We start from the raw sequence: 72,089 nt of genomic DNA, 5'->3' as shown, positions 1-72,089 counted from the left end.
TTCAGAGCCCTGTTAAACACCCTCCAGGAATCCTTTGCATTCATCTCAGCACATGGTGTTTTTTATGCACCAGAATTGGGCAATTTTCTATCATACACACCTGCTCCTGTTGCAGCATCTGCAATTATCTCAGTCAATTATCAGATTAGAGGTTGGCTGGAAAGCTAGTAACTTCTCTACGGGAAACTGTTCTCAATTAAAGGAATGTAAAAGGAGACTGTATATAGTGGCAGAGTTCACAATGGTGTTCTTTTATATTATTATATCCATGGACGGCCCATGGCATAGGCAACATAGTTGCCTAGGGTGCAAAATGAGTCGTGGGGCATTGCAAAAAAAGGTTTTTTTTTTTTTTTTTGGAAGTTCTTGTGACCATTGTGCAAAATAATTTCTGACAATTAACATAGTTTAAGTACTGATCCATCATCGAACTGATTAAAATAATGTTATCATAAAATAAAACTGACATTAATGAAACACACTGACACCATGAATGTTTTTGCCTGAGTTATCTCCGTATTTAATAATAAAAAAAAATACATTTTTTTTAATAAATTTAAGATTTTGTAATGTTGTTTTAATATTATTTACATTACTGATTGCTTTTTATTCACCAAAAAGTATCTAAATGTCTCTTGAAAAAGATCACGACTACGACTATAATCTAGCATTCATAAAATGAAATAATTAAGTTTAAGTATGTCATTTTCCAATGTATACACATAATTAAAATGAAAGGTATGGATATGCAAATTAGACTTACTAGCTAGCTAGTTGGCTAACATCTACAAATAAATTATAAAATGTCACCTTTATTTTGTTGCCTTTCCTGTCTGTTAGACTATTTAAGACATTTTATATTGCTCATATTTCTCTTTGTTGTAATAAGTTCTTGTCACTGTAGGCATAGTTGTGGGAGTAGCTCATGAAGTCTCTAATTTAAAAGATTCACTCATGAAATGACCGAGGTGCTTCAACATCTCCATTTATTTATCATCATAATTTATTTACTATTTATGTTAATAGTTATCAGTATTTATGTTATGTTATATTATTACCTTATATGTATAAGGCTTTGAAAAATCTGTTATTTTGTAAATAATTTTTTTCTATTGGGTGAAATTTGTTATTTCTTTTTTTTTTTAAAGAAACTAATACTTTTAATTAATTTTAAATTGATCAAAAGTGGCAGTAAACACATTTATAATATAAAAACAATTCTGTTTTAAATAAATGCTGTTTCTAGTCATCAAAGAATCCTGAAAAATAAATGTTTTTTCCACAAAAATATTAAGCTGCAGATGTGATTTTCCAAATTGGTAATAAGAAGAGATGATTTTAAGCACAAAATTGGCATATTGGAATCATTTCTGAAGTATCATGTTACACTAAAGACTGGAGTCATGACTTCTGAGAATTTAGCTTTGCCATTATAGGAAAAAATCACACAGAAATTCTAAAATATAGAAAATATAAAACATTGTTTTGCTTTTACTGTAGTTTTGATCCAATAAATGCTGCCAATTGTTGAGGGTAGTAATGTTTTTCTAAAACAAGTCTTACCCCAATCTTTTGAACAGTAGTGCATATGCTATTTATACATACAGATACATACAATATACAGTAGATCTGCAAAGATATAGATATACAGATAGATCAAAAATCTTATTTTGCAAACAAAATAAATCTAAAATGACAGATAAATAAAAGTTATTTTAAAGAATCTTTACCACTTGTATAGATTTCCATTCCACATCTTAAGTGGGGTTAACTGAAGTAAGACTTTCTTTTCATGCACATTCATCTGCTAACACACCTGGTGAGCTTTATCACCTCATTTCACCTCGGTTATGGTCTCAGCAGACAAGTACAATCTTGCCCGTGATATCCTCCTGTCTTCACCACCCATTACAGCAGATCACTCACATAAACATATTTGTGCATCCTCAGAACGAATGGTCTGCTTTTGACAAATATGCTGTTGATAAGTGCATATCGCCCCACTCCTTCGCTAAGCTTTGGATGTTCTTGTAATTCACTCCTTTGTGTAAAAAGGGAGCTCTGGGTTTATGTAGGACAGGTCCAACCTAGACAGCCTTTGCCTCCCATTGGTCTGTTTCCAGTTTTGCTCCCCCATGCTCTCTACTGTCTTTGAAGAGCCGCTGCACCGGAGTGTAAATCAGCTCATAGGACAGGTGGATATCTGCCAGCTGTGTGGAGATCCAGGCAGGATGTCATAGGGGACTGAGAGCTCTGGTAAAGACCGCTGGTTCTTCTCTAAAAGTGGGAGGAGAGGTGAAAATGATTCAACTGGACAAACATCATTTATGTTGTCTATTACATCAACAGATATGATGCATATGTGTCTGGCAGATAACAATATCATCTAGATTTATGAAGGTTTCTGAAGAAAATGGGAGTGGAGCTTATAGACAGTGTTGTAAATGAGTCTGACAAAACCGGACTCAGTCTCATGTCTGATTTCAAGACCATGTTTTCTATTACCAGGCGAGACCAGGTCTTTTGAGTCAAGGCCGTGGCCAAACACTCCTGAAAATATGGTCATTGATGTTTTTGTTTTTGAAAGATGTCTCTAGTCACCGAAGCTGCATTTGAACCAAAACAGCAAAAACTGTAATAATGTGAAATATTTTATTTTTTACAAATCGTTTTTTGAAACTGTATTTTTTTTCCTTCAGGATTCTTTGATGAATAGAAACTATAAAACAAAAAACAAAACAAAACAGAATTCATTTGAAATTGAAATCTTTTGTAACATGTCTCAAATGTCTTTACTGTCACTTTTGATCGTTTTAATGCTTTCTTGTTGAATAAAACTAGACCAGCTAATGGCTTTTACTCATCCCAGATTGAGTGTTATGTGTATAAAAACTAGCCATTTAGTAAAACAAAGTAGCACGCCAAGTTTAGATTTTGTTGTGTTATTTTGTGTTGTGTTAATTGTCAGGCATAGAACCAAATAAATGTTGGAAAGTATCTTAAATAAAATAAAAACTAAAAATAAAAGTGAGTCTGTCTATTTCAGTGTAGTTAACAACTTTTTGATAGCTGCTTGAAGTGGAGCTAACCACTCTTTTCAAACAGTAAATTCAGTGCAGTTCTGTACTGTGAACTGCTTTCAATTATGGTTAGCATGTAGCTTGGCAAGCTACAGTTTCAGAGCTGCTTCCCCAAACTGAGGCACACACTCCCTGTTCAGTCAGAGATTCTCTCAAAGGCTCTTTCATTCTTCTGTTCTTCCATGTTTTATTCAGTGTGGAAAATCTTAGTTAATTGGTCTGGAGTTGGCTTTTCATGGCTGTTTCCTTAACAACAAGGGAAAGACCTCTTCTCCCTCCCTTTTTTCTGTCCCAAACCCTGCCCATTTAAGGCTGTACCACTTTTCCCCCTTTTCCTCCCTCTAGCTCTCTCGTTCTCTTTCCATGTCTTTCTCCCTTCTGTGTGTGAGGACTCTGTGACAGCTTTTCCTGCTGCTTGTAGCGAACGGCTGAAAGGGAGTGAACACGCGGCTGCTTGTAATACAAACTCAAGCTGAGTCGAATACGCAGCTGAGCAGTCATTGGACGGGACTGTGAAGACTCTTCTCAGTTTGGCCTGCAACGTATTGATGCCATCAGTTCTGGACTAAACTTTTCAAAAAGTCTGAAGAAGTGTGTGATGCTGTAGGAGAACAAATCTGAGATTTCTATGAGGTAAGTTTCTGATCTTTCAGCATGCCATATTTAGTGAAAGCTATTACTTAATATAACTTTAGTAAACCTGTTGCACTTTGATAAGATTTATAAGGAATGGTTCTGTGATGCTTTTCAGTAAAGATATATAAACATCTTAGAACAAGATGTATTTTCTTGAGAGTCTCGAATAAAGTTTATTTTTATATTATCAATGTTCTTTTTTTAGCATAAATCTCAATTTGTAAGACAAAAAAGGAGAAATAAAGAAAAAAATATACATAAAGAATATTACATCCTAATAACTTAATTAAGCAATTCCACTTTTACATAAAATTAATAATTCTTTATGCTTTGAAATTTTGCATATATTTTGTATATATATATATATATATATATATATATATATATATATATATATATATATATATATATATATATATATATATATATATATATATATATATGTATATGTATATGTATGTGTGTGTGTGTTTATGTGTGTGTTTATGTGTGTGTATATACTATTTTTGATTTATACTAAAATCTTATTTAACTAAAATCTTTTTTTTTTACATGAATGTGATACTAAGTGTAATTTGTCATCTCTGAATTGACTCATATGCTCATGAATCATGTCTTGTAAGTTTATGAATCCACCAATCAGAGATCTGTGCAGATGGAAGTTATTTTAGATCATTTTGCACTGCATGAAGCATGTGTGTGTGCATAAATGTTTTCCTATATGAGTCTGATCCAAGTTCTGGACAGAAGAATCCCTAATGTAATTGAGTTGTGTTAGGGCCAGAGCTGCAGCTGTAAATTGGTTTATGTTTTATATTTATTAAAATAAACACCCAGGCTGATAGTGTGCTTATCTGCGGGAAGGTCAATAATAATGTATAACATGACCAGGCAGCAGAGGTGAGGGCTTCATGCATGGCTGATGTGTTTTGTCAACTAAAAAGGATTTCCTGTGCAACAGCCAAGTGAGTATTTAAAAGCCCCTGTGTTTGCCTGCCACACCTTTTTAGTTATTAAAAATAAACCATTTCAATTTACCTTTGACATGCAAATCTATTCAATGTCTCGCACCTTTGAGCAGCTGATTGTTAAAGTCTTTGTTCATTTTGGCATGCAGTGTTAGTTTTGATTTATATCCCGATGGAGAGATGTGCAAAACTCGCAGCTGCTTTTTGTTTAGAGATGGCTGACTTGTGTTCAGAACCGTTCAACCCTGCTCTGAGCATCTGCTTTCTTCCACAAACACTCTCTACTGTTGATCTGTGAGTCACCTTATCTTCTTTAGTGCTGGTAGATAATACAGTCTGTCGATTTAGGGAAGGTCAGAGGTCAGTCTCTAATCTAAATGCATTTGTAAAAATTGCTGTATCCACATTTTTGTGATGAAAAATGACTGCAACCCACATACTCACAAAATATAGTGATGACTAAATAATCATCCCTTTACTTTTGATATTATGTTAATATTAAATATACATATAATATTGCACTGCAAATCTTCTTAAGTTTTGTGCAATGAGCAACTCGAAAGTTATACAATAGATTTGTGTGAGACCAAAATGTATCACTTACCACATTTATTATTATTATATTCACTTATGATATTCCCTTCCACTCTTAAATTAAATATGGCACCATTAGATGTGTAGAGATTTGTTGTCAATGACATTTGGTCACAAGTATCAGTGGCATCAAGTGACACTGGTGTGCACTTTACTCTCTGAATTTGTCTCGGAGGTTGTGTTAATGACTACTTTTTGATATATGTGTTTAATTCTGCACACTCTCATTGGCTCTCAATTGTATCAACTCTCAAATGACTGCTTTGAAGAAGGGAAGGGCTTAGCTATGCCTTATCTAAATTTGTTTGATTCAGAGGAATATTTACACTGACACTCCTTTTGCTCTGAAGATTTGAAAAGTTTAATGACTTTGTCAGTTTGTGCTTTTAAACACCTCTCCCACATTCTTTCTCTCCCCATCTCTGTTTTTATGACCTTGAGGATTTTGATTGAGAGAATAAATCCCTAAATCCAACAATACATCAAACCCTAGATAATATAGCACAAAATCTCATCTGAGTGGTATGCATTTGCTCAGTTAATGCCATTGGCTTGATTTACAAATGCATTGAGAGTGTCAGTCTTGTTTGGAGCTATATTAAAGTTAAAGGGAATTAGTAAATCCCTAGGAATGAGATTGAACACGGGTGTGTTTAAGTTTAACATTATTCATTCTTTGTATGCTGTTCTTTTCACTGTTCTTTTGTACATATAAAGCAAGTACATAAATGGCTGCTGAAAATTCGGCTTTTCAATAAATTACCATTTACAAACAATACAAACAATATTAAAAGAAATAAGAAAGGTATCAGAATCTTGATCAGTGATTGGTTACTCTTAAATTCCTTAGCCACTCACAGCTTTCTTTGATCTATTTGCTCTTGCAAACCTAATTATATTTGCTATGTTTATGCTTTAATAAAGCTCTGTGGCCAGCATGGGGTTAACAATGCCCACCCATCCATGGGAAAGATGGACCACATGTTTTGTATTGTACAGTAATCAGAGGGTCTACATAATGGATCCAACATGTTTCTTGGGATCTGCAAAGGCCTCCAGGCTCAGATCGATCTGCAGATGAGATCATTGTGCTATTTGTGGAGCTTTAGAGCTGGGATCACCTGAGGGTTATTTGTCCCATCACCCACAAACATTCTGTGCTTTTTAGGAACTCAAACAAGCAGGAACAAGACTGCAGATGCACGTGATTAATTAAATCCAAATAACTCTCAATCTCATTTTCATAATTGGTCTCCTTAGGGTTTTAAAACTAAAACAAGTATTAATTGCTTTTATTTTGGGGGTTTAGTTATGGGAAAGGACTGTGTTGCATTCTCATCCATTCCCACATTCCCAAATATAGTGTTTTGGCCCTGTTGACCCTAGAGATGGATTGGAGCCAAAGATCAGGGTACATGAAACACACATTATTAAAAGAAGTGTTTTTCTACTCTGCATTTGCATAGAAAACTATTGAGGCTCTTTGGCTCCACTGAGACAGACATCTGGTCCACATTAACACCCAGGAGCACAGCCTTCAGCCACACAACCCCCCACTGGCACCTCAGGCTGGCAAATACATCCTCTGTTATATTAAAGCCTGTGACACACCAAGACAATCGACCGTTAGCCATCGTTAGACCGACGTTGTGGCCACTGGCGTGATTGAAAGCTCTGATTGGATGTTCAGTTTAGCAAACATGTCAGTGCCCGAGAATTAAAGCAAAAGTGATGAAATCAAGTATATGAACGAAGGCGGTACAGACAGAATGCTGTTTAAAGGGGTCATATGATGCGATTAAAATTTGTCCTTTCTCTTTGGAGTCTTACAAGCTCTTGGTGCATAAAGAAGATCTGTAAAGTTGCAAAGACTAAAGTCTCAAATCCAAAGAGATATTCTTTAAGACCCCCCCCCCCCCCCCCGCATCTCTACGTTACTATGTGGGAAGATTACACTGCCCAAATGTTCACGCAAAGAAAGAAGGCGTACCTTTTATTCTCTCTGTTGTCCATTTCGTGGAGAAGTTTTCACAACAACATGAGCCGCTTAAAATGATTAGTTATTAATGTCACTGATATTCAAAATGGTAAGCAAGCGCTGCTTTGTTTGTTTGTTTGCATTTCCTTTTGAACGGCGAATATATACTATTAATAGCTGCTGATATGAACAGCTTGTTCCTCTCACGCATGTGTTGAACGCCAGTACTAGTTTGCAGTTGGTTGTAGTCTGCGGTGTGTTAGAGTGCAACTTTTTGGTCCGATGCGAGGTGACAACACCAACAGCTTTCATTGCCGCTAGTTCTTTGATGTCGGCTTGGTGTGTCCGGGCCTTAAGTTCACTGAATTGTACCAAACACCCTACATAATAAAGGCTTTTAATTTTTGTAGCATTATTGAAGGTTTGAATTACATCCCAATTTATATACTGACAGTAACCACTGAATGTACGTACAGGATTTTGTTGATGATGGCGAAGAACTTTGAAGTATGTATACAGTTTGTCTGTGTTGTAATGCACTGCCATGACATAAAATTGCTAAATAAATATTAGCATTAAGCTGACTTTATTATTAAACATTAGTTTACTTAATCTTCATTATTACTTAACTTTTCAGTCCATTTGTTTAAAAACCATTAATATTTATAAATTAATACAATTAATAAAAAGAAAACTTCACAATTTTTTTATGCAGCTGGACATGTGATCTCAGAACACATCTGTCCACATGAGGGGTATGGCTGGTGTATGGCTGGTCATGTGATCTCAACTTGTAAGATCCCATGAGGTGACCAGCTTCATATATTTGTATATATATATATATACATACACATACATATATATATATATATATATATATATATATATATATATATATATATATATATATATATATATATATATATATATATATATGGAGATTGTGTGGTGTTCATTTAGTATAGTCTTTCTTGGCTGCCATACGTCTTTAGGGTCAACTCCACGTTTGGTGCAGGGGTCAAGAATCTGATGGCAACCACATGTCTGACTTGGATCCAAATGAAATATCCCCCTCAGTAAGAGCTACTGGCAGGAAACACACTCCAAATGAGTTACACGGCTTAATCTGCTAGCTTCTCTGTCAAGAGAAACAAGAAAGAAAGGCGCCCTACACTGTTTTGGAAATGTCACGGTGAGGTCCAGGCCTGTAAAGGAGCTCAAGATAATTCAGATAGCAAATGCTTTTACCATGCAACCCTCCTGAGCAGTTTTACAGGCAACACAGCCAGTAGAAATGTGCCCAAGTTCACTACAGTAGTTGGACAGTTACCCTCACCTCTGAGGTTTTGGAAGTTACATTACGCTTCCAACTTTGATTTGTTGAGACAATTCTGGACATGGTTGGTGTTCAGGTAAGTCTGCCTGATGGGAGAAAATGAGACCCAAGGGGCTTGGTGTTGGCTGAGAGATTCCACAGTCAGCACTTTTACAACGCTCTTGGATGCTTGTTTATGGAAAAACTCAAGATTATGAGGATGTTAGGACTGTAGCATTCTGCCAAACGCAAAAATGATGATAAAAGCAATGTTTCAAAGTTTCAAATGTGCTTTCAGGGACACATTTTACCCCCTTTCACTCCTTTTTTCCAACATTGCTGTTTAAGGGATAAGAGGAAAACATTTTCTTTCTGCATTTTTGAAGTGAACTTTTCATCTTAAAAGGACATTTTAAGAAAACAGACACTAGTCTAGTCATGATAAAGTTGTTTTGTACTGAGGCTGACAGAATAAAATAGTCATTAAGAGTCGTTTGTATATTGAGATTACCTCCTCCAGTCTGTCCACAGTTTGGGAATAGTTTAGTGAGACAAAGAAACCCGATTATATTTAGATTTAAAGTTCTGTATCAGTCACCGAGCCCTTTGCCAAGAAGACCACAAGTGGTTCAACCACTGTGCCAGGAAATTCCAGTGGCTCAAAGAACATTTCTAGTATCAAAAATATCCAATTGCTTGTTTTGGCTGGTGGTGTGTCATATGAACGAGAAGACTGCGCTGGCTGCTCGGGTTATGTTTTTCTTTTGATATTGGTGAATTCAATTATAGCTTATAAAGTCGTGGAGTAAAGTCCGTTCATGCTTTGTGATGATACTTTTTTTAGTGCTTTAAAATGAGGGAGTCGTTTGGTCAGGTTGTTTTTGATTGATACGTCCCTCGATGGTCAAGACTGAAGCTTTAACAAATAGCAGAAAAAGGAATCTTTGGCTTGTCACTTTGTCCCCCAACAAATCATCCACTTACACTCTTTATTTGGACAGACAACTTAATGAGAAAAACAGAGAGACATATCAGGGGGTCCTGTTTAGGTATTTGCACTAGGTCTCAATTTTTCCTGTCAGATGGAGACTGATCTAGGGGAAGGAAATGCTATTGTGGTCTTCTTATTGTGGAAAAGACAAGAATTATCAGCAGATATGACAGCCTCTGGACTTCCTCTGCCTTTAAGCAAACAATTTAGAATGAGTATTTCTGGAATTTTCCCAGACTTTGTGATATAGGAAGTGTTTGCTTTGGCATTCGTTTATCTTTTCTTTATTAAATCAATTGTTAAGTGGGGTGCAATTAATGAATGGTTGCTTTATCTGGAATTCCAGAGCATTTTTTCCTCTCTCAAAATTATATATGGAGGATCTGTGTGCTTTTTCCAAAATGTGCAGCAAGTTTCAAACCTAAGCAATGGACGATATTTAATTTTACAAAGCAGAGAAAAGTCTATTCAGTTTTGTGTTTCTTGTAAAACTTTGTAGTGAATTTGTAGTGGACAAAAAAACATGGTGTTAAATATGGTGTCTAGACTGACAAATGTCATAAAAAATGTAATAGCTGCTGAAAAGTCAGCTTTTCCAACACAGCAATAAATTACACTTTAAAATATATTAATAGAAAACAGTAATTTTAAATGTAAATAATATTAATATTAATTATTAATTAATATTAACATTAATACATGCATTACTATAAAATATATATAAAAAAAACAATCCAAATTAAAATATTATATAGTAAGACTTTAGGAACCTGACCACATTGTGTTGCACCAACAAGAGATATTTTTAAGAATCGGATCAGGTAGAAACATTTAAACATTTAAAAGTTGACCATGTGCCTAAAGTTAGCTCAAACTAATAAAATATGTTCTCCAAGCCTTAATAATGTCCCCAGATGTCAGAACATACATTGGTATTTTCCCCTTTGCTTTGTCAAGTTTACATGCAACATCTGCTTTGGAGCAGAACATGAGGTCAGAGAAAGAAAACCGCTGATGTTGGAGAGACAGGATCGCACAAGGGCAGAAGGCCTGCAAATAATTTCCTCCTCAGGGGAAAAACAAAACATAAACAAAACAACACGGCAGATTAATAGGTGTTTACATAGACTCCTCACAAAGCTGCCATTAGACTCCACTTAGACTTGACTGTGCTGTGAGTGAAAGGTTAAACAGAGTTATTAAGATGAACATTTTTTTTCTGGAGATTATTACTTTATTAAGTTAATATTTCTACTAACTTCTAATATTTCTATTTCGGTTTTATTTTTATATTTTTGGGTAACTCTTTGTATTAGTGCATCTGTGTTATGGACTTTCTGTATCAGCCACTGCAGTAATTCAGACAGGAACCCAACAAGAACATGCATTTTGATCCAGCTTCCAAGTGAAATATGTTCATACTGTCTCTCATCTGGGTCATTCCTGGGTTGTATACATGTTACGAGTCTCCAAGAGTCAGCTAGATCCAGATTGGCACTGCGAAGCAAAGGGGCTTTACTAAACCAACTATGAAAGAAAGTTCTGCAATTTTTTCACACCATCTGCCTTTGAAATATTTCAGAGCTCGGGCCAAATGTCTGGAAGCATAGCTTTATAACTGGCACAAACTAAATAATTTAGGCTAGTACTGTGTGACATATGAAGAAAGCTGACAAAAATGAACACAGAGGTTAATATTGAAATATTTATTCATAATGCTTCTGTTCAGCCAGTTCACGCTGTGATTTATTTTTCTAATTCACACTCCTGCTGAGTTCGAGAATGACTCCTTCATCATGTAGTTGATTCCTATCTGGGATATCATTTATTTCATTTTTATAGAAATATGAATCTGTTTTAGGCTGTTAGATCTCAAGCTGACTTCCTGTGTGCACAGTGCAATCTGGCGCCTTACGTTTGTTTGCACTGCAGATGCCTCAGGGATTTTAGATGTGATGTGGTCTGACAAGGGTGTGCATCTCTCTCTCTCTCTCTCTCTCTCTCTCTCTCTCTCTCTGTGTGTGTGTGTTTGCTTTTATCATTGTGTAGACGAAGACCCAAGATATTCTGAGGACACAAGGCTATAACCAGAGTGAGAAATTTAATCCATCTAAAAAAAACATGAAGAGGATCTGATTGCTTTATATGGTAAATCTCAATGCATTTATTTATATGCTACTTCTGTTTAGTTTTTTTGGGGAAGGTATGCTTTTTAAATTCTAGAAAATAACTGTTTATAATTTCATAATGATCACTCTTTTTATTGATGTTTTAGAACTGACTTTTTCTTTGATTGAATATTAAAAGAGGTACATCAAAGATATTAGGATTTTCAGTAAGAAACATTTAAACCCAAAGCTATTATATGATGGCAGAAGACTTGGAATATATCAAATTAATCATATTAACCATTTTTATGGTGCTTGAATGCCTCTGGATTCTATATTTTTTCATTGTACATAGTGTTAACATTCAAAATAACTTCTTTTGCATTCCAATTAAGAAAGTCATACAAGTCTGTTTTTAAGTCAACTGTGCCTTTAAAAGGTCGTTTTTGTAAGGCCAAATTGTAAATGCTGTGATAATGTGTAATTATGTAGTCATTTAAGCCCATTTAAATCACTGAGTTTGCATACTTAAACATTATGTGTAGAGCAATGATGTCACAGACAGAAAACAATGGTGAGCGAGCAAAGCCAAAGTCAGCAGGAAGTTCTGACTGTAGTGGATGGGATAAAAACGAGGAGTGGGGGACACAGGAAGTGTGGTAAGATCCGGCAGGCGCACATGACCCCAGTTCTCCACGATTTCTGTGGCGCCTGCAACACGTTGTGGCTTGAGATGAGAACCAGGCACAGAACTGTCATACTGTCATAGGGAGGATATGTTTGTTTGGGATTATAAATATATCCTCAAACTCTTGCCCTCATACTGTATGCGAGGGTGTGGCTGTATTTGTTGGTCCTTGTAAATATGAATCTTCCTTGGGAGTTCACAGTTAGAAGGGAAAAGAGTCAGAGAGGAAATACAACATGGATGCAAACGAAGCAGGAAAGGAAAAGGCTGGAGATGTATTTCAATGGATGTCATTGGTGAAGAGTATTTTATCATGTTCTTTATTCAGATACAAAAGAATCTGACTACTGGCTACACACCATTAGGTGGAGATTTGTGAGGGAAACGGGCCCCACTAGCTCTTGGCAATACTGACCTTTCAGCCTCACAACCGGAGCTCGCAGGGATGGGTTGTAGACTTCAGGATGTTTTTACTGAATAGTTACACTATATATAGTGTGTCTATGCTGTGCTTCACAGTGCCAGAACATTTCAGAAGAAAAGCTTTGGGATTGTTTAAAATGCTCAGTTTGACTAGTCTGTTTTTTTTCCCTTTTAGAACACAAAAGCCTTTATCCTAGTTTTTGTTTGGCCTGAAATTATTGCATTCATTCATTCATTCATTTATTTATTTGCTGTGGTTTTTAAAAATATATATATTATTATTTTAAAATGTAGAATTTAGAGTTTATATTCTTTTTTAAAAACGTACCTGTAATTTTATAGTCTAAATATTTACAGCTAATTTCACCTTTAAAAATGTTGGCTTTAAAAACAAAACTGTTTTGATAAAAAAAATAAAAAACCCTGAAAGAATCTATAAAAAGCGTGACCTTTGTCCTTGTTTTTGTTTAACCTGAATTTTTTTCTTAAATTCTGAATGTATTCTTTATTTGAAAACTTACTCATTATTTTAAATATAATATAAATATGCACATCTAATTTCACCTTTAAAATTTTACAATAAAAAAATTGCTGATTTAATTTTTTACATTTTTTTTTAATTTATAATTTTGAATTTTAAGTACATTCTTTATTTGAAAACTTACTGTTATTTTATAATCTTAACATATACAGCTAATTTTTGCTTTAAAATTAGAACTGTAAGGATCTATAAAACAATATGAGTCTATAACAAAAATTTGATTTCCTAGCTTCATACAGCAAAATAAATTAATAAAAACAATATATAAAAAAACTGATTTCAAAAATATAAATTTTCCAGTGTTTTTAGGACAGTCAGAAATCACCCAGAACACATTAGCAATGCCCTAAAACAACTTAGCATTCAAACCTAAGCATGTGCTGAAAACGAGCACCAATCACTTTTAACAAAAGTATTACATTTTTTTTTATCCTGTAGGTTAGAAAACACAGTACAAAGCCAGGATGAATGTGAAAAGGAAGGAAATGGATTTCTTGAGCAACACTATTGCTGCTTATGCTCACATTAAAGGTCAGTGCCTTTTCCATGTTTAACATGCAACTCAGGTTAAAAGAACATAACACTCATATGAATATGTTCCAGTGACTAAACTACTCTTGTTTCCCTATCTATCTATCCAGCCAATCCAGAGAGTTTTGGCCTTTACTTTGTCATCGGCGTCTGTTTTGGCCTGGTGCTCACTCTCTGCCTCCTGGTCATCAGGATTTCCTGCAAGCCTCGGACCACTACAGCACCCCCCATGCCAGAGAAAAAACAGCTGAAAGACTTTAGTGAGGAGGAGGAGGAAGACGAGGACAGCGATGATGAGGAAGAGGAAGATGCAGGAGGCCTGGACTCCTCCATCCGGCACAGCACCACAGAGATCCCCATGAGCAACCATCTCATCACGCCGGATGGGACACTGAGCAGGAACGTGTTCACCTCAGCCGAGGAGCTGGAGCGAGCACAGCGATTGGAGGAAAGGGAGAGGATCATCAGGGAAATCTGGAGAAATGGACAGCCGGACATCCTGGGAACAGGGACAGGCACTATTGGAAGAGTGCACTACTACTAACACTCCTGGACATTTGACTGGCTGAGTGCAGTTCTTTGTAAAGCTGTTAATAGGCATTTTTTTATATATTGATGTTATTGTAATCTTACAGACCACGGGTACAACTGTTCTGTATGCAACATTTGGACCGGGCAAGTTGCTATCAGTCCCTAAGTCATGGTGCTTATTGAAAAATCATTCTAAAGCACAATCTTAGACTTTGACGTTTAAAAAGTATTTGTATATTGTAGGTGATTATTAGAAGCTCACTGAAAGCAAATGCTCTTTTGCACCATGCTATTTGTGTGTAGATTTTTTTCTCAATATTTTTGTACTTTTTTAAAGTCCTCTATGTCAAATCATGCAGTAACTCTTATAAAGCAACATGGCAATATATACTGCTGTTCAAAAGTATGGGATTCGTTTTTTTTTTTTTTTTTTTTAAAGGAGTCCTATTACGCTCTTTTACAAAGTCTTGATTTTGTTTTTGGGGTGTACTAGAACAGGGTCTCATACTAGGTTGTTCTAAAACACATTATTTTTCACATATTTTACATTATTACAACACCTCTCTTCCCAGTCTGGCATGAATGGCTCGAATAGTTCCTGTATCAAATGGGCCTGCCTTCTGAAATATGAAATGTGCTGTGATTGGTTTGCTGGGCCAGTGTGTGTTGTGATTGGCTCCACTCTGCGCCTGATTGGGAAATGTCATGCCCCTTACCAAAGCCACCTGCAAGCTTTAGTGTAAATATTGCGTCAGAATCAAATCAGTTGGAGCGCGATTTAAACCCAGATGATTTTAATCACTGTAAGTTCGTCTGCCTTGGAAAAGATAGCGTGTCTCCAACATAGTGATAATAACACTCACTGCCTTCACTAGTGCAGTTCAACCAGGGCTCATCCCATTCGTCGGTATTTGTGATTTCACAAATTCTGGAAAATATGTGTTGTAGTCCAAACGAGTTGTTCGTAAATTGTTTCGTAAAAAAAAAATTCCCTTTGAAGTGGACTTCGAGCATTGTGACTTTGCACATTTTTTATGCTCAAACAGACTAGCTAAACTTGAAAAAAAGTAAAAAAAAAAAAATAAAAAAAAATCGATCCTTTTAAAAAAATTTAAAAACAGTTTTATTTTAATGTGAATATGGGGAGTGTATGAGCATATTGTGTGTTTTTGTGCATGTGTGCCTTTGTGTGTGTGCATGTCTGTACGTAAACATTCATGTGTGTGAGTGTGTGTGTGTGTGTGTGTGTGTGTGTGTGTGTGAGCAAATTAACAGACGTATGTTTATCCCCACTCCAGAGAATGAACAAATGAAATGCATTCTTTACCAGTCACAATGGTGACAAGAACAAAAAAATAAATAAATAAAAATCACTGAAAGTCTGGGGTGCCGCTTCATAAACAAGCCAAACCAATCAGGCCCTGCAATTTGTTCTCATTTTCTTCTCTGGCTTATGACAAAGACTCCTCCTGCTCCCTGGCGAAGACCTGGTGAGGACTGTAGTATCCTACACGAGGAAGGTCCCTCAATCCCTGGTCTTTCAGTTCTTTATATTTCTGCCAGTCTCTGTTCAAGGTTACATGGCAGATTCCATGGGATTTTGCCACTGCCCTAACAGACTTTCCTTTCCAAACTTTCTCTGCTGCTCTTTTTAAAAGACTAGCATCGACTTCAATATCTGTTTTTCTCAACCAAGTTCTAGGCATTCTGAAGTATTGTTAAAATCACAAAAATGTTCTTGGTTGTATGTAAGGGGATGGTTGTAACACTTTCAAAACACGTTACAACCTACCCCTTCACTGTCACCCATTGTTTAGCCAGCTGTATTAGCATGGTGCTTTGAAATTGGCAGAAGGTTGATACACCATTCTTTAATAGAGAAACTACAGTTTGACCTGATATAACTCATACAACATTATCTACAATGGAAGAAGTACTAAACAAAATATTATCGTGTTATTTTTTTTACTTTCTAACCTCAGAATTAGATTTTCTGCTGTAGCTTCAGGAGAGATAGCAACACAGACTGGAAAACCTCCATGTGGGATTGTAAAGGAAGCCTGATGAAACTGAAATTGTCACATGACTCCTATCTTGTTCCTGATTCATGGAATTGGTAGTGTTACAACTCTCCCTGTGTTACAACCATCCCCGGTCTCCCCTATCCCATAAAATATATAAATAAATATTAAGCAGCATATCTGTTTACAACATTGATAATAAATCAGCATATTGATAATAAATCTGAATGATTTCTGAAGGATCATGTGACAAAAAAGAGTAACAGATGATAAAATTTCAGCTTTGCTTCACAGAAATAAATTATATTTTAAAGTATAATAAAATAGAAAGCTGTTGCTTTAAATTGAAAACTGTTGCTTTTTCACAATATTATTTTTTTTTCTCAGTTTTTTGATCAAATAAATGCAGCCTTTCTGAGCAAAAGATACTTCTTTAAAAATCTTGCTGATCCCTAATCTTTCAACAGAAGCGAACAGTACAGAATTTAAAATTCGATACAGATGAGAAAATTATTTACATGATTTATACTAATTTGTCTAAATAGATTTTAAAAAAGCTAAATTCAATTGTTTTTAATGCTACAATGTGACATTTTGTGAGTTGGATAACATTAAAACATTAAATGAAAAAAGTGGATTTCAAAATGAGCAGAAAATCCAACATTGGCCAGTATAGGTACATTTTAAAAATGTCAAACATCAACTAATTTCTGATATGGTACCAATATATATTGTGCATTCCTAAATAAAGCCAAACAAACATCCTGCTCAACCTGAATAACATGGTTATACCAATCAGGAGATGCCATTTAAAACAATCAAAAGGGTTGATTTGCCAGTCATCTATGATAAAATCAGAATATATCAGAAAGAAATACCAAATTACATATTTGCACACCCAATTAGTCATATCTCTCTATATTTTACAATACATTTCATGGTTGTTTTGGCTATGCCATCAGTCATTTACAATAATCTGTTTATGGCAATAAAAAGTGTTTGCATGGGACAGAATGTTAGAATTTTCTAATGAAACAACTTTCCTCACTGTTTAACTAAACTTGAGAACTTCTAATAGGACACCTAATATGTAAAGAACCATCATGACATCACAGATGAGCCCAAAAAAGTCAACCTACAAACCTTACAAACATATTTCTATTATTTGGAATTAGTCTGTATGTCATTAAATACTGTCCATTCCCAATGATTAGTCAGACTATGAGGAACAAATGTGTTCCACATGCTTTCCAGATGTTGTTTTCAGTCTAAAGGGAAACTAAACCCACACCGGCATCACATCACATCTTCACAAAGAGAAATGGTTTTTCAGATTCAGTTTTTTTGACAATCAAAGAGCTTTTAAATCATTTGCTGTGTTATAATTCATCACAAATTATCTGGAATCAATCAAATTGTGTTTTGTGTCATTTCATAAGATTTTTTCAATCAGGTTATAGGGGTTATGAAAATGCAGAAACTGATTTTACCAAGTGAGACATGTTCCTGGGACAACATCGTTGTTGACCCTGGAACAACATTGTGATTAACCAATCAGATTTGAAGAACCAGTTTATAGATTTTGTGAAGTTTACGCTTAAAATCAGTGTTTGGTGCTTGTACATCAGTGTCATTCATCTATCATATCCTCTGATTTTAGGGATTACTCATGGTTAAGGTTAGGTTTAGGTGTAGGGATATGGTTAAGAATATATTTTTGGAGTAAAATGTTGTTCCAGGGTCAACAAAATATGTTGACCTAGGAACACATCGAACTTGGCAAAATCAGGACGTGCTATGAAAATAAATACGCTAAGTTCATATAGGTGAGACCACTTCTGTATTTGTACGTCTTTGATATATTTCACTCACAAAAATAAATCTATCTTGTTTCATTATCTTAACACAGATTAAACATTTATGCTTTAAAACAGATGCCAGCACGTGTTTATCAGAACATCTCTGGGTAAATCAGGCTTGGAGCAAAAACAAGTGGAACTATTTATTGATTTATTTGTTACAGAATATATTACAGGACCACAAAACAGAAATATATTAATAAAAGAAAGTGTGTTAATACCAAAATATGACCTTACATTATCCCTGAATTTCCATGAAAATATAAGATACTGGATATCTGCTATTTGCACATTTCCAAATTCCACATATGTCTTAAGAAATGAATGCTGGGGACTCCCACAACCAAATGAGCTGATAAGCAGTATATGAGAAAACCAGTGTTTTGTAGTTCTGCTCTCTGATTAAAGCTCTGGCTTCTGGACAAATCAACCAGGAATTCATCAGTCGATCAGTCACATGTGCAGGATTTCCATTCCCCCAACATCGTTGTTCTGTGGCCTTTATGTCCATGTCCCAGAGACGGATCACGGGGGGTAGTGAAATACTCCTGGTGTTCAATATTCACTGTTTTTTCCTCAGAGCCTCCACCTCATCCTATAAATGTTAATATATTATTTAATAAGTTGTAATTAGCATATAGGTAAGACTAGCATTAAAGTGAGACTATATTTAAATTGCCATTATTCTTAGGTAAATAAATAAATAGCTCCATCAGAAATTATATTGTTACACACACACACACACACACACACAAAAATAAGTTTAACACTGCCAGATATTTGGCTATTTTTAACTTTTGTGACAACTGTTATGCGATTCAGATGTTTGGAGTTCAAACCCGTTGTATTTCTAACTCATTGCTGCCCTCTTGAGGATGAAGACCGTAATTTATCACGTTTTTGTTTTTCATGTGCCATTGGCAACTAGATTTAATTTGGAATACATGATTTAACTGTATTAACCGAATGAGAAACAGTGGTGCCAAAAAAAATAAAAAAAAATAATAATAATTGCAATCTTTCTTTGTCGCTCAAGCAATTGAAATAAAGTTTCCCCTAATTCTGTTACACAACCTCAAGTCTTTTGAGTAAAGCCATAAATATGTGATTTTAGTATTCATTTTTTAATATAGTATTTCTGTGAACTCTACAAGTTGTTTAAGATGCATATCATCGCACATATAATAAACTGAGACTTTATTATCTGCACGTAATAATCACCACAGAACTCGAATCTCACCACTTACCTGTAATCTCATTCGTTTTTCTGTTTCATCCTTCAGCTCATCTTTAAGCTCCTTTATGTCTCTCCTGGTAATTAAAAATGGATATTGCAATAGGATAAATGCGTGATATGATCATTCAGGTGTGGTAGTTAGGGATCATACTTACTCGTGCTGTGCTTTGAGGAGATCCAGTGACATGCGGAGATCTTTGAGCTCTGTCAGCACAGAGGCCAGTGAAGTGCTCTCCTCCAGAGCCACAGCTTTGCTTTCAGTCGGTGTCTTGGGTGGTGACGTGGTTTTCGCTGCCTGGTCTGTCTTGGTGGAAGGTGATGACTGAGGTTCTGTACACTGTGAGAAAAATACCAGCAGCTGAACAACTGAGGGGTGAGGAGAGATGGAACTCCCGGGACAAGATACCAAAATGTTAACAAATGCTTTACATGTACAATACTGTTCAAAAGAGTGCATTAAAATGTTAAATAATTGTCAATTAATACTTCTACATTGTAACAAAAGATTTAAAAGAAAATGCTGTTAATTTGAACTTTCTATTCATTGAATCCTGAAATAAATGTATCATGGATTCACTAGTGATTTCAACATTGATAATAAGATAAAAAAAAAAAAAAAAAAAACTTTGGTAAAACTGCAATTTTTACCTGTGTATTTTCTGTGTATTTACTGTATTTTTATCAATTAAATGTAGCTTTGGTGAGCATAGGAGACTTCTTTTAAAAACATACAAAATCTTACCGACTTCAAACTTTTGATAGTATATACCAGACATGCAAGGAGATGTTTTATAGACAAATATAGTTCCATAATGTAATATCAATGTTTCCAACCTTTGGTAACACTTTAAAACAACTTTCATCAACAGGTTCTTAATACATGATATAATGCTTAACAGATCAATAGTCCATGTACTTTCAAACATCAATATATAGCTATATATATATATATATATATATATATATATATATATATATATATATGATAATATTGTGTATGAATCATGTTTTTTATATTTGAAGGCACATGAGCTGATCTGATCTGTGAAGCATTATATAATGTAATAATATTGTAAGTGAAAGTTATTATAAAGAGTTATCCAAACCTCTGGAATATTTTGTGGTAATCCATCTTTCTCTTCTGAAGTTTCATTGTGGTCAATTTCAGCTGGAACCTTTATGAAAAACAGATGTCAATTGCATTATTTGTCAAGACATAAGAATGTATTATCTGTTACTAAATCCATTTAAATAAAATAATGTCTTGTCATATATATATATATATATATATATATATATATATATATATATATATATATATATATATATATATATATATATATATATATATATATATATATATAAAATCATGGTTCATGATTTTAATTGATTGACATCCCTAAATTCCCTTAATCATTCCCTAAATCATTCTTCATGCACCACCCTTGACATGATTTGGCTTGAGTGGCACACCTCAAGTGTGATTACTTATTAATACTTGACTCATTTTGTTGCAATTCATCTTGGAAATCAACGGAAATCAACTTCAAATCAACCAATCCTCCAAACAACTCAACTCCTGAGGTGTGTATGAGTGTGTTAGGCTCACTTGTGCGGCCGAGGTGAGGGTTGTTGGTGGTCTTCTCTGTGGAGGTTTGGCTCTGTTGGCTGTGGGATGGCTCAGTTTCTCTGAGGAAACATCTACACCGTCAAATTGGTCAGGGCTCTTCTCTTTAACCTCTTTTTTTACTGGTGAAGCAGGGGGCTGCTGTTTAGATGAGACAGGGTGTGGCTCTTCATTTCTAAGAGGGAGAAATAAGCATTATGCACATGCATACATTTCATAAACTTCTGAGTACTTAAAACACACAAATACAAAGCAAGCAAGAGCCAGAGATTTTCGGCGTTTTTTCAATTGAATAGCATCCTTCTCTGCATTGAAATCAAAATAAACATCATCAACTGTAATGTGGTGTCTAATGTGCACCGTGAGCATTTTTCAAGCAATGCACCACTTTGTTGTGGAAAATGTAAGATTAACTGTTAATTGACTGTAATGTCTTAGTTTGTGCATGCATTTCAGTCAGAATGACAGTCCTTTCTGTACACTGTACGTTCTTTCTGTACTGCCTGAAGACACAGTCTCACTCAGAAAAACAGGAAACAGGCAGTTTGGTTTGTTTAGTCCCTCAGCAGCTCATAAAATTTCCATTGCTCTCTACAAGACTGAGCATTCACAGGCCCTTTAGAATAACACACAATGCTAAATGATCATCTAATGAGGGGGAATTCAGTGCCTTTAGCATAATAAATCTAACCGATGAAAGGAAATTCATGATTTCATTTATCTGGTGAAATAGTGAAAAACTCCTGTGTTTCAGATTCCTTCTATTTTTGGCATTGCTTGTGATGAAAAGCATCACAGAAGATTGTATGCTCAAAAATGATTTGATGAGCCATCACTTACTTTGGTACTAGTTTTGTGGGCTTCTCCTTTACTGGTGGTGGTGGAACGGGTGGTTTGTGCAGACCGGGCAACTTAATTTTACCAGGTGGGTCACTTCGAAAGTCTTTAGTGTCCGGTTTGTCACCTGAGCGAAGACAAGAGATAAATATTATCATAATAGGTAAATTCCTCAGACAGCAGTGCTTTTAAATGAGCTCAAATATTTACTGAAGTAATACATTTTGTACATGTGTACTTTAAACATTTAATAAAAAAATGTAGATATGATTCAGTTATCAAGATAGGATGTTACACTAATGCAAGGATATTGAAAAGTGTGTTCAGAATTGTTACTTTTAGTCTCCGTCTTTGTGTTCGTGTCAGAGTTGTTCTGGTCCATCACTGGCATCTGGTTCTCTGAGATATAAGAAGATACAAAATTTAGCAGTCAGTATTATGATGTTTGATCTGACAGTGGTGGCTCCATCCATTTTTTTCTCCATATCTTACAAAAAAAATCTTCACCCTTATCAATTTAGCTTCTTTTTGGACTGTTATCTCTTGTCCAAACAACACTAGAGAAGGCTAGCCTGCACCATTGAAGCAATTTTTTGCTGCCATTCTTTTTCATAATTTGTCCTTTATACACTTTTAGAACAACAGCACAAAATAAACAAGACTTTGAAGCATTCTCACAACTACACGGGTTACATGCTGGAGGTCTCAGTGGCATGGGAACAGGCAACTTTCCCCTGACAAATGAGCAAAAGAGCTGCTGTTTCCTGTGGTTACAAAAAAAAAAAAAAATTCTCATGGGTTCCCTTAATAAATCCAAATGGGTTCAAGTATTAACAGCCATTAAACTGTTTTGTAAAACAAAAAAAGGCCAGATCTCTGCTCTGTGCTAATTCAGAATCAAACAAGACATTAAAGTCACAATCTAAGATAAAATCAAATATCTTAGCAAAGCCATAAATATCACATGTAATTATTTTGAGTAAACATCCTCTCTTCATACAGAACATTGTTTCATCTAGTTTCTAGTTTCATCTGTTTCATCAGGTCTATGACAAGATCTTTCTTTTAAAAGCTAATCTCCAAAAAAAAAAAAACTATTACAAACCACATTCTGAGACTTGTCTAACTGCATGCAGTCAAGCAACATCAACTGCAAACACATCTAGCATGTAGAGAACGTGAAACTCCAAGAACTGAAAATACTGAAGAATAAACAGAGTCTATACATACCCTGTGAAGATTTTCAGTATTCCAAAAATGCAACCCTATATTCATATGAAGGCGTTTATATAGAGAGAGCACAGGAGTGCTTCACTTAGCCCTTGCCTTTCTCTAGAGTCCGCTCACATGACATCTCTTCATGGCCTACGACTTCCTGTCACAACCCCACAAGCTGCATCAGTGTTTCTAAGAGCGTTTTGTGGTAATGAGTTTGATGTGTGTGAAGTCAGATTTAAAACTTAAGTAATAAACAGAGATTCTTGCACCACATTTCCAGGCTTTTAACACAACTTTAGTACTGTTACAGATTACATTCTGCAGCAAACCAAATATGTTCAGCCTCAGGGGATATAGAGTCTCATGCTCGAGTGCAAAACAAAACATTATATGAGCCAAATGCCTACTTCCTGTCCTAGAAATGACAGTTGTCAATAACAGGTGCAGAAACTGTGTTTTACAGCTTGAAGTTTTCATTAGAGAATTTTTGTGAACTACCAAACATAGGCAAATATTAAGCGAACATGCTGCAAAGTTGCTAAATCCTCAGAAAAAAGATCATATAGTTTAATAATAAGGGCGGTTGAGCACTGTATAAAGTTAATAGAATGTTCATAAAATGTTTATATTCTTTGTAAAAGAAAAAAAAATAAGCTATTCAATTCTTTATCTTTGCATTATGTGAAAATAATAATAATAAAAACGTTTTATATATATATATATATATATATATATATATATATATATATATATATATATATATATATATATATATATATATATATATATAAGTATTAGTAAAAAAATGGCACAAACTTCCTCTAGGTTAAAAAAATAATAATAATTCTTAGCAGTGTCAAATGTCTAATAAAGGTTGTGTCTGATTTCAAGAGCTCAAGAGTCCTTGTTTTATGATGAATTGCAGCTTAACTTATTTATTGTTCATGTGGTATTTATTCATGTCTTTTGATGAACTATACACTTATTTGAAGAGGAAATCTGGGTTCCTATAAAGACACAAAGCAGTGCACATAACTTCAAATTTTATTTCACAAAATCCAGTTTTTCAAGGTTAGCATAATTGTGTTAGTGTATAACTTGCTAAAAATGGAATGATAAAATAAAGATGGATAAATATACTACTTTCACCGAACAGAAAGTAGTAATTTAGCACAAAAGCAGTTTTTTTTTAAGTAATGGCTACAGGTCACACCATGCAAGAATTAAACCTACTTTAACAAGTACTTTAAAGACGCCCTTACATGTGCAACTTCAGCTCACACACCTTAAAAATCTTTTAATGCTTTTTCTATCAACATATGCTTGGTATAATCTGAGGAAACAGACTTGTTAAACCAGCTCTGCCACTATGAAAGCTGCTGATGTCTTACATTACCTGTGTTTTTCTGAGAACCACGTCTCACCGGTGGCTGGCCTGCATTTCCAGTCTGCGTCAGAAACGAGAAATTGTCAACAAAATTTAGATGAGTCCATCTGAGCAAGATAAAGCTCATACTCTTTTCATGCAGCAGGAATCCATTCAACGTTTTTAGTGTTCCTGTCTTCTAATAGAAACCTCTGAGTAAATCGCTTTCAATAATCCAAAGTAACAGAAAGAAAATAGTCATGTATAGACCACAGTTCACAGTCAGGGTCAAGTTATTAAAAACACATTTATAACCTCCAGTCTGTTCCATCTTAAAACAAATTAAACTGTTTGTAAACTAAAATCCTTTTTTTTTTTTTTGAGCCAGCGCATAACTAACAGCCCAGAGCAGTGTTAACAAACGGGAGACTTGCATTCTCTAACAGTGAAATGCACAAATGGCCAATCATGAGAACATTTCTCTGTCCCACACTCACATGAAGAGCATCCGCTGGGATCACCATGACGAAGTTGTCAGGAAAAAAGCCCCTACATCCGTTCAGTTCCCCCTCCCACCAGCCCTCGTCCTCAGTGGACTTTAGGGAAAAGAAAAAGAAAAGAAAAACAAATCTGAATCATTGCCCAGGAAAAGACACAAACTTGTATATGGGGTATAAACAACCAAATGAAGAGGTAATCAGTTATGAATACACATATGAGATCACTCTATGCGCTTTTCGTTTCATATCAATTACCATTCTAAAAAATCTCAGATCAATTAGTTTTGCTTAAAAAAAACCTTTCAGTAAGGATGCATTAAATTGACAGTTAATATTTTCATAATGTTACAAACATTTAGTTTTCAAGTAAATGCTGTTCTTTAGAACTTTCTAATCATCAAAGATTTATCACAGTTTATACAAAAATAATAAGCAAAACAGCTGTTTTCAACATTAATTATATTAAGAAAATGGTCAATGGGGACTGTTTGGTTCTTCAAATATCTTCTTTTGTGTTGTTCAACATAATAAAAAAAAAAAACAGGTTTGAAAGTATACGTCAAGCATGATAATGTAAAGCCATGCTGTCATTTTCACAAAACACACCTCTTTAGAATGATTCAAGATTGTTCTGTGTTGGCATTGTGTTCACCCGATCATCATTTATTATTTTGCTGCAATGACCAGCTGACTGTACATTATCCTTTACATACAAATCTGTTGAGGTAACTTTGTTTTTCATTAGAAAATGTGCTGTATGCTGTATAAATAGAAAGCAGTCAGTTAATCACAAATGACACACCTTGTTGATGACTGCTATGACGTCTCCCTTCTTAAGATTTAACTCGTCTTCGGCAACAGCTGTATAGTTGAACATGACCTGACAACATTCCTTCACTGTTGAGAAGTTCAATATGTAGTTAGTGACTTCAAATGTACTGACGTTGTAATTAACTTATTAGAAACTTGGGCTTTTCCTCAACAGATTTGCCCGGTAGGTTTGCTGGGTAAATCTGAAAGCACATGTTGCTGCTCTTCTGGTATGAAGGCCTTAGGGAATAGATTTTCATTCACTGATAACTGCATACACATTGTCTTAATGGAACACTTCACTATTTTTGAAAATAGGCTCATTTTCCAACTCCCCTAGAGTTAAACAGTTGACTTTTACCATTTTCAAATCCATTCAGCTGATCTCTGGGTCTATAGGTAGTATACTTTTAGCTCAGCTTAGCATAGATCATTGAATCTGATTAGACCGTAAGCATTTTAATCAAAAATTACCTAAGAGTTTAGATGTTTTTCTTATTTAAAACTTAACTGTTCTTTAGTTAAATAATGTACTAAGACTGATTTAAAATGAAAAGTTGCAATCTTCTAGGCCAATACGTCTAGGAACTATACTGTCATTCTGGCGTAATAATCAAGGAACTTTGCAGCTGTACCATGGGTGCAGCCGGTGCAGTGATATTACGCAGCGCCTGAAAATAAATAGAAAATAGTCAACATTTCATTTTCCATAGTACACAATGTAACTACAGAAGAGTCAAGTTTATATAAGAAAAATATTCAAACTCTTTGGTCATTTTTGAAAGAGATGCTAACGGTCTAATCAGATTCAATAATCTATGCTAAGCTAAGAAAAAATTGCCCCCTCCAGACCCAAAGACCAGCTTAACAGCATTTAATTACTTAACCAACGTCATCTGTACAGTATAGCATGTTGTAGACTTCTCACCACTTGATGTTTTGCTCCTTAAACTTGGTCTCTGTTGTGCTTTTCCCTGTATGAAATGTTTTTAACGTATATAAATTATAATAATATAATATAATATAAAATAATATAATATAATATAATATAATATAATATAATATCATTTTCACCTCTTTGTTGAAGGCAGCTTCAGAGAGTTTAGGTCTGGATTTGACTTCAGTTGTCTTGCCATCTGCAGAACATTAAGAGGGCTCAGTAAGACAGTAACAAACATACAGTACCCTCCATAATGTTTGGAACAAAAACACATTCTTATTATTATGTTTTATTTAATTTACTTTATTTTTCATATATTTACTTTATTTATTAAATATTGTTTTACTACAGTTTGGTTTCACTGGGGAAAATACAGCACTTTTTATACATAGTCCAGGCATTTCATGACGTTTAGAACCAATGGCTTCACAGATGTCTGTGATTACTCAACCGTTTAAACTTACAGCATTTAGTCTTTGTTCTAGGCTACTGATAAAATTGGACTCTGTTATTTGCATTTGTTAAGGGCCATAGTTTTGCCAGTAAAAGTGGAGAAACGATTGCGAAGCTGAGAAACAAGAAAAGAACAATAAGCAACTTCAGACAACTAACCAAAATTCAATCACAACTGTCAGACATGTCAGACAGAAACACTTCTAAGGAAGCATGTGTGGATTTGTCCACAAAAGACTTCATGAGACTTAAAAAATACCACAAAGGTTCACCACAAACATAGAATGCCCAAGTTACAACATCTTTGTCACAACATTTATGGAGGAACCTCTATCCATTGTGAAGAAAATCCAATAAGATCATTCATGTGATGCAAAAGAAATGCAAGTTTCAGGTTTAGTGTACCTTTTGATGGGACAAATATTTCCTTGACAAAATTTGATGGAAAGGCTCCTATTTGGTTATTTTTCTTTCCCATCCACCACCCATCTTCAATCTGCCAGATAAAACAGAAATGATAGCAGAATATTTATAAATATAGCATTTCATTAGTACACATAAACATTTCCCAGATACATTTACTCATTTGTGTTTTTATCCAATATACCGTGTATGACGGGTTTGGGATGAACTATTCTTTAACATTAACAAGGATTATGAAAGATTGCCAGTTCTGCTCACAGAAAGCCCAAGTAACTGCAATATGCAACCACATAAGACTCTTATCAATGAAGTTTCTAGAAATGTATAGAACTTCTCACCTCTCTGAGAATCTCAATGGTCTCCCCGACAACCAGCTCCATCTCGTCCTCGTGCGTGGGGGTGTAGGGAAAAGCCACCTCACATTTCCTCGTCTGTACCTTTGGTTTCTTCGCTGGAGCGATGAAGTAAGTGGAAAACATATGTAACATGTCAACACGTTAACGTGTGAGAACAAACTGAACTGAACTAGAAAGCACTTCCAGCTTGCACTTTTACAAGTAGGCTACTTCACTTTTATGACAAGTTCTATTTTACAGCAGATATAGCCTATGGATTTTGGTGGGTATAATTTGAGACCGGATGTGGAGGCACAAACCTTTCATTAGCCTACTTATTTTAGTCTACCAAGTCCGGATGCTTTGGACAGCTTCAGACGCTTACGTCTGTGGTTTTGGATGTAAAAGTTTTAAAGGGGTCATATGATGCGATTTAAATTTTCCTTTCTCTTTGGAGTGTTACAAGCTTTTGGTGCATAAAGAAGTTCTGTAAAGTTGCAGAGACTAAAGTCTCAAATCCAAAGAGATATTCTTTATCAAAGTTAAGACTTGTTCAAGGCCTCCACTTCTCTACATCACTATGTGGGAAGATTTGCATAACTGCCACCCAAATGTTCACAGAAAGAAAGATGGAGTAACTTTTATTCTCGCTGTAGTACTGTTGCTGCGTCATGTTGTGGAGATGCTGTGTGTTTCACTGTGAAACCTTCCAAATACATCAACTTTGTGTGGAGTGACGATGAATGAATCATTGGCTTAACCAATTAATTTGACTCTCAAAAAAATAGGAGTGTCAATATTTGCACAACTTTTTTCAAACTATGTCATTTTAATTAGGCTACGTATTATAATTATGGCTAATTAGGCTATGTATTATAATTATAATTATGGTTATTGGCTATTTTTAAATCTTCTACCCAAATGCTATTTCTACTATGCCAGAGCACGTACATGCGTCACACGCCGGATGTTGAATATTGAGGTGTACAAGAGATAAAAAAAATTATAAAAATAGTGTTCAGTTTCTTGCACAGACCGATCGTTTCATGTCTTTACACATTAAGCCGCAGGGTTACATTTGGTTTTGTTTGTGTATGTTTTTTTGACTCTCAAACGGTGATTCCCAATATCTTCCATTATATGGCTGATAGACTGCAATGGTTTGAGTTAAAGATCTTTATTTGTGTTCAACTGAAGAAACAAAGTCACCTTTACCGTAGATGCCCTGGGGTTAAGCAGATAAACATTTTCATTTTTGGGTGAACTATCTCTTTAACTTATAATGTAAACTTACATTTCCTCATGCTTCTTGGCTCTCTGTTGCTGTCCCCCATTAAATAAACTGGCACTTCCTGTGAGGAGAGAATAGCCATTTTGAAAATGACCATTATGGCTACTAGGAAAGCAATGCAAAGAGTGCTCTAACAGGTGCAGACCTTGACAAAGTTGCTAGGAAACATGCCTATCTTTCCTTTCAGCTCTCCTTCCAGCCATCCTTCCTCTTTACCCTTTGAGACGTTCTTCACCACATCTCCCACATGCACCGTCAGCTCATCTGACATCGTCGCCTCAAAGTCCATGAGCACAAGCACCTCTGAAACAGACAGAAGAGAGGTGAAGCCATTGGTGGTTAGTAAACTGGAGTGTTTTATGAAATATGTAATATTTTGTCTTGTAAATTATGTTTTCAGCTACTTAAGTATCATTCTACACATTTTTCACTGAAATAAATGCAGATTTAATTTGGGCCAGCTATGATGTTAGTCTGATGTACTTTCTCAATCAGCCTTATCTTTTATGAAATACTTACCCTACAGACAAATGCATTTAATTATGTGAAAGACATGAAAAAACATGAAGTGGTAGGATTTATGAGACTGTCAAGTGCAATACTAGAGCTGGACAGCCATGAGCAATGTGCTTCAACAGGCCAGGTATGTGAGTTGAACCTGAGTGATTTGAACTCAAGAATGCACATAAAGTACAAAGAGCACTTTGCATGATTCACAATAGCATTTTATCTGATTTCCTGTTGGAAACTCTTGTGTGTTTTATCAGTCTATAAATATAAATTATGCTGCTCTAAATAACTTTGCTTAAACTCCATAATATGTTTTTTTCTTTGGACTATGAGAGTTTGCATGTAAATAAAAAAATATATATACACAGAAAGCACAAAACAAGACCAAGCTGACAAAAAGTATTCTCATGAAAATAGGAAATCAAAGCAATACAATAAAAAAGCCTCTTTCCTATGCTTAGCATCAATTGCAGGTAGTTTATGATCAGGTAATCTAAAAAAATATGTTGGTGTTATAAACAGTCAGCTCGAGTTTCTTTACCAAATACATTACAATACAATACATTAGTAAATCAGTAAATAAATGTGACCCTGGAGCATTTAATTTGAGATTAAACATCATCAAGCTGAATAAATAAGCTTTCTATTGATGTATGGTTTGTTAGGATCAGACAATATTTGGCTGAGACACAACTATTTGAAAATCTGGAATCTGATGGGGCAAAAATATCAAAATACTGAGAAAATCACCTTTAAATTTGTCCAAATGAAGTTCTTAGCAATGTATATTACTAATCAAAAATTAAGTCTTGATATATTTACGGTAGGAAATTTACAAAATATCTTCATGGAACATGATCTTTAATATCCTAATGATTCCTGGCATTAAAGAAAAATTTATAATTTTGACCCATACAGTGTTTTTTTGTTGGCTATTGTTAAAAGTATACACCAGCAACTTAAGGCTGGTTTTGTGGTCCAGGGTCACAAATAAATACATTCAGTGATGGATAACTGTTAAGAAATATGATACAAAAGCATCTCAGTGTAACCTATCACTTGTCGTTTATTGCTTATTTATCAAAATTATGTTACACTCATTATACTACCATTCACATGAGCAATGGCTACCACATATATATACATAATCACTATATATGCTTCTTCAAAAATACATTGATATTTCCATTAAAAAGCCACAGATGTTGGAATGGCAATACAAATAAATATATCTGTGCATATCCCAAGTACAACAAATGTCACAGCTTGCTAAATCATAACCCTTCTGAAACAAAGTTCAAAAACTCACCCATGGCCCCTTGAAAGCTGTGTTAAGAGCACCAAGTCTGACAATGAAGATTCTGTTCAGTTCTCAAAGTGTCATGGAATCCCTGCTCGATGAAGTGGTATTACACAATGCTTTGTTGGACCTCCTTCTTTCTAGTCAAACATTAGCATTGTTAAAAGGAAGAAAAAAAAATTCTCAACTAGTCAAGACACGTTATACCCTGAGAAGGAGAGATAGAGAGTGTGTAACAGGTGAGACAGGTTTGTGTTTATATGAGTCTTCTGGTGTCACGTGTCACAGCAAAAATGACTGACAATACTGTATCTTTCCTCACTTGAAAGGAATTCAAGAAAAACACCTGATGTTTAAATAACCTTGATTAGATTAGTTAAATAGTTAAATATGAGTGTGTTGATATTAGTTCTCCCAGTCTATGCAAAGCTTAACTTTTAGTCAACAGATAGCAGAGATATGATTGTACTGAGTCTGTAATGCTTTTATTTAGTGCATGTCAGGTACACAGTACACAGAAATAATAAAGCTTTTTTAAGAGACCATTAAAATAGGCTTAATTCACAATATGATAATTTACCAATAAATATTGTCATTGATGTTAAAAAAACCTACTTCCTGTTTCTACTTGACACAAAAATCAGTCAGTCAAATGTAAAATTACTGCATTTTTATTTCTTTCTGATTGTGAGTATATAAATGCAAGTCAAAATGCATGTCAGACAGTGCAAATCAGAACCCAGACAGCTAAATCTAATTTTGAGTTTGAATGAAAATTTTCACTTTCCCCCCAGCATATTCTTTTTACTCCAACTCTTCAAAAACAAAAATAAAGGTGCTTAGCCAACAGAAAAAGGCATACAATTTGAAGACAGGACACACATTAGAAAACCCATAAAAAAAACAGGATGCACACACAGATTGTCAAAAACTTGCACCCTAATAAATCAAAAATGTAACAGTCTTTAAAACATTTGTAAGTGCATGTACATTTAAGTTTATCTGTAGGCTGTTTGTCCAGTTTCAAAGTTGGATAAATGTAAATCTTTTTCCCCCACATGTCATTGACTGGGACATGAATGTCTACCTGCTGTAGTTTGGTCCCATAGCGAGACATTAGGGTCATTCATATTAATAAGTTATTAAGTCATGATCTTCCTTTCTATAGGTAGACACACAAGGGTCTCAAAAAGTTTCAAAAAAACAGTCCACAAAACATTAATATGTACATCCTTTTTTTTTTCAACAGCAATAATGAGTACATAATCAGCCATAGTTCTATACTGGTATTCTACACTTCAGGCACTATGGTGGATCAACAGGCACATAACCATTGAACTAGTGGTCAAATAAAATGAGCTTTTTGATGCCTGAAATCAACATCTATGAAGCAGTGTGGCCAATAAACTATGCTGTGTCGTATCATGTTGAATTGTACTGTATTTCATAAAACAATCAATACTATCCATAGACAAGCTATCAGTAAAATTGGAAACTAAAAAAGTTGTGAGTTGCAATAAAATAGTCTCGGTTTCGAGATGGAGTGCTAATTGCTCCAGAGATTTAAGGTTTGAAAATAAGTTACCTTTAACAGTCTGCCATGAATGATTAGATGAATATGGCTCTAAATAACTTTGCTTAAACTCCATAATATGCATTTTTCTATGAACTATGAGTTTGCATGTAAAAAAAAAAAAATACACAGAAAGCACAAAACAAGACCAAGCTGACAAAAAGCTTCCTCACGGAAATAGGAAATCAAAGCAATACAATAAAAACTTTTCCTATGAAAAGTTTTAGATGCATAGATGTGAATATTATATCCATTCTTGAAAGTGTGAAGGCTGACAAGTCTTATCCCAGGGTTTAAAACACGATGAGGGATCTTAACATCGTTACTGCTCTGTTCTCACTGGTCCTGCTTTACATCTTCTCTTTGCTGTTCGCCCTCATCATCATCATCAGTGGTCTGGAATTTATCATGGGCCCATTTAGGGCTCGTATAATTGGTTGTGTTGGTATTTGTGGCCCTCCGGAGGATGAAACGTCCCTTTGCGCGAAGAGCATTTCCGCGACCACGTTCTCGTGTGTCCATCATCATCTTCTCAGCTTCTCCATCTCTGTTACTGTGCTGCAAAGACAAAAAAAAAAATACAGACTTACCAAGAATCTAGTATATAGTTGTAGTTGGGACAATTTTCTTTCCATTAGAAATTCCAATAGATAGGTAAAGCAGAATGGGTGTTACAAAGAACACAACATACTAGGAAGTATTTCTTGCTCTTGGGAGGGTATTCTTGATCCCAGTCGTCATTCTTTGCTGACATGTTCATCTTTGAGTCACCATTACTGCTTCCATGGAAATTTCCTCGGTTCCAACTTCTGCCGCGTATTCGAAGCTGCTAAGAAACAGCAAATGGCAACCTTAAGTACCACAGCAATAAACAAACATCTTCAGTATTTCATACACTCAAAACTTACAAAGCCTCCCCGTGCCCGTCCTCTTTCTGCAGGCTCTCCATACTCTCTAAGACCCTGTTGTATTTTGGAGAAACTTTCTGCCTTGATCTCAGCGTCTTCTTCGTGGTAAACACAGGAAGACGATGAAGATGAGGAAGGTGACTCAGAATGCTCACGTTTCTTCTTGTTTTTCCTAGGAATGAAATAACATTAGATTCGGACATTGTTCGTGAATGTTAACAGTTCTAAAGAAATCTAAAGTCAAATGGATCAAAGGTAACAACTTTTATTGTTCTTGACTTTATCAGGTTATTTGCTTCTCCACCAACTATAAATGAATCTTCACCAGAAGGAAATCAGGACATTTTTTAAACACTTGTCAGCTTTTGTCCAACATATTCCATATATCCAGCTGACCAAGACAAAAAGGTGCGTTCACACTGACAGTGATTTAATAGCTGAAGGTGACCAATTGGCTGTACAAGCAGGCATTCAAACCTGACAGTATCAGGAGGTTAATATCATGTAAGCTCCACTCCCATTGGAAGACGTTGCATGGTATTGCAGCTCATCTGAATAATATTCAACTTTGCTCAGCATTCACACTGCCAATGATTTCTGTCATTTATGTTGCCTCACATCACCAACTTTCATTTTTTGTCGCTGCAGACTGCTGTGAGTGTGAACGCATTTCAAGGCCTTTTTATAAAGGTTTTAAGGCCTCTTTAAGAGGCTCAAGATGGACTTCTTGATGGTTTCATCTTGCTTAATCTTTACTTGATTCAACCATTCTTTTAATATTGAGGCAAGTAAAATTCTGAAAGTGCAAAATGTTTATTGGTTTATCAAAATACCTCAAAATACACTTGAGAACCCAAACAAAAATACAACTGTCAGCTTATTATTTTTGTCACCTAAGTCACCAAAAAAGTCACCAAAATGGCAGCAGCTTCAGACGTTTAAGTCCTTCTTGCAACTGAACAACTCAGGTCAGAACCTCTTTATTCAAGATCACTCTCACATGCCTATACAGCAGCTTACTTCATTTTTTTGTGCTTCTTTGAGTTTTTCTCAGTGGATATTTCCTTGCTCGGATCTGGAGAATCCCTCGATGCTCTTCCTCCATACTCTTCCTCTCTGTGCTCTCTCTCCCCACTCAAGTATTTCTTTCTGCGCTCAATATCCAGCCGAAGGTCCACTGAATCACCCTTAGAATTTTTACCATCAACCTGTGGTGAGGAGAAAGAGATATTTTGGCCAGATGAGGGTTAGCAGCGTTCCAGTAGCTTCATGTAGCATTGCATGGGGCGGGACCAAAATGAAAAACATGGCAACAGCTGAATTAAAACAACCATGCAGATGGATGAGAGGAAGAGACCTTTTATAATATAATTCTAAATGGCATTTTGGCTTCACACAGTCTTTCAACAGGCTAATTAAACAGTATTTCTCAGAAATGGCAATAGGCCACAATGGAAACAACTGGATTTGCTCTTACTTGCTCACCAAAATAAAAAAAAAGACATTCAACAAAACAAAATACTGTAGTACAGGAGGCAAGATTACAGGACCACAGTAGATATACTTTCATTGGTGCTCATGAAAGTATGTTGTTTTTACTTGGCCTAAACACCTCACTTGTTCGTTGCAGGCTTTGAAGAGGAATACTTACTATGACTTTTGTTTAGAGTCCTTTGAATGGATTTGACATGGGAACAACTGGCCACTTCCATTTCTGACCCCTGATTTCTTGCCTCTTAGGAAGGCTTGTACCCATAGTAAAAGGTTACCATCAAACGTTGAGGGGGCGTTTACAACACAACAACCTGAATGCACCTCATCTCACATTTGGACTTTTATGCCTCTCTCATCAGAAACAGAGTTTAGAGAGAGAAGGAAGCCTAAGAATGCTCTGGCTGGATCACTCGAGCAGCATTCTTTTTTTTCCAAAATACGTCATATTTCAAAATGTTCGGTCACCTTGAAGCTGTTTTCCATGGAGCTTTTCATCTCATCAAACAGGAGAGAGTGCCTCTTAAAAGCACTGGGAGAAACATCAATTCTCCTGTGGAAAAACAAAAGAATATTCTGATAAATGTCGATCCTCCTTTCTTACAGCCTTAGGGATTGTCAAAACAAATAAATTAGTATGTGCGTGAGAAAGCAGCCTGGGAAGTGGTCTCTGAATTTTTGTACCTGTGTATCTCTGGACTCTTTCTCTGCTTCATGAATTCTTTCTCAGCAGCTCGTCTCTGGTACATGGCAAATCGGTCATTTAGAGTCAATCCAGAGGAAGGAAAATATTGAGCTGTGGGTGGACAAAAACATAATTGGTATTTTTGTATTAAATTATGAACTAGTAATATAAATATTTTTTCAAATATAATTTCATCAAGTTATAATTCCTGAATATACAAAATGAAACAAAAAGCTAAAAAATATTTATGAAATGAATACATTTCATTTTTAGAATACAGTTTACCAGCTCAGACCCTTGACTGCAAAAGACCTCAATCATCAGTTTCAGTCACCTTTAATGTGATGGACAATTGAAACTATGTGTTGGGCAAACAGCTCAGATGGGCTTTTGGGTGACTGCTGAGCCCGAAGATGCTGAAGGACAGACTGAAACTCCAAATCCTTTTTATCAAGATCCAGTAAATCTAGAAGATTCCTTCTTTCATTGCTCAAAACAGAGGTCCTGTCAAATACAGCAAAAGGCATAATGAATTCGAATTCAAATCTGATAGTCAGAAGCCGTCATATGCACAAAGTTTAGTAAAACTGCAAGTAGAAGCCCTGGTGATATCTTACAGGGAAACCGAAATCATTTACCTTGCAAGGTCATCACTTAGAGAATCCATCCTCATGCTGAATTCACTTCCTCTTTTCACCGAAGCTCTCGGAGGGGATTCCTCATTCATAACCACAAACATCTCTTGCTCACGGTTCTCAGAGCTCCTCCTGGGCAGCAGTGTGGGTTTAGAAGAGGAACTTAGTGTGGTTTTCTCCTTTCGTTTTACATTAGAGAGCTTTTCAGGTGAGGGATCCTTAAACATGCCACTGAGCTGGTCTCTCTTTGATAGAGCAGCTAGTAAATTGGCTGCTCTCTCCTGTTTATGGCAGAGCAGGAGAGCTTCCAGGTCATCATCCCACGCCATGTCCTGCATCCTCCTTACACGATTCTCGAACATCTCACGAGCGGACACCGTGACTTTGCTTTTGCTTTTTGAGGGATCGTTTCCCATATCCTTCACCCTATCAGACCTCTCCATCTCTTCATCATCGTCCTCGTCATCCTTGCACAGAAGTGTCGGGCCGTTTCGTGAACCCCTTTTAGCGGAGCTTATGGATAACTTGTTACCATCACCACTCTTGGCAGATTTGGATTTCTCCTTTTCTTCTGTGTTGTCGTGATCTGCAGTGTGAGACAACTCAATGCCCTTTTCAAACATTTCTCCGTTTTCTTTATCACATACTATATCTCCATTACTTTTCCCTTTATGCATGGTGTCGTCCCATGTAGCGGACAGTTTTTTAAGATTTTGCTCCTCCAGAAATCTAGTCAATGAGAGAAAGAAATGTTCAGTTTATTGTTATTTTCAGTAACGTGCTCAGACGCATCTGTTGTCAGTTTGACGTGACCCAGGACTTCATCACCAAGTCAAATTGACAGAACTATTGGTAAACTGTAATGGATTTGTTCATTTTACCATGCACAAATGAATGGTTTCCACCGTGAAAGAGGTAAACAAGTGTGTGTGAGGCTAGGAAAATGTCACTTCATCCATTTGCAAAGTTCAAATATGAACCTTTTAGATCTTTTTAGCACATCTAAATTACAGACTGTGAGCTGACATTTGTAAACAAGGCATATCTAGCTCTTTGTGTGTGTTGGTTCTTTCTTCCAACAGCTCTGTTGATGCATTTGAAGGGCAGATTGCAATCCGCAATATTACTTTCTGTCTGGCACGCTCACAGGATTTTTTGTGTTATTTCCACTCTTAGACTGACTAAAATAAAGCAAAAAAGAAAAAGAAAATAGAAAGCAAATTTCAAATGCATATAATCCATTGAAACATCTGTCATTTAATTCACCTGAAAGGCCTAAAACACCGTATGTCCAAGACAAATGAATCTATTATTAGTCATTATGTCTAATGTCATTTGTAATAATATTGTCACTTTTGATCAATCTGCGTGTCATTGACAATAACAGGAAATGTTTTCTGAGCACCAAATCAGCATATTAGTATTAGAATGATTTCTGAATTATCATGTTGTACTGAAGAGTACAGGAATAATAGGTACAAATTCTGAAAATTCAACCGCAATCACAGAAGTAAGATAAATTTTGAAGTATTTTCAAATAGAAAAGAATTACATTAAATTGTAATAATATTTCATAATATTACTGTACTTTGTAATGAAATAAATGCAGCCTTGGTGAGCCTTAGAGACTCCTATTATTCCAAACGTGTAGGATGTGTCCCTATTGACAAATAAGCAACACAGTTTTTCAGTAAAAGAAAGCAAACTTACTTCAAAAACGCAGCGGAGATAGCAATTGTATCATCTGTCTGTTGGTCAATATTTGTAAAGAGCCCAAAACCATTGAAAACTGGTGTAAGGCTTTTCTTTATGGGGCTGGTGTTTGAACTTTGCCAGGTGGTGGCACCTTTATTAGGAGCATCACGAGCAGGACTTGTCTCGTTGGTTGCAGAGTCCATCGGTTGGTCATTAGTGACAGTGGAGCAAACCTGTGGACTTGTCTTTCTCGGACTAGTGTCATGGTTCCTCAAAACCTGACAGTCCTCCACAGCCCTGTCTCCATCAGAGTTCCCTTTGGCCACTGGAGAGCCTCCCACCTGCTCTGCCAGAGCCCCATCTCCTCCTCCTTGGGGTTCTTCGGGCACAGAGATGTCCTCTCTGACATCTTTGCAATTGCGTTTGGCAGACCCAGCGTTGGAGGAGGAAGAATGGTGTGACTGTGGCGATCTCCCTGAAGACGACCTGTCAGAGCGGCGGGAATGACTGCGGGACTGAGGACTTTTTGACTGCTTCTTGGGAGAACGCGAGCGGCCCCTCTTGGGGCTGTTGGGGTGGTACTGCTGCTGTTGCTGTTGCTGCTGATAGTGCTGCCGGAAGTTCTGCCAGTTTTTGGGTCTGTAGTTATTATATCCACCCCTTCCACCACGCTGAAAGCGGCCACGGAAAAAGCCCTGACCTCTGCCCCGGAAGTAATATGGCCTCCGGAAGCCTCTGTGATTGCCTCGAAACTCCCGTTGGTTCTGGTACTCCCGTGTTTGGTTCCTCTCCCGGTTGTGGGGTGGAGAATGGGATCTTGACCGAGAGCGAGACCTAGGGTTTGACGATGACCAAAAGAAGAACCAAGTCAGGATGTAGAAAATGAGACAAAGAGACATTACATATGCTATAACAAAAGATCTAAAAGATTGTAAACAAAACATAAAAGTAGCTTTAAGATACCTCTGCGAGACAACAACAGACCAAAGATTTTCACTACTAATCCTCACCTCCACTGAAGAATCACCTTCAAATCAAATTTTATTCAAATATAATTTGGTTATAATGTCAAGAAATTTGGTTATGAGACACTTGAGAACAAATGACATTTGTTTTATTGATGTCCTACTAAATGCTTTAGGTCATTTATTCAAAATAACGGCAAATCATGACTTTGGGCCACTTCCTCACACAAATAACCCTTTTTTCTATAATGCTTTTATAGTGTTTTTTTTTTTTTTTTTGGAGCTAGAAAGCCCAGTAGTTGCATGAAAAAGACTTTATAAGATCATTCTTATATGATATTATAAGAATGCATAATAATAATATTAATAAATGAATATTATTAAATGAACAACAACAATAATAAAAGGTTAACAGTCATTATAATAACTGATAACTTTAATTTCTAAAGCAAAAAGGCCAATGTATATTAGCGCAAAACTATATAAATATATTCTATAATTGCAAATTCAGTTGTTTTGACTATTTAAGATCAATAATTAGTCTAATACTATTTCACAGAATTATTCATTGCTGCGACCAATTACAAATCAAAGCTCTGGGTGCAAGGTCAACTTTAGCCACACGGTGGCCCTGTTGTTCTGTCTATGAAGTAAGTATCTAAAGTACTTATCCAAAGTAGTCCTGGTCTCTGTAAAGCAGACCATTTCGGCATGCCTTAACACATCACAAACACTGATAATCAACTAAACAGCTTGTGCATCGCACCCTGATCTTTAGAATATTCAATATGCATAATTTCTAGAATATAATCTCATTGGAAAATTGAACGGACGCTGAAACATTTCAACATTGTGCACACGTCAACTGTGTCAGACAAAAAAATGTATTAAAACCTGTCATTCTAGTACAGTGGAATTTTTTTTTTGTCATTTGAAAAGTGTAACGGTATTGCAAATGGTTATCCAACTGAAGCATCCTGCAGCTGATAGAATCCAACAAACAACTACACACATGCATAATAACATTAACAATAATAATCTACAGTTTTGCCTGGTTTTGTACTCACCTAATGCGCCTTTTCATTGGAATACAAAGTAAGAAGGTAGTGCACAGAGCAACATGATACTCTCAGAGTGAGCGAGAGGGACTTTGCATTTCCTCTAGTGAGCGCAGATGGAAAGAGTCAGTCACATGGGTCATATGGGAAAGATTTCTACTCTCTTTTCTATGAAGCAAAGAGGAGGTTCTCAGCCTAGCATTTACAACACATAAGCTTTGCACAGAGCGATTACGATTACAACAGCTCTCTTATTTGAAAAGCTATTCATCCACTAGTTAAGTTAAATTGATTTAAGTCATTATTTAGACACTCTCATGTCATTTCGAACTTATATAATTTTCTGTCTCCTGGGAAGCTCAAAAGCAGCTTTTTTATTGTTTAATTGGTTGCACTTTTCCCTGAAATTACAATGAATGGTACAAAAGCAACATAATATGACACATACACTGAAGGGCATGTCTTCTAAAGTCATATATGAGATACTGACCAAATTTAAGTCATTACTGACTGATACTGTAGCTCACATCTCACAAGGAAATTCAGAATGACATAATTTTTGGTCTTTTTGTCACACAAAGCCATCATAAGACTTCAGAAGACCTGTAATCTCTGTGCGAAGGTCATATTGGCAACTAATAGAGTTGTACGTCTTGTTAAAGCTTGAAAACTTTAACTGTGATAGAACTTGAAAAAATATAATCTGGAAATGTATGCATTTTCATCCACTTATGACCTTATGACAGTTTGACTTCATTCAAAACCATACAGCTATGCTTCATTCTTATGAGATGCATGCATCAAGCTTTTTCCAGCTGCAGAATCTATCTGAAACTGTGGTCAGGAGTGAGAGGCCAGGCTCACAAATAAGGGACATCAGATTTTGCCCTCAACGGATTCCATTTGCATGAAAAATTGACATTGTATATCTCTCTGACTGGCTTCACAGTATACTGTCAACCACACAGGACAAGGGATCCATGCTTATGGAAAAAAAAATCATGCATCCTCAAAAATATTAAAAAAAAAAAAACCAGAGTACCACAAATACGTATCCGTTTTTGTCTAATACAGAGCAGCAGTTTTTTTGGCAGGGGCAATTTACATTTGGCTACCTAACGGGCTCCACCGTGTTGTAAGCACAAAACCAGCAGTTCTATGAGAATGTGCAGGGAAGTACAATTTTAGCATGGGAAATAAGAAAGCGTGGTGAGCCTTTCCAATGCCACAGCCCTTCCCAAATATCAGACTTTATACAATGCTGACGAACACATGGAGAGTAAAATCACATTGACTGAGCAGCCCCTTTTCAACAAGTGAGGAAGTCAAAGTATAAAAGCACAGGCTTTTATTTATGTACGGAGGTGTACCTTACATAACTTTGGCCTGGCAGCTGTGGCTGAATGGCTGAGACTGGGATATTGATTTTAATTTCAAATGAGACATGGAGGGGAAGCCGAGCATGAGTCACATGTTTACAATGGAGTTCCATAGTGTGTTTACGAACAAAGTGAGAAGTTAAGAGTTTGCCAGCCCACTCAATCCTTAAGCACGTCTGTCAAGGCACAGTAGGCCTTATTGTGTTTAGATTTGTACTTTGTTGTATGGTCAGAATGAATAGCAAATGTTCATTGTTCACCAAGCACAAAATCATAAGTAGATCCAGATGGAATCATTATTCTTGCAATTCTGGGTTTATTTATACAGAACTGTGAGCTAATTCCATGTGGGCCTGATTGGAAGACAGCAAAAGAGGCTAAATGAATCAGCATGAATGACCTAGTAGTCAGGAAAATGGAAATCATTACTGATCATTTAATTCATTTTTTTTTTTGCTCTTAGAAATGATTTTACAATACATCCCTTCTTTCCTATTCATTCTGTTATGTATGTACATCCACAACATGTCACTGAAAGTGAGGACAGGAACTTGAAAGTACATAGTCTGACTCAAAACTTAAGTTCATAATTGAAACCATCCCCTTCATCCAACATCTGCATACACCTGCTTTGTACGCTGCATTAATGGTAACCAATGCCATCTCATTTTAATTTACAAAATATTTAGTATGCCATGATGATGGCAAAGCCTGTAGCTTCTATTTAATTAGCATCCTTGACACTTACCAATATCTCCGTTTCCTGGATCTAGATCTAGAGCTGCTTTTTGATCTGGAACGGGAGCGGGAATCAGAATGGGATCTTGATCTGGAGGCCGAGCGGGAGCGAGACCTAGACTCTGATTTCTGTGTCTTTGACATTGTTGCTTGTTGCCTTTCACATATGTGCCTGTAATAAAACAAAAACCATTCAGACCAGCAAATAAATAAAAAAAGTTGTAATCATAAAAAATGACATTTTTAAAAAGTTTTATGAGTTGTTACCGTGTTTGTTCTAGTTTTTTTTTATCAATTATATTTTCAGCAAACAAGCAAGGAACATTTTTATAAAAGGCTTTATAGTGTTACAAGGCTTGCTTTACTTTAAAAATTGTATGAAAAACACCACTCATCCATCTGAGATGTTTTGTTTTCTCTGGGACATTAAGATGGCTTGGCTTGGCAGTATTAAAATTTCCATATCTTTAAATCATGGTTTGTCAAGCTACAACCTGGAAAAATAAGCACTTAAAGGTTTGTTTAAAGGCACATCAGGAATTAATAATGGAATAAGGAGCAAATGTCAGCTACAAGGTTTGAGTGAAGGATCATCAACTGGCAGTCTGTCATAATTTACAGTCTGTTAGTTCTGCTATAATGGCTGGCTAATTGTACATTATACTCCTCATTACACAAATAAATATTGATTTGAGTTGACTTATTTTCTTACCTACATTATCTTAAAACTTCCACCAGGAAAAAAATTAAATAATTATATTAATCAGCCAACAATGCAACGATATTAGAGTAATATTAATACTGTACAAATCCAAAGAGATTTTCACTACAGTCAATAACTGAGATGTAAGGAGGCATCATTTGCGCTGTACAAAACAACATGTGTGCGTCTACAGTGTGATGCAAGAGACATGAAAGTAGAGCCAGTTTCAGTTACTGATGAGAAACGCTGCCATGCAAGACAGTACAAGTCAGGTTCAAGAAGTAAAAATCACATTCATTTTCTCCATAGAGGAATTCATTTTTATGACAGACATAATGTGAGCTATAAAGTTGTTAATTGATGAAATATGCTTTTGTTGACTTTTTTTTATCGTGGTAAAAACGACATTACCTTTGATTCTGCAAAGAAATCTACTTTAGCATCTGCCCATGATGGGAATGACAATACATAATCAACATTTTTATATTCGTTTGTCATCTTTTATTTGATTATGTAATTCTTTCCTCATTAAAGCCATTCAGACAGTCTTGTAATCTTTTGTCTTTGTAATTTTGTGATTAACCTCGCTGATAGCTGGTTGTTTGATTCATGGCTAATACATTTTAAAATGGCTTTACTTATAGTCTTCCTTGTACATTAAAATGCAATAGGATAAAGTATTTCAGCACTGAAAAATGCACACTTCAGCTTCAATTAATCTGACTTTCTTTCAGCAGTAAATATTTAAATACACACCGCATGTGTTGAATCTACTGACAAGGACAAATGTGAGGAAAAGCTACAGGTTTAAGGACAGATGTAAAGTGACGCCACATTAGCATGGAGGTGAGAGTGATTTACTGGCTATTTAATGTTATCCTCAATGTATTTAAAGAGGTGTTGAAATGTGATTCTGTCTATTGTCCATCATCTTTACCTTCCACAAATACCCTCAACTGTTTCTCTGGCCTCACTCTTGGGTTTTTACTATAGGGAACACTGGTGATCAAAGAGAGACAGCACTGGCCCAAAATAAACTTGCAGCAGAGATAAAGAGAGAGCTTTTGAGTGTACTGCGATGACTGCAAATATATATCTATATTATAAGCTGCACCTTGAATGCTTGTCGTCATACCTGTTTAAAGATAGTACTATTAATTAAAGTTACTAAACATAGATTCAAATCCAGTATGAATTTATTTGCTATCTTTGCTCTCATTACTAAGTGTGAAAACTTCAAGCTATTTGTTTACTTTATCTGGACAGAAAGTGACTGGTGACGCATCGCAAACAATTAGCTGTCACCTAACTGATCCATTAGGACTGCTGACATAAGGATCTCAAATAGACGCACAGAAATAGACCCTCAAGGCCCGTTTACACCAAGAACGATAACTATATTAGCATCCACACCAACAGATGATAACGTTCTGATTATTCTAAGTGCATGATACACTTACAATATCTGCAGCTTTTAATGCGCAAGTGCTTAAAAGCTGACTGGATTCTGATTGGCTGTCAATATTTTTTATCATTCATCAGCTGGAAAAAATGCTTTGAAATTGACTCCAACTATATTGTTTATTGTGTGTCATTATTGCAATACATTATTGCAATACAGTAATTGCGGTGTGGTATTCTCATCTTTTGACCTCTCCAAACTTGAACTCTTATCTTTAACTTCATGGTTATAGTTATCGTTATAGTTGCCATTATTGGTGTAAATGGCCCTTTTTGTGTTCAATGACATCCTCGACTTTCTCTTGGCTTTGCTTGTGAAAAACAAGCCTCAAGATTTACTTGCATTTTTTGGTAATCCTACATATGAATTGCAATTCACCTCGGCCCTCCAGAAAAATTATTTGGGAGCTTTCCCTTTTTGAGAATTATCAGAAGCTTTGCACACAGGAAATTGCAGACTGAACGCTTAAGCTACAATTCATTGTGGTCTTTTTGAGTGTGGCATGCGAGTAGATCCGTGCTGCTGTTTTAGTAAACACAGACCCAAATTAACCCAAAGCCTCTTTTTTTATTCTTTTTAACTGCTTGTTGGTTTTGGCCAGCAGTCCATAATTTCCTGCTGCCTCCAGACATCCAGACGTTTGTCTTACTGTGCAAAGTTTCTAAGCTACTTCCACTGTATATTGAGGAACAATGGGAACATACTTGGAAGTTTAACCATTAAATGAATGTCACAAGTATTTATATAGTATGTCAACTAAGACACTTGGTGTTCAACAACCCAGCAGCAACAGTTTCTCATTCTCAGCACCTGTCTTTAGAGATTAGCAAAGTTAGTTTCAGATGCTTAAAATAGAGATAACAGGAAAATAACACGTCAGCAGATACTTCCATCTGTATACAGTATAGCTACCCTTCTGCAAATGAGATCTATCTAATTGAATCTTAACAGTGGAGGAGTCTGATCATGACACTTTTAAGATAATGAAGGCATCTTTACATGTGTTAAGAAATTGTGTGGGATTCATTTCAAAGCATAGTATGATAGATTAATAAAGAGCAGCTGTCTTGTAATCTTTCTTTAGCTAATCCTTAATTTTCCTGAGGGGGTCAGTAAAGCATATGCGTGTCTATTTGTCCGTATAGGAATGGAGTATGGTCTGTAGTCTTATCAAAAGGATTTGATGGCTAAAAATGTCTGTGTCAAACATCTCCGGTGGTCATACCCTTGTGCTGTCATTACAACATCACACATACCCATGCATCTAGATGGCCCCCAACAGTGACAGCTGCTCTTGGACCTTCTCACCTGTTCGATTAAGGGGGGGGGGGGGGGGGTTGATGTAAACAATGGTGCAACCTGACACAGCCGCAATATGCTCCCAACACTCAATCAACAGCTCTATCATGAAGATCACAGATGCAACACCAGCAGCACCAAAATCCCATTTGTTTTCTGCATTAGTCAATGCAGCAAAAGAGACACTTATCAACAGCCAAAGCATCTGTTACATTCTTCTAAAGACACCACAGATGTGTGAAAACCTCTTTGAAGTGTACAAAACATATGCCTTTTAGAGCTTACAGCTTCTGAAGTAAACATTTGATTGATTGTGGAGTTTTCGAATCAATCTCTTCAGCAACTCTATTAATAAATGAAGTATGGGTGCATTGCTTGAACTTGAGAAGCTCTATACTTTTTGGTTGCACTGAGATGCAGCTTCAAGGCTTAAAGTGATTCACATCCTGTCATCATCTTCACCACCAGAACGTCTGCATGATTTTCTATCCTCTTTAGGTCACAAAAGAGGTAGATCTTCGCACTGATTTCCATATATAGTAAGCAAATTGTAACTATGGGCTGTCAAGCTTCAATACTGACAGAAGTTCATACTATCTGGGGACTCTGTTTTGAGGGTTCTGAGGAGTGGCATCTCAACATGAACTTTTATTGAACAGAAATAGCAGAACAGCGGGAACCTTCTGCTTATGTTTTTATTTATAGTTTCACTGAGGAAAGAAAAGAATAAAGGTTGGAAAAATATGTGTGTATATACAGCCATAAGACCCAAAAGCCTGCTTATAGAGGAAATGTTTTTCTTTTAGTTTTTTATTAATGCTGAGCCTGGTCCAGTGTTGGGCCATCTTTTATATTGTGATGACTTGTGTCTCATCTTGCTGTCATCGCTGCATCAGTTAGCCTCTGCAGATTTCACAAGAGAACTCATCGGTTGAACGTCTTCTCTATTTTAGTCGTATATGAGAATTACATAAAATATATAACCTAATGGATATCCACCTTATTTTTCAATGTGGAAGTAAGCCGTTTTCTGTCGATGTGCGAGACTTCCAGTTCATTAGCCACTATGGGGAAATAACGAGCAGAAAAACAAAGTGTAGTAAACAGCAAAACTGTTTGCACTACAAACCAGTGTTCATAATTAAGATATTACATTAAAAGACTAAGTAAGACACACCAGTTTGAAATATCACGCCGCAAAATAAAATGTTTTGTACAGCTAAGAATAGCTTGAAGCGGATGACCCCAGAAGCCAGACACATTAAATTTACAAATGGCCATGGCGACTCTTACGGGAAAAATAAGGTGGATACTGTGTAATGATAACAAAGAGCTTGCTGTAGTCTGTTTGACAAAACTGATTATTTAAAAAATGGGCTGACCAAACTTTCTGAATTAATATAGTGAGCTAATGAAAAGGCAAGAGATTGAGTTGTTATTGTTTCACGAACATGCTTCACAAAGCCAAAAGTAAGTGAATGGTTACATAATTTAGGCCTACAAATCCAAACACAAACTGGGGTTGAACAGATTTTAGATTATTCAAATACGGCACTATAATGTAAGTTCTGACTGACACAATATTGTGGCACAGTGTCACCCATTCAATCTCATCCATCACTGATTTTTAAAAGAAATATTACTGTACATTATCAAACTTTCCCCCTTTAAAAATCCACAAATAATGTATGGTGCTCATGAACTGTATTTTATAATTCTATAATAAAACACTTAAAAAAATATGTAGGCCTACATTTAAATAATTAAATTCATGCACAGGACAAAAGAGGGAAAAGAAATTTAACTAATGGGAAAAAAAAGAAAAATGAATGCTGCTGATTGTAAACTGGTGTTTTAAATTTGTATTTTTGTAAATATTTGGAACATGGTGTGGAGCTATTGTTAAATATAAAGCAAATTTAAACTGTAATATCATCCATGGTTTGTCTATTTGTTTTTAATTAAGACAAAATGATTTAACTGATGCAAAAAATATATATATATTAATAAAAAATAATAATAATTCAAACTGATTGTGAAACATTATGAATGTTTACCAGGAAACCTAAATTAATGAATAGTGAAATGAATAATGAAAAATGAATTTTTAGTTATTCTTACAACAATAAAACTGTGGTAATTTAGCATAATCAACAATCATTGTCAAAAACATTATTTAAACAAAATGACATCTGCTTACATTTTTTGTTTGTTTTATCCTCTTTTATTCCAGGTAACGTTAACGTTAACTTTTATTAAATTAAAGTTTCTAAAAAAAACACTTACCTATAATTAGATGTAGTCCACGATGAAAAGATTCATTTACTGTCAAATGTTACAGGTGACTGAATTAGTTTCCGTTCGTTTTGAAAGAGAAAAAAATAACTCGTTAAACTTAAAATAACGTTAGCTATTTAAATCATTCTGTCGGAGAAAAAGGCAATATCCAGTTGGTTTAAACTGAAGTATCCAGATTAAGAACGTAGTTTATTTAATTCCAAATGACAAATGTGTCGTATTAAGTCGTAACCAAACTGTTCTCTTCAAGTCAAATGTTGTAAAGCAGCTTTATGTGCTCACAGTGGCAGACTGGGGGTGTGACACGAGACTGTGATACAGCGTGGATACTACAGGCTGCGCGGGTTAAGTTTCTCCTCTACATTTCCCTGTCAATCAAATGTGCCCTGAAAGATAGCCACGCCCTTATATAAGTTAAAGGAACAGGCACGCTTTTTTCATATTTATGTACATGGCAAGTTCTCTTGTTATTGTTAGCCTCATAAAAACACACACATAGCAGCATCAGCATTAGAATTGACAGAATTTAACTGTTAGGGTATTTATGTTGCTCAAACTAAATAAGAAAGTGAAATTACAGTTAGGGTGCAATTTGTTAAAAACAGAGGTAACAGAGTGTCATCATTGAAATTTTGATGTAGAAATTCATACAAGGTAGAAATACAGTGTAATTCTTCATATAAAATGAACAGTAAAAATACATAATATTTTTTTTCAGCTGAATTAAAGTTTATCCATAATATTACATTCTTCATTTATAAAGTCATCTTGTCTGAGTCATAACAGAAATATGCACAGATCAAGCACCGTTTATGGATTATGTGATTTTTAACAGATGGCAATGGTTTAAAGTTATAATTCCTTAATTAATTGTTTCTTACAAACATTCTGCTTTCACTTCACAAGACATTCAATGACTGTAGTTGTGTAGATTACTTTTGATGTTTTTATCAGCTGTTAGACCTCTCTTTCTGACGGCACCCATTCACTGCAGGGGATCAGCTGGTGAATGATTTAATGCTAATTTTCTCCAAATCTATTCCAATGAAGAAACAAAATCATCTACATCTTGCATGACCTGAGAATGCAATTTTATTCCTTTAATAGGGTGAGATATTCCTTTAAGAAATCATTAGAAATTTGTCTTCCAAGTATAGGCCTACAAATTTATGTCATGATTGAACAGCTCAAAAAACAATGAAGACAGTACAAGCCATGAAGTGCATTATTCATTCTTATTATTCACTTTACTTTTCTTCTTACAAGAATTTATCATCTTCTTGACACTAGTCCTATAAATAATGAAATAAACATCAGCCCAAGGTTTGTGCTTGTCATCTTACTCATAGCTTTACTTTTGCAAGGCAAATATTTAGCCAAGTGTTTGAGTGAGTAAATCAAGCCATGATGTGTGGTCCTTAGTTTTTGACAGATGCTGATATTCTGTGGTTTGGAATAGATGAACAAATCTATTTTATTTTAGCCAAAAATTAAACATGAGAGACTAGAAGGAATACATATTGTTAGAATCAGTTGCATCTGTCTTACCCTGAACATATATAAAGAGATCACAGTAGTAATCGATTCAAGACAGCCAATTTGTTTCTGCAAATAGTGCTTTTGTAAAATGGATAACCTGCCAAATCCATCCATGCATCTGACATATATCAACCAGAGCAGAGTTAAAACAGTATGTGCAATAGCTTTCGAACAAAATGATAACAGTAGCTATTAATTCAATCTTTAAATGGGCAAAATTCGCCTGTTTTCACTAAAGTGTTTTAGAGGTTGAATTAAAACAATGTCTTTTAAATCTTAATATTGACAGGACTCTCTAACCTCCCACGTTTCAAGGGTGTGTGCAGGCTGTGAGTTGGACATATGAAGCACATTGGCTCTGTTTATTAAAATTTAAGGACAAAAGAAGACTCTCTCACTGATATAAACAGATGACCACACAGACTCTCACATTAGGCAAATGATAGTGTTTAGTAATGTAATGGATGTCCGTATGGTTTTGACAGTTGTGGTGACAGGTGACAAATATATATTAACTATGTTGGTTTGCACAAAATGTATAAATGGAGACTTCATCTATTTCACAGTTTTTTTCAGAATCTTTGAGCCAAAAGACTTGAACCAATATATTACAAACCCTGAATGGGTTATTTAAACATCCTGTGATTCACTTCACTTCCTTTTCATCTCTCAGAATGCAGTTCAGCTGTCTGACACACATGATAACTATTAAATCTATGATCAGCAGAGACCAGCTATGACCATTTTACAACACCTCAATGGACAACGCATGGGAGGAAGAGAGCTTTAGTGCCAGCTTTGTTTTCCCAACATATTTTGGTTTGTTACAGTCTTCTTTTGCCAGTGTTTTCATTGTTGTGGATTTTCATAGCATTTCTGACCATCTGTTAACTGTTACATCAGGTTAGTGTGATAGCCAACACAGAAATACACAAGGTCCCATTGTTTTTTTGTTGTGTGTCTTCCATTTGCAACCGGGTACGTTTCTGTGTTTGCTCGTCTACATTTAAATCAAGAACTTGCTTGAGAGAAACAGTAAATCATGATATCAATGCAAAATATAGATGCATGCTAGAGACAATCTGGAACAGATTTTCATCATGCATTTGACATGATTTACTGTTATTCTCTGTCTCAGAGTTGTCTTTTTTTCTTTCTTTGGATAAGATTTCTTTAAAGAGATTTTTGGAAAGAGGACACGGGTTTGATCCAAGCTTGTAAATTCAGATACAGTTACTATTGCAACACCACAATAAGTTAATTGTGCTTAATGTATGGGGGAAGGTTTGAAAGTATAGAGATGTAGCGAAAAATATTATCACATTAAAATGGTGGATGTCGAGCAGTTATATAACACAGACTATTATGGCAAGCGATATAATGCCAACAGGGAGTTTTGGAACGGGATAATAGGCCTGTTCTGTTTCTTTGGTTTTAGTCCAACCAGATGAAACTCTAAAGAGAGATTTCTTGGAGGCACATTTTGCTGTACCCATGGAAAATATGACCTTCATAGATTGCCTAATGAAAATCATATCATTCGAACTCCTTATGTTTTGTAGTTCAAGACTCCATCAGCCAAACTGCAGCCTCTAACATTTTTGCATTCTGTTTTCCATGCAATTACGATGAACAAGGACTGAGGCAGTCAAGCTTAAAAAAAGAAGCAAAAGCACCATAAAGGTTTCGAAAAAATGGTCCATATGAATATATGCATTATGTGCACCATAAACCATAAACAATGTGAAGGGTGACATGCTAGATAAGAATAAACACTTTTTGACTTCTGGTACGTATCCTACTTCGCTGCTCAGTTCTCATCCAGCTTTAGCACATATTGCCTGGGGACATGTTGAATTTACAGGTGTGTCCTCAGTGACACGACATCAAAACACATGACAACCATCGTGACAATTTTGTCTTCTCTCCTGCCCAGTAACTACTGCCTATTGTGATCAGTCTCCATAGCACCTGTTTTTCCCATAGCAAAAGAAATGATACTCGATTACAGGCCTGTACATGTGAGCTCCTAAACACATCCAAGATCGAGGAGGTCAACTTCAAAGTGTTGGCTTTGAAATTTTAAATGATCTAAATGGATTAGCATGAGGGGGATCGTAAAAGGACAAGCATTTGATATGAGTGGCTTTATTATTATGTCTGCATGGCAAACTGAAACAAAATTTGAAATCTTTTCATGAGGAGTTTTCATTGTTTAAAACATAGTAGAACTAAGCGTAAAAAGTAAAATGACTCAACAATCAAATTAAATTATTATCAATAGCTATCAGTCATAAAGAGATATACTGTTAACATAATTTATGCTGGTGCAGCTAAAATAATTCATCCGCTCACCGATACAAATCAAACAATAAAGTCAATATTTAATGAATGTATAAACAGCAGTATTGCAAAACTGATTTCATTCTTTGATTAAACCACATTTTCTGTGCATTCACAATATAGACTCTTAAAAATAAAGGTTATTTACTGGCATCAGTGGTTCCACAAAGAACCTTTTACCATCCATGGAACCTTTTAATTCCTCAAAAGGTTCTTTACAGTAGAGAAAAAGGTTCTTTAGATTATTAAAATGTTCTTCGCGCTATAAGAAAAATGGTCCGTTAAAGAACTCACTCATTCACTGATACCCCTTTTCCACCAAGCCAGAGCCTAGTTTCAAATCGGTTCTTTGTCTTTCGACACCCAAAGCACCAGCCTCGACCCAGGAAAAGTGGCTAGTAAGTAGCACCAAAACATTGCTGGGCTAGAAGTAAAAACTACTCTTGTCAGGGGCTGGGGGCGGGGTTACCGTGACCAACAAAATACTTTTAACCGCCATATTTGAAATAACATCTAAACACGAATACGCTGGATTCACTGTGTTTGGATGCCGATGTAGGTTGTTAAAGCCATGAAGATCAATAGCAATGCAACGTCCACCATTGATGATGGTGTTTGGGTTTGCTCGGGATGGTGGCAGCCAGACAGGTCATTGAGTGGCACCAATGCACCGTAGGAGTGACTTGAAGGAAGATGGTTCTTTATGCTTTGGATCGTTCGTGCAGCATTTCGGAATCGCGTGCCGATCGGTCCGCCCGGTGCTGATTCATCCTGAATAAGCCCATTGTGTTTGGCACTACCACACTACTGTTGCTAGGGGAAATAAAGCCTGGCTCTGTGGTGGCTCTGTAGCCAGTGGAAAGGCAAATCAGTTCTTAGAAAGCTCGACAGTCAAACCAACGCTGAACCAGCAATAGCCCTGGCTCTGAACTAGAATCCAGTTCATGCTGGTGGAAAAGGGGTATAAAAGGTCTTTCGAGGATCCTAAACTATAGCTATAAGATTGCTCAATCTCATTGCAGTACTCTTTTGTTTCCTACTGATGGCAATGTACAAACCTTTGATTGTCAAGCTCAAAAAGTATTGTGGAACAAGCAATTGCACACAACATCAGAGGAGGTGACACAGCTATTTTCAATCGCTTCCCTGGGGCATGAACCATGTCAGTCCACATTGGACACGCATCAGCGGAAGAAATCTGAGAGCATGACACAATCTCCAGGTTTTTATCACAGCATAATTCAGGGCAAAGTGATGATGGAACAGATCAAACTAATACACATTAGCTACAGTATAAGTAACCCTTTGTAGTAAAAAATTGGGGAAATTATTTGTTTTTAGATTAAAGGTTTGAGTGTTATAGACATTTGTCTGTGCTAGAAACCATATGTTTTTGAAACCAAGATGAATAGAAGTTCAAAGCTCTGCTAGGAATAGTGCATTGCTAAAATTCAGTGTGTCATGTAAAACTGCACAAAATGTGTGCCAAAAAAAAAACAACACAGATTTTGTTTCACTTGAATCAACAACATACCATCATCAAACCTGTCTGTATAACTAAAATTACCTGCAAATACATTATCTTACAGTTTTATTTAATATGCAAAGCCAACAAGCAAATAAACAAATGCTTGTAACATATCTGCTTGCTCTCAAGGCTGGAGAAAAAGAAAAATGTTGCATAACTTACAAAACCTTGTTAAATAAACTTCTTTTCAAAGACAGGATGGTTTACAGTATGCTTGATATATTTCTTTGAACCCAAATGTATTGCTATTAAAAAAATTAATAAAAAGCAATCTAAAGACAATGTGTGGGACAGCTTTTAATTTTTTCCATTGTTTATTTGGCATAAAGTCTTCATCTGCATATCTTCAAACAGAAGGCAGAATTAGCATTTAAAATGTTCGTTTATCAATGTCTCTGGTTGTAGTTTGTATTTGATTTACAGTATTGCTTTCCTTACTCTTTTTCATCTCTGTTTGAATACCTGTAACTGCAGAATAGCATCTTTATTTTGGAGTCTTGAGAGAAACCAAAACAAATATTTGGACCATTGTTTGCTTTACCTAGTCTTACCTGATTGGAAGCTTCACCTGTTAGTTCTATTAGAGAGAATGATTGCCAAGCCACATCCATTTCAAACATTGCTTGTCCAGGAACTGGAAAGTATTCATAGATCTACCAGACAGTTGACATTGCTTACTCATTTACAATGCTTCCTGTTATTTATTATAGTGTATGTCAACTTTACTTTCCAATACACTGTTTAATATGTTTGATAGCAAACTGTTTATGTCCAGACATTGAAACGAACAGGAATGAGTGTGCATCTGTAAGTCTAAGGAGAGCAGGTAGTGGATATCAACCCGAAGTATAGTATTCAACTGTTTTGGATGCCAGATATTAAATGGTCATAAATTGGTTGGAAGTTTTCATCACCGTTGGCATTAACGACATATTCGCATTGTTAGTAGGGCAACTGTTTAAACAGTGTAAAGCATCTGTGCGTGAATGTTATGACTTGAAGTTTGAAAGGAAACTTGTCTTTGATGAATGGACTGATAATCGAGTCTGATAGTTGGTGTGCATTCATAGTTGGTGTGCATTCTATAAAAAACAAAACAAAACAAAAAAACACTATTTTCAAAGGTCAAAACCTGTAAAATCTAATTCTGCGAAATTCAAGATTTTCAGGTAAGACCTGGTCTGTCCGTTTGTGATTATACAGCATTTAAATGACAGGATACATCCATTTCATCAATACTTAAGAAACAAATATTAACTTAAATGATTAAAATAGTTTTATTAATTAATTTATCACTTGCTTTTAACTGAACTTTTTTTTGGACACAAAGTACTTTTAAACCTAAACTTAAATAGTGTTATATTCTTTAACATATAAATAAAAAATATATAATTTAGGTACTTTTTTACCCTTCCAGGATCATGTGGGAAAAGACCAAGTTGTTTTCCACAAGCAAAAGCCCAAAGAAATGAAGATGAAATCAAAAAGCCACAGACAGACATTACAGCTGGAAATGAATCATTTTAGTACTGTTGTGTAAATGTCGCAAAAACCAGAAAGAAAAAGACAGAATGTCTGTTAACATCACAGCACACAGCAGCATTTGGAAAGAAAGGGGGCTTTGTGTCAGCCAGCACCTTTGCACTGAAGCAAACAGCCTTGTTTGTTAACCAGAAGCAAGCTGAATGAAAGAGAGTGAGCGCTCCATAGACAGGCTTCTATCCTTGCCTAAGTATGGGTTTTAAGCCTCTAGCTGCAGCTTGCTGCCAAACATGCAGACCTAAATAGACTCCTAATATAATGCAGTGCAGCCCACTCATAAAAGAAGAGCCCTCACCAAGACATACATAACAGGTGGGTCAGTTGGAGTTACTGGTAAAGAGCAAAAATTGCATCAAGAATAGACTATACGTGGGAGGGGGGCTTTACAAATGGATTTTTGATGAATCAGTATCTATGGGATTTCAAGGGAAGCCTTGAGCTAAAACGGGGTCTCTGAATATTTGACCCCACCGACTGCAAGTCATTAAGAGTGAGTCCAGAGGGATGGCTGCTGTCAGAAGAGATTCCTTCCCTATCATGATCTCTCTCTGATTCATTGAAACACAAAAAAACAAAACAGGCAGCTGATGAAGCTGCTGCTGAAAAAGGGATAAATCATGCATGGCCAACCATGCAAATTATGCATAAATGTAGTGAGCTTGCAGAACAAATGGAAAAAAATTCAACAGTCAAATTGGAAAAAGTCAACTGGAACAGTTTAAAAAAATTGTCAATTCATCACAAACCAAAGTATTTAAAAGTTCCCTGCCAAAGTACATTCAGATAATGGTGCACACGTGTGCATTTTGCACATAAAGCAGCTGATGCATCATATTTTGTACTGATGTTCTTTATTTTCTCAAAAATTATGACTATCCATTGCAAATAATCCAATAAAAACAGCTGATCCTGGTTAAAGTCAGGTACTGCTGATTGATTGAAGATGTGGCGTATGACTTCAATTGGCAAAATTCTTAGCACTGAGTGATATGAAGATCTCAGTGTGTGCCATTTTCCCCCAAAATACCACATTTAAGGATGATTCACTATTCAAAATAAGCCGAACAAAATGACACAGCAAATGCCTCAAAGTTATCTGGGAAGAGCATCAAGAATGTTCTTTTATTCTGTGATTAAGAAGCCATTCACAACAAGATCTCACCATGCAGTTGTTATTCCTTTTGACTGAGATGGAGGTGTATTTGACTTGATAAATGTGTGCCCACAGGCACAGCATGTTGAAAAACATGGCAAAGCCAGCTGCCACCGTCTCTAAAGAGAGTTCCCAGAGGGACATGGTGAGTGCATTTGAGAGAAGACAGCAGCTGAGGCAGAAAACTGCTTCTAACTCCCTAGATGCAGGTTAATCCACCTAGCTGCCGATGTAGCCTGCGGCCTTAATGCATGCTGGGAGTTTGTGATCTGTTATTTCAATACAGGAACTTACATGCAAGGCCTCTTGAGCCACTGCTGTAAACAGAGTGCTTCACAGCTGAGGCAAAACAGCTCTTTGAAAGCAATTTCAGATCTACACAAACATCTCAATCCCAACCCCCAAGACACCAAGGGTAAATTTAGCGCCTGTGTTAATCCGTCCCTCCCATATGCCATTTTCCTAGCACTGTCAGTCAATATTTACAGCTTGTTAACAGTCTCACTTACAGTTAACTTTCCAACATAGTAGCGATGATTCCAGAGGGTGGTTGTCGCAGATTGGGTTCACATAATCAGTCAATTGCGATATTCTGCAGTCAAATCTTTTGTGGAATGGCCCTTCCTACACAGTTGTGTTTCATGCAAGTCATATTGTGTTTCTCACATAATAAAATGATTCCATGTCAATTTTCATGACCATTTATTATTTATTTAACAAGCAGCCGTGTAATTAGCGGGATAATGTACAAGTTAGCCGGTCATAATCGCAAAATAAACTCCTTCACAAGACTCTGAAAAAGGTTTTTAATCACTGGGGGTAGAATCTCGATACATCTGAGCAAAGTTGCATTATTCCTATCTTATTCTGCTATGAAATGTAGCATTAACTTACACATAATGTCTGTATTTGTTGGTCTTTTTCTTCACATTTATGACCCCACTGTTCAAAAGGTCATCTCCTTTACTATAACATGATATTAGCAATCAAATGGTGCTATTTATATGTGTTTCATGAACTCTAGACCTTGGCTTTGTAAATTGAATTTCAGTCCCACTGCAGGGACCATTTAACGCTCATGTTACTGATATTAAAGAGGGTATCAAACCATGCACCACAAAGATTAGCAGTGACTCTTATAAACTCTTGACGCCTTGATGCTATTATAAAAAAAAATTCTGCACAAACCATGGTACTGCAACACCATATTATCAAACCATCAGCTTCAAAAAAGCATCTGTAGTAGCGTACTCTTAAAGAGATAGTTCACCCAAAAATGAAAATTCTGTCTTTAATTACTCACCCTCATGTCGTTTCATCTTCAGAACACAAATTAAGATTTTTTTGATGATTCCAGCTCATCTGGCAACCTCGAGTCAGGGGGTAGGGGGAGGGGATACACCGCTCTACAGTATTTCTATAGTGATTGCAGTATCAGTTTAGGCCACAATCCTACATACGGCTCCTTTAAATAACAGTTACTGTACATTACAATGAAACATTTTATTTTTTTCTCATTTAAACTTTTTACAATAATATCTAAATATATATATATATATATATATATATATATATATATATATATATATATTTTTTTTTTTTTTTTTTTTTATTCAATGTGTTGTTCTAAAGTGGAAAAAGTGATAAAAAATGGAGAACCACTGACTCAGGGTTTAAGGTTTAAAGGCATGTTCAAGAAAGATTAATACATTTGTTTACGAATTCAGGATTGAGACAAATATCTTTTGTTTAGTGATCATTAACTACATACAGCTGAAAACAACTGGATAATGTCCAAATGTCAAGCTGTCCCTGCAGGAGACGCCATTCTTAATAAAAAAAAGCTTCAAACATTTAAACACCAACATAAAAAAACAACAACAAAAAAACAAGATTAAAAAAAACAGATGCACCAAACAACAGATGGCAGATACCGAGCTGTAAAAAAAAACGATGGCGTTTCCAGTTGAGCGACTGCGTCGGTATCATCCTCGGACTCGGAATCAAAATAATAAGGTAATATTGATGTCTTTTACAAGTAACCCTCCAGAGAGGAAAAAAAATATAGTAATGTTCATTTCATTTTCAACACGCATTGTACATGGAAAGATTAGTCACAACAGACTTGACCAATCAGAGCAGAGTAGGCTTATGGAAGGGCGGGGTTTACAGACCTTAAACTCAGAACTGCTTCGAACAGATAGTTTCGAAATCACTGAAAAATTATTCTAATATTAGATGTATATTCTGAGAAAATTACAATGTTTTCTGACCTTAGATGCATTTAAAGCTGTTGTAGGAGACTCCACTACAATATTAGGACACTTTGAAATATCATATAACCTGTTATTTAAAAAAAGAGAATAAGAGATCTTGGTGAGCTTATGTTGAGAAGATGTTTAGGAGCAGGATGGAATGCAGTTTGCAACCCACAATGACTCACTCAAGCCTTTAACCCAGCCTCCACTAACATGCTTTTGGTGCAAAAAAACATCTGGAGCTAGAGAAATGGAGAAAATTGTGGGAACAACAGGAACATAAAACAGCAGTTCTGTTGTGTAGCACAACAACAATGCTTTTAATCTGTTAAAAGGCCGGATGAGAGAAAGGCTATCAATTTAATAACACCGCAAAGGAATTAGGTTGCGGTGGGCGGCCATCATCATTTTTGGGGTGTGACACTAATGTCCAACTCTGAATCTCAGCTGATGCTTCAGGCAACTGACATAGTTGTGGTGCAGCATGTGTAGGTTAAAGGAACAGGCTGTTCTCAACACTCTTTTGCTGGGATGGAGGGTGGGGGAAGGAACTGGGCACTGTTTACTTCCTGTGTAGACAGACTCTGCAGCGATGGTCCTTTAGAGCCAGAGAGACCTAATCACTGAGTCTGCTGCCATAAATCAAGTCTGGAAACTGTGAACCAGCACTAAATTTAGCAAAGTTGAGATAGTTAGACTAAAAGCTCCAAGATGGGGCCAGAGCATTAAATGCCAGGTGACATATGCCCGTCCTGTGTTGCATCTTTAAACCACAGGGCCTGAAATGAGCGAAATGTCCATCCTAATCATTTTAAATCAATGTTGAAAAGTATTAAGTATGAGATACTACATAATGAAACACTGACACCTGCAGAGTTTTCAGCAACTCATGAGTCATGCATGTTTAAACAGAATACACACACACACACACACACAAAATAAAAAAAATGTTCTATACAGGTAAATAATTATTGTATATATTTCTACTTTAACATGTGACACTCAAAAGATCTTTATGTATGTTTCCATTACAAGCAAACTAGTAAGTAAACCAAAACTTTCATTTTCACCACCCACATTATAAACAGCTGTACTTTTCCAATGTAAATAACATCCTGTTTAACTAGAATTTCACGCAGAATATTGCAGAAATCTGAACAACTTAGCATTCAGAGTTGGCTAAAACACAACGGTTATTATACCAATGTTCTTAACTCTGGACAAGCTTATCCTTGAGGATGTAAACATTCAGAGAGACACTTTTCCAGTCAAATACTGATGTTCCTTGGACAAATTTTAATTAGCAGGTTCTACCATTGGGATATGTAAACCCAGATGAATTGCATTAATAACAAGTGGCTGCTCGACTCACCACAATGACTCTCAGCAATTAACAAAAAGACAGTTCAAGAATATAAGTAATGATATAAAGCATTGTCATAAAACGACTATACTGGCATTTATTTATTAGCTGGTCAGTGGTGATAATTAGGGTGTGCAGTGTGCTTTGTGCATTATTTACTAAACTTGTATTTATTATTTGCAAGCTACACTGCACAATTCGCACAAGCAGATAGATAGATAGATAGATAGATAGATAGATAGATAGATAGATAGATAGATAGATAGATAGATAGATAGATAGATAGATAGATAGATTCATAGATAGATTCATAGATAGATTCATAGATAGATAGATACTTGCTTGAATGAACCACAAGGTCTCTAGAGTAATATGTTCCCAGAATCTCATCAGCTGTGACCTTACATTTGCACAATATTTGCTATGAGGGTGTTGCTGTTTTGTGTGGACTGGGTTTAAGCTTGCTGTGTGACTGACTGCTTGAGAGTATATTTAAATTTCACACTTGATAATTGTTCAGGAATATATGAGCAAACATACTGTAAAGCTGCAGACATACCATTCAGATCACTGTGCTTCACAGCTGACATAAAAATTTAAAATAAAAAGGCTGAGAAGCACTAACCCAAATTTAAAGTCTAGTTTCAAACACCAGGGATGCATGATATATAACACTGGCAGATTTTTACATTTATACATTTCTCATTCAATACTGACATATACACACACACACATACAGTATATATATATATATATATATATATATATATATATATATATACAAACACATGCAAGTATATATTTGAGAAAAATACATTATTTTTATATATTAAACATATTTAAAAATACAGTAATATATGAATAATATTAATATGAAGTATATGAATATGTAAATGTATAAACCTGTAAATATTTTCAAATATATACTGTATGTGTGTGTATTTATATATACAATACATTTTATTATATTGGGTATTTAATTGCGCTTGCATTTAAATTTACCTCTTCCGACATCTAACACTCGCTTAAAACAATTTTTTTTAAACATTAAAATTTTGAAAAGATAAGCGCACATATGTATATAAGGTTACAGCTCCCGATCAAGGTGAAGTTGATGGGATTTTGTCCACAGAATGATAAGAGCACACGTTTAACATATTATATTATTATTTTACACTCATTATTTTAATTTAAACACTTCAAGCAATGCATACAGCTTAATTTACTTACCAGCAAGTACTTTAAATTTACTTTACTTATTGCCGTTACTGTGGCAGCCAACAACAGCACACCTTTCCCCAGTGCACATTTTTATATTTAGTTATATTAAAAAAGTTTCAATTCAGTCCATCTTTTTTTACCCCCTTTTAACATGGATTTCTATGGAGACTTATCTGTATCACCTAGAATTATAATATCAGTCCCTATAATGTCACATGGTTGAACAATATACCAATATACCAATTCCAATTTAAGATATGAGACATATGAAACTAATAAAGTGTAGCAGACTTGTTGCCAAGGACGACTGTAAATTATACCGTTTAGTCATCACTATACAAAAATATTTGACCACAGAATGTCACAATTGACCAGTCATAATCATGTATTTCAGAAGAGCATGGTAAGCATCTACTTAGATTTCAGCAATCTATACACTCTGCAAGTACTCAGTTATTTGTCCAGCTAACCACACACTGGAAACATAAAAACACAATGAAACTCAAAGTAGAACATATTTCCTTTTAGATCACAGAATACATCACTCTGAGGGTAATACAATACCCCATGGGTTTACTATCGGTACTTTTAGAGAACTAAATGTGAAAGTAAAAGCCGTTTTGTATCAGATCATAGAACTTAAGAGTTGATGTAGATAGTAGGCCTATTACACATTTTGTATGCAGACTTTACGTAAGATAAGTAATTAAGACATTAAACCACAGATTAAGGGTAGCAGTGACTTGACTGAAGAGGTAAATCGCTCTTATAATAATTAGAACAATATGCTCGTAAGCTTTGCTCACATTTGTATTAGGGTTAAGTTTCTCGGGCACATCTTCAGACAGATCAGTTATGTAACAGCAGAGATTAAACTACAAATTTTCTCTTTTCTCGCACACTCCCTTTGCTGTCACCAACTGCCAAAACCCAAGTCCAAGAAGTCCATCTGGATTTTATTTCTCTTCACATTTGGTTACTTAACCGAAAATAATGGTTTCCCTCTCACTAGAACAGGCAAAATCTCAAAAGACCTCATACGGTATTTATTAGATTATGTGTCATTATCGTCAAAATATCATGCTAATTAACACCTCATTTGTCTGTTATTCTGACCATGTAGGCTCCATCCTGCTGTTAGGTTTACATTCAGTATACACTTACACAAAGCTACTGTGGCTTCAGTTCATTATGTTCATTATGTTATAGTAGATGTACCACTTACAGCATGAAACTGGGTTACATTATTCACTGTCTGCTGCAAGAAGCTCTAATATATATTAACAAGCCAAATGGCATTTGGCTCTAAATATGTTTTTGGATCTAAGCACCCATTAAGTTTCAAGGGAAAAAAATAGTCCATTGCAATGTAATAAACAATTGCTGTACCAATGAGAAAAAAAAAAACGCGAAGCCCCTAAAAGGAAAAAAAATTATGAAATAGTTGGAAAAATGAATGTGTTAATTAATCAATTAATCAATTAATTGAAGTTAAAGTTTTGTGAAGAAATGCTAATATTTCCAAACAAACACTATAGATTTTTTAAACAAACGCAAACTTCTGCGATAGAATACATTGTTTTTCTGAAAGAAAAAAAAAAAGTTTTTTAGTGATAGAAGGGAAAAGCTACTGGATCATTCTGTGTCAAATCACCCGTATTTCAAAACAATTTCCCTGGCTCAATTTTTTTTTAAACATTATACAATACTAATTAAGACTTGATCAAGATGCTGTAACATCATTTTAAATATGTTCTGCAGTTTGGAAGGCAATTACTTTCAATAGTAATTGGGTGAAAATAGGAAGTTAATCCCACACTAAAACTGGTTTAATTTTGGATGTCAGTTTGATTTTTTTTTTTTTTTTTTTTTACATCAAACTTGATGTCAGTTTGATGTCTTTTCAACATCAGTTGCCCACTGGAATGAAAGTAACTCTGGTTTCAATTACACAAGCAGTCTGATATACAGTGTTGGATAATGGGAAATATTTTACTACTGTATATGGCATGAGTGACCATTCAGATTAAAGTATTATGGACAGAGCGCTGTGCGATAATTCAGATTAATACCAGAATATTGTTGTGCTAGCGAACACAGTAAAAGTCTCTAAAACCTAAAATCTGATTGATAGAAATGTAAATCGATTAACACAATCCACATGTAACATGTAAAATATGTACAGCTCTCCTAGACCCATACTCTTATGAAGATCAAGGGCTGGTCAGGCAATATGAAGGACACCTTTCTCCAGTGTGCATACTGAGGTCCATTCTGGTACCTTTTGTTAGTCCTGGACTAAAAACTAAAGTTTGGAAGCTAGAACTCTATGGAATTAAATTTGTTTCAATAATAATGAACGAAACTTTATAAAACTGAAAGTAACTTTTTCAGAAACTATCAAAAATATGCCATTACAAGAAAGAAAAACAGAATGAAAATGAAAAGAATTAACTCAGTTGCAGAAATTTAGCAGGCTCTTCAAATATGCTTCATTCTTTTGTTAATGTTTTTCAAAGAGTCGTTTTTGCTAATTGTAGATTCTGAATTCATTGCCACAGATTTCGCTTATGCTTCACAGTTTTTCATTTGGTGTTTTGACACAAACCTCTCGTGGGGGCGGACTTAACAGTGATCTACTCTGATTGGATAGTGAGCTTTTGATGGACAGGTGCTCTCGGGAAGTACAAACGTCACTCAGTCACTCAACTTACGTTCAGTTTTATAAAGTTTCGTTCATTATTATTGAACCAAATGCAATTCCATAGAACTCAGCATTTTATTGGCTTCAACAGGCCAAAAGTGTATGGAACAAGGAAGGGTTTGAGAGTGCACAGTATTTCTTCAAATCCCCATTTCTCCAGCAGAAAAACATGGCATGGCTCTTTAATTTCTGTACAGCAACAACTCTTAGAAGGAAAGTAGGCCTCACAAAGGTTAAATGGGATAAATCTGTAATTGAATTAAAAATCCAAAAAATAAAAATGTCACATTTAATTAATACTGACTTTTAATATCAACTCCTGTTAAAATATTTCATGTTTTTCAAACATTTAACTCACCTTCCTTCAAACACCAAAACTCAATGATCTCATTTTCTACACTTTAAAAATGGTGCCAGGGCAAATTATTGGTTTGAATGGATTCACTGTTCTGCTTCTGTCTCTTTTTCACTAGTTCCAGGTTTGCACTTCTGGCTATTTGGTGCCTTCCAAAGTTAAGCAAATGGAGTGCTACTGCTACCAATCTGTCTCTGCACATCTCGTCTTACATACACTTATCACAGCAATTCACAGCGGTCAGCCCCCTGCAAGCACAAACATTCAACATATTTGACAGCTCTGATTTCAAATGCATTCACCTAATTTCCATTTGACTCTTGGACCCTACTCACAGTGGGCAACCGGAGAGAGGATGGTGGCCATCCCAAAAATATAGAACACAAAGCTTCCAGCTTTCCAAAGCAGCTGGGCAGACAAGTGACACCATTGTTAAATCATGATGCTCTTTTCCATAAAACGTTGTTAAACCCTGTGTGAAGGTTTGACACTGGGTTTGGTCAAAAGCAATATTCCCCATAGCATATTTACAGCCTTTTTCTCATTTTCCTTTCTTAAAGGAATACTAACCTTTAATTTGAGCAGTTTCATATGTCAAGCTTTCTCAATCCATTATGTAAAGTATCAATGTCATTGTCCATTAGTCAACTAATCCTTCAGTACACAAAAGAATCTGTTATGGAAATTTGTGCACACTTAAAGCAAAGTAAAGTGCCCTTTTGCAAAGATGGTACACTTGCCAAAGTCATGTCGGTGAATAATCAATAAACCATATTACTTGTTCCTGAAGAAATCTTCTAGGCAGCAGAAAACTCCCCACTGAACTCTCAGTCATAAACTATATTTAAAGCCGTTGTTCTTTGCTCTTTAGACCATATTAGTCACGCACAGGAATACAATGGTTTGCATTAGCCTGATGAGTCACAATCTTGCATAACATTCACGAGGATCTGGTCTCAGATTGTGCATATATTTTTTTTAATGGTTTGGTATGGCAAACAAAGTTAGTTTTCTTTGTTGATGGTGAGTCATATGAACAAAAATTATTTTAAATATTTGCAGCAGTGACTTTCCATAATCTAGACTCAATGGATATATCACTTTATTTGAGGAGACTGATTCAGTGTCAGACCCCCTCAGAGATGGCAGAATCTTTCTGGATATGGGACAGGCTCACTTCTGGATTGCATAATGTACAAACTGCAGAAAAACCCTTCGTAGAGCGTCATCTACTACATTTACTCTACTCTGTGCCAGCTAGAAGCAGCTATTTATTATACTGGTGGATTCTTGGATATGGCTTAGAAACGTATAACCTAGTTTAGACATTTAAAAGATAAATGTAACACACATGGCTTTGTTTAGCAATACATTATGAACTTAAAGATGGAGAATGAAGATGTACTGTATCTGTTATATACCGACTTTTATTTAATATTATACAAATATTATTTTCATATTTAATTGTCAGCAGCAATTCCTTGGTTAACTAAGAAAACATACATAATCCTTGAAATCATTCCATTGTGCAGCTTTGATACTTGAGAAAATATTAAATGCATAGTAAAAAAAATTCAGTTTACTTGCACACTTTTTTGTTTTAAAATGGACACAAGAAACACATTTCTCTAGAAAGTCAAATGTGTATATACTGTACTACAAATAAATAAATTATATCACACACACACACACACACACACACACACACACACACACACACACACACATATATATATATATATATATATATATGCATATAGGCAAAGTCTCTTTTCTATTTCTATTTAGATGCTTGTGCATAAAATGCCACTCTTTTCATATTTTAATATTGAACAGTTGGACTTTGCTTGCAGATCAACAATGTCATGACAAAGAAACAAAAGGCTTTCTGTAAATCCATCATGCCCTGACCATGATGTATTTACATGTTCCTGAATCACAATTTTGTTTTGCATTGATGTGGGTCCGGTCTTAAATCGTGTGGCTATATTTTAATTCTATTTTATCATGTTAATGTATCTGATAAAAGAACAAATTTCTATCAAAAACATAAGCCTTTTGAAATAAAACAACACGGCACATAGTGAACAGTTTCTCATAAAAGCATTTTGCGCAACAACTCTAAACCTTCCCAGAGGCAAGAAACAGCCATGAATACAGGCAACAAGATGTTGGGAATGGATATGAGAACCAAGGACACTGCGGATGTTAAGTTGTAGATCTGGAACACTTGGCATCTCAATTATAAACGAAGGTTTCTCTCATCGTGCTGAAGGCTAATGTGGTTAGGTCAACCTAGCAGCCCTTGAAAGAAATCTGACTCGTTGCTAAAGCCCTTGTTGCCATGGTGGGTGTCCAGAAGAGAGTTTATTTTAATAAGATGTGGCATGCCAGTGCAATGAGTAAGGAAGAAAAGAAAAGCACTCTGGGTTATGGAAGAGATAGAGATATAATATCCAAAAATACATATACAAAGCCATCTGCTATGTTTTCCAAGCATACAATGATGTTCTGCAAGACTTAATCACACTAGGGCTAATATGCAAAGTTTCTTTATTTCCATTTGTATGCCTGTAAAAAAATATATATATATATATATTTTCATTTTATGATGTTTAATAAAGTTTGACTTTGCTCGCAGATCAACATTTCCATATCAAAGAGCTTACAAGAAGCTCAATGAACAGTTTGGACAACCTGGGGATAATGTCAGGTCAAATATATGTTTTTCCTCAGTGTAAAAAACACAACATACAGCAAATGATTACAGAATGTAAAATTGAAAACAAGCTTTATTTTTTGGACAAAATTCATAATTACCTGCCAGTTCTACTGAAAATATCCTCTTCTTTGCAATGTTGATGTAGGGGTTATCCCAACATGGTAACGTTGGTATTCAAAATATTTGAGGAGCGTTCATGATTAACTTCCATTTCGGTGACTTGTTAAACAACATAATTCTCATTGCACTTAAAGGCAGCATTTCGGGCAAAAGTTAATAGGCAGATTTTATGATCTATATCATGACTTCAAGAAACTGAACTGGGACATATGAAAATACAATAAACACCTTTATATTATTAATAAAACTTTACAGACATTGCAAATAAACTCCAATATGTTCCTCCATACGGTTTTATTGAAATGTTTAGAGCATGCCGCGACCACATTTTCTAAATGATGACGTGAAAGAACCATAGAATCTGTTTCTGAACCAGGTAATTGAAACGAGTTGTTCTGGTTGAACTGATTCACGCAAATGAGATTTGATCTTACTGCTGGGAGATGAGAGAGCGTAACGGCTAACTTGAATCACGTGTGCCTTAATAACCAAACACATTGGCTGCCTCCGAAAACTTAGGCAACTGACTTGCTGCCTCACTGCCGTATGAGGCAATTACTCCGAAGGCATCATTTTAGAGTTTTCAGAGAAATGCCGTAAGCTGAATCCCACTTGTTGCAAAAAGTCAGTGACTTCTCTTAAAAACAGCAATGTTTTTCATGGCAAATTAAAAATTGTTTAATCAAAAAGTATTGTTTAGTGTAAAACGTTGAAGATTGTCGATTCACTAAATGATCATTTTGGTTTAATTGTTTGTAAAAAAAAAAAAAAGCTAATAAAACTTCCAACTGATTTTAGGCCTTTTAGAGTAGAATATTTAAACACTATGACTATAGTTTTAATTCAGCATTATAAATTGCAGGGTTTATTCTGGTATTTTAAACATATTTATTGTAAATGTATTTTTTGAATCTCTTTTTGAGTTAATTCATTCTAAAATGTCTATACATTTTATAGTTTTATATTTACAAAGTTTCAAAGTATAGCTTGTTTTGATGAACGGATGTAGATTAAAAAGATTATTTAACAATATGGCAGAACATTTATTTTTTAAGTAGTCACTATCATTCATCAAACTCATAAATTAAGAGCAGGTCAGAATCGCAAGTACAGGAGTGTGCAAATTCAAATGCATTTGTTTGGACATATGGTTTTGTTTCTTTTTGGCACTGAAGTGCTCATGGCTTTCATTGTCATAAGCTGGACTTGGGTATATGAAGGCCAACAGAGACCTTTATATAAGCCCTAATTTCCACAGCTGTGCAACTGAAAACGATATTGCGGTCTGAGTATGCACAAAATGTGTGATAAATATCAACATCCATAGATCTATTCGTCCACACCAGGTCTAAATCATCTTTTACATGACAGAGTGAATCTGGGACAGATTTAAAACGGCCATGGTATGGAAATCTGAAATTTACCACAGCATGCAATACTGAGAGAACAAGATTGGTTAGACAGCTGCTCAAATTTATTGGCTTAATGGTTTTATTGATTTGAATTATTAGTTTACATGGGAAAACCAAATAAAAGAAGGGATGGGTAAGGGATGAGTAAGTTCAGCAACAGTCGCACAAAAGGTATTGTAGTATACACTTTAGTTGCATGAATGAATGAGAAAACTGTAGCAGGCCTGCCGTGCCTGCAGTTTGGTAGGTGATCCTCACAAACACTCCCGAACTTTTAACACACTGTCCACAGTTCATAAGTGCCTGTTCTCAAGTGTCTCTTGTATGCACACATGCACATATACTCACACGGAAGTTTATTAACCCTTGACCGACTCGTGAAAGCTCTTCTACATTCCTTTGATGACAGCTTTAATTTTAAGCCTTTCATTTACACAGTGAAAACAGTGATGTGGCAGTCATTTTACTCTGGATATATTAAGCTATTAAAAAATACACCAACCTACTGTATCTAATGTTCAATTTTGCTGTTACAAAGAGGATAAAAACGGCACAATGACGGACAGTTCATAGCAAAGTTTGTTGTCAAATAAAGTTGATCTATGAGGTTGATCTGTACCGAGTTCTGAGTCAGTGTTCCCCCAGATCAGCCAGTATCAACAATCCAGTGCCAGACAAGATGGTTTTCAGCTGACCATGAATCTTTCTCTCGCCTTTAATACACTGGAGGTGGCAAATGTTCCCAACACAAGAGAATAAAAGAAGAGACACAGCTGTTGTTCTCCTGCTGTGATAAAAGATCAGTTAGCAAAACTGGATCCTGGATCCTCATTGCTCCTTAAAGCTACTTAACATTGAGTCCAGAGTTGAAGACATTGATGTATTTTAGGTATGGTGTATGTTCAAGACATGGATCCTTTGCATTCAAATCATTGTACTGCATGCAAATCATTCAGGATGTGCGAACAGGAAAAGCACATGGTACTATCCCACAGTTTCAACGTCATAATTCTTGCATTTGATTAATAAGTAATGAACAAACATTACACCTAGCACATCAGAAGCTGTGCAAAATATGTTGAAACATCAAGAAGTATCACAGTTTCACACTGTTTTTCCACAATCCAGTCTGCTCTTTATTATACTCTTTTATAAAGTCAAACTATTTTATGAGTCATACAATATGTCTTTGAAGAAAGGGGAGCACAGTGACTTGAAATGAAAATAAGAATGTGACTCCCAAAGGCATTTATAAAAGATTTAGGGAAAGCCTAAGGGAAAGCCACAGTGGTGTGGAGCAAAGGTGCTTGATCACAAAGCCAAAATACGCCCAAATGCTTGAAGAAAACAAGATCAAAGATGATCCAGCTGCTGCCCATTTACCTCCAGCTGCTCAGTGGCCACAAATTTCACCACCCCCATGACTGCGACCTCCTACTGTAATGTCACTTTAGCTAAACACCTCAAAGATCATGTGAATTGGAGTGAGAACACCAGAAAGTCCAAAGCTGAAGTGAGAGACCCATCTCTCAATGGGAGAAATGCAAAACAGGCCTGTTTGGAAAGTACCCATCGCTCAAACGCCAATAACAATTTCCAATGGGCTTATTTTGAGCACCAGCCATACTAGGCCTTTGCGTCAATATACAATCATATGATAACAGCTGTGGGAAGGGGACTTATTGCCTGGGAGATGAGACAGCTGGGAGTGAGTGTGAGTGAGAGCGAGTAGGGCTGGGGACAGTAGTTTGTTTGAAGTCTTTTGATGGTGTAGAGACTCACAGTGTGAAGCGATGGATGTTCACTCACCACAGAGCTTGACCGCTCGATAACCCTTGTACTTCATGAAAAGTGGCGATGTGGAGGACATGTTTGCCTTTCAGCAACATTTATTAGATGTTTAAGGCTAGGTCAACACTAATTTTCCCAACAAACACCAATGGTTGTTGGGTTTTTAGCATCACTGATGAAACTTTGCATCACTCTAGAGCCCCCTTCCTCAAATCTGAGGTCCAATGCACTGCAGAGTTTAGCTCCAACCCTGATTAAAGTCACCTGTCTGCCATTTTCGAATGATCCCAAAGACATTGATTGGCACTGATTAGCATGCTCAAGTGTGTTTGATTAGGGTTAGCGCTAAACTCTGCAGGAAAGTGGATCTCGAGGTCCAGATTTGAGGATCCCTGCTCTAAAAGTGTTTAAGTCCATTAGTGGTGGGAATTTTTCAGTGAATCTTTGCGCAAGTTACATTGTTACATCAAGTAGATGGCAACAGTGAGTCACTGGAAATATTCACTCAAGAACATTTTTCATTCTGGAACAAAACAACTGGCAAGAAAATGCATACTGGCATACTACTCTATCATATAAAAGTAATCGTAGTAACAGAATGCTGTTCTAAATTCAAAAATGTCTATATGAGTGAGTCATTCTATGATTCATCTGTTTAAAAACACATTCATTCAGGAGTGAAACAAGCCACTGTTAACTGGGATTGATAGGCTGTTTTTAGGCGATTTTTGCCTTAATTATGATAAAATCGGATTTGAACTCGGGGCACTCATAGCATACTATTGTTATATATTGGCGCTGAAAAACAGGCTTGTTTACAAATACAGAAGGTATGTAACTCGGCCAGAGCACATTTTTATGATGTGGTAGTATGTCCCAATGCTTGTCTGCTCTGCTACACTCTCAAAAGTGTCTATGTTTCCTCCCCAAAAGAGTACATACTGTACTATTAGGGCATGAAATAAGTTGGCCATTTTGGAAGTGTCTGTATGAGTGATTCAAACACAGATTTTTTCAGGAATAATACAAATAAAGTGAAACATGAAACATTCAATACTGTTTGATTGATAAACCTCGATTAATTCAGGAATTATATGCTCAATATGCACAATGATGAAATCTACTGTAGCTATTGTTTTTTCTCAGTAGGCAGAGCAAAAGTTGAGTATTGCTGCCAATATTGTCTAAAATGTAAGTTACTAATAAAATTAATTGAATAATAATTCAATAAACAATAAACAAAGTAGACTATATAGGCTATAGTTATAAAATTTTCTGTAATATGTGCCTCGGTTGTGTTCAAACCTCTAACCTAATTTGCTTTATTCTTGTCTTGAAATGCACCAATAAGGCTTTAATAAAAGCATGAATAACCACCAATAAACAAAGTAGACCGTAAATAAAGCACCAAAAAATTCTTAGTTCACGCAAGTCCACAACTGAAAGAACTTAGCAACTTAACACATTTGCAGAATTAACAACTAGCAAATTATTGGTCCCCCTTAAAGATAAATAATAATAATAATAATAATAATAATAATAATAATAACCTACCTAAAACAACTTTTATTTGTTGAAGTAAGTCTCATGGGATAAATTGACTTATCATCACTGGAAGTTAGCAGAGGAACTTCAGAAAGGTCCTGAAGAGATAACAGGCTGTTGATCAACATGTCAAAAACTTTATGGTGCGTTTCCCCATCTCACACCCAAGCTATTCCAGGACTGTTTGAGTGACATGACCTCACGTTGAAAGATCCTGTCTTCTTGTTTCCATCACATCTACGCCAATCGTATACCTTCCACTGGTCCTCATTCTTTGTAAATTAATTCATCACCTTGGCATTGGCAGTGCTATAACTCACAAGTGACTGACATCGGCCTAAAAATAGCCCCTCTTATTTTCCCCAGCAGGACAACACAAGCGGTACCCACAGTTGGAGCAATCCCCACAGCAACAACTGTGCTGAAACAAACCCGTCATTTGTGGGCCCATATAAAGTTACAGGCAACACTGGGCTGGAAAATATAGCCAGTC

The 72,089-nt window shown here is 35.8% G+C and overlaps 3 protein-coding genes across 8 annotated transcripts; 1 reads left to right on the top strand and 2 right to left on the bottom strand.

Moving 5' to 3' along the window:
* Positions 1 to 3,418: 3,418 nt before the first annotated feature.
* LOC127974674 (protein eva-1 homolog B) lies at positions 3,419 to 14,790 on the top strand. Of its 2 annotated transcripts, XM_052578117.1 has the most exons (4): positions 3,419 to 3,713; positions 11,612 to 11,710; positions 13,761 to 13,853; positions 13,964 to 14,790. In XM_052578117.1, exons 3-4 carry the CDS (start codon positions 13,787 to 13,789, stop codon positions 14,395 to 14,397), a joined length of 501 nt encoding a protein of 166 aa, XP_052434077.1. In that variant the 5' UTR covers positions 3,419 to 3,713; positions 11,612 to 11,710; positions 13,761 to 13,786; the 3' UTR covers positions 14,398 to 14,790. The 2 variants fall into 2 exon arrangements, with proteins under 2 accessions (XP_052434077.1, XP_052434078.1); XM_052578118.1 differs by lacking the exon at positions 11,612 to 11,710 and having other exon boundaries at positions 3,440 to 3,713.
* Positions 14,791 to 18,241: 3,451 nt separating this feature from the next.
* On the bottom strand, positions 18,242 to 31,331 carry LOC127974673 (SH3 domain-containing kinase-binding protein 1). 2 transcript variants are annotated; one of them, XM_052578115.1, is made up of 17 exons: positions 31,121 to 31,331; positions 29,447 to 29,604; positions 29,305 to 29,362; positions 28,014 to 28,126; positions 27,658 to 27,748; positions 26,934 to 26,995; positions 26,788 to 26,833; positions 25,852 to 25,946; positions 25,047 to 25,145; positions 24,580 to 24,631; positions 22,302 to 22,364; positions 21,969 to 22,092; positions 21,111 to 21,303; positions 20,608 to 20,676; positions 19,657 to 19,838; positions 19,512 to 19,575; positions 18,242 to 18,859 (listed from the first exon to the last, which is right to left on the bottom strand). In XM_052578115.1, the coding sequence occupies exons 1-17, from the start codon at positions 31,122 to 31,124 to the stop codon at positions 18,827 to 18,829; spliced, it is 1,506 nt and encodes a 501-aa protein (XP_052434075.1). In that variant the 5' UTR covers positions 31,125 to 31,331; the 3' UTR covers positions 18,242 to 18,826. The 2 variants fall into 2 exon arrangements, with proteins under 2 accessions (XP_052434075.1, XP_052434076.1); XM_052578116.1 differs by lacking the exon at positions 20,608 to 20,676 and having other exon boundaries at positions 31,121 to 31,328.
* Positions 31,332 to 31,766: 435 nt separating this feature from the next.
* On the bottom strand, positions 31,767 to 70,212 carry thrap3a (thyroid hormone receptor associated protein 3a). 4 transcript variants are annotated; one of them, XM_052578112.1, is made up of 11 exons: positions 70,070 to 70,212; positions 42,249 to 42,410; positions 38,114 to 38,932; positions 36,407 to 37,132; positions 36,103 to 36,272; positions 35,768 to 35,879; positions 35,552 to 35,636; positions 34,613 to 34,800; positions 33,593 to 33,764; positions 33,376 to 33,510; positions 31,767 to 33,242 (listed from the first exon to the last, which is right to left on the bottom strand). In XM_052578112.1, exons 1-11 carry the CDS (start codon positions 70,147 to 70,149, stop codon positions 33,021 to 33,023), a joined length of 2,871 nt encoding a protein of 956 aa, XP_052434072.1. In that variant the 5' UTR covers positions 70,150 to 70,212; the 3' UTR covers positions 31,767 to 33,020. The 4 variants fall into 4 exon arrangements, with proteins under 4 accessions (XP_052434072.1, XP_052434070.1, XP_052434073.1 ...); XM_052578110.1 differs by having other exon boundaries at positions 33,376 to 33,513; positions 70,070 to 70,210; XM_052578113.1 differs by lacking the exon at positions 70,070 to 70,212 and adding an exon at positions 47,989 to 48,318 and having other exon boundaries at positions 33,376 to 33,513.
* Between the last annotated feature and the right edge of the window lie 1,877 nt (positions 70,213 to 72,089).

Source organism: Carassius gibelio, chromosome B16, assembly GCF_023724105.1.
Source record: "Carassius gibelio isolate Cgi1373 ecotype wild population from Czech Republic chromosome B16, carGib1.2-hapl.c, whole genome shotgun sequence".
NCBI lineage: Eukaryota > Metazoa > Chordata > Actinopteri > Cypriniformes > Cyprinidae > Carassius > Carassius gibelio.
This window is presented reverse-complemented; position numbering and strand designations above follow the sequence as displayed.

Bases quoted from the DNA above. Each gene is read 5' to 3' on its own strand.
- LOC127974674 (XM_052578117.1), top strand. From the start codon at position 13,787: ATGAATGTGAAAAGGAAGGAAATGGATTTCTTGAGCAACACTATTGCT. The intron at 13,854-13,963 runs GTCAGTGCCTTT...CTATCTATCCAG, and splicing joins TGCTTATGCTCACATTAAAG to CCAATCCAGAGAGTTTTGGC.
- LOC127974673 (XM_052578115.1), bottom strand. The intron at 28,127-29,304 runs GTAAGTTTACAT...TCATCGCTCCAG, and splicing joins GCCAAGAAGCATGAGGAAAT to CGAAGAAACCAAAGGTACAG. The intron at 19,576-19,656 runs GTAAGTATGATC...TTTAATTACCAG, and splicing joins CTCCTCAAAGCACAGCACGA to GAGAGACATAAAGGAGCTTA.
- thrap3a (XM_052578110.1), bottom strand. From the start codon at position 70,149: ATGTTGCTGAAAGGCAAACATGTCCTCCACATCGCCACTTTTCATGAA. The intron at 35,880-36,102 runs GTGACTGAAACT...GTCCACCCACAG, and splicing joins AATTGTCCATCACATTAAAG to CTCAATATTTTCCTTCCTCT. The intron at 33,765-34,612 runs GTAAGCTGCTGT...TTTCATTCCTAG, and splicing joins AAGAAGCACAAAAAAATGAA to GAAAAACAAGAAGAAACGTG.